The sequence below is a fragment of the Ruditapes philippinarum genome, unplaced genomic scaffold (genome assembly GCF_026571515.1).
Source record: "Ruditapes philippinarum isolate M1 unplaced genomic scaffold, ASM2657151v2 ctg9960_1_1_1_1, whole genome shotgun sequence".
In the NCBI taxonomy this organism is placed as follows: Eukaryota; Metazoa; Mollusca; class Bivalvia; order Venerida; family Veneridae; genus Ruditapes; species Ruditapes philippinarum.
In genome coordinates this window covers 42,383-114,471 of record NW_026856191.1, presented here as the reverse complement: position 1 = coordinate 114,471, position 72,089 = coordinate 42,383, and the positions used below count along the sequence as shown (strand labels likewise).

The following is a 72,089-nucleotide window of genomic DNA, read 5'->3' as shown; positions in this document are numbered from 1 at the left end:
GCCAACACACACCATCTGGCCGCCCGGCTGTTTAAAATAAAAGTTTGCCTAACATATATATATATATTATTAAAAGTTATAAGAGCATAGAGCTGATCTTGTTTTTAAATAATGAATTATTTTTACAGGAAGCTTTGATTTAAAATATCATCTCTTGAAAATATCAGGTACCATATCACTATATTTATTACATGAATAGAGATTAGTTAATTGGCGCAATTTAAAAATAGATATTTTAATGGGAATACAAAACCCATAACCATTACTCGTTCAAACCCACGACAAAAACAACTGTCCCTGGACCTCGTGGCAGCGCCTTTGAGCCCTCAGGGCAATCCGGCCCTTCCCAATTCACGTCCAGTTGCAGTTAAACCATACTAGCCGTATTTGAATATCTCCTCCTTGCAAAAAAATGAAGGTAATTAATTAGGGTTGTCATAACCTAAAACAGATATGCCATCACCAAGTATTGGCTCCATGGAGATAGATGATAAGAAAAACACTAGTTTTGCAAATTATAACAGGATACCACGCAGGGATCCATACCCACCCAGAGGTACACACACCACTCTATGAATTCCGCTACCCGTTTACACCAACATTCAGCGCTCAAAGAATAGATGTTTGTCAAAAATCAGTACACACTTAAGAAACATCCAGGAGAATCACTCAACCACCACCACATCACATACACCCTCTTCCTTCTCTATTCGGTCCGTCTTGATTCTTGAACATAATTCTCCGCAAAATCACTTCTCATCAAAGACGCACTCTTCCAATTTTAAATTGAGAACACAGTTAACACTCACATTGAGATAGATGTACTTTTTTTAATAATCGTTTCAAGGTATACTCACAAATTATTCTACACACAAATAAATAAAAAAAATTGTACAATAATGTATTTCAACAAGAGTTCAAATATCAAAAAGCAAAAATCAAAAGTAAGCTTTGTGTATACCCCCCACACGAGGAAACTTTAAACTTTTACGTCCATTATATACAATTGTGTTTATACCCGAACTGCTCGTAAAGTATTTCTGGCTTTCAAGACGATCTCAGAGAGGGGGGCGTCATCTTTTATTATTTAAGCCCTGCCAAGCCCATCCGGGGAGATACCTCCTTACAGGTGTCTCTAAAAGAGGTAAATACAAACTAGCGTCACAGCATGTTTTATAAGTTTTTATGGTTAAATTGTTTAAGATTACACCACACTCACTCATGGGTGAACCAACTCAATAATTATATGGACTAATTACAGAGACACCACACACCACCACTCAGCCTCTTTTTTTCGTTTATATCGTACCCACGTCTTCTGAGCGGGTGTAACATTGCATGCAACATGTTGCTGCCGGTTGTAACGGTCAATTAATAGAACTTCAGGACGATATTGACTATTTTTAAGCTCATAATAATTGATTGTGAACAAAAATTATTGCAATTGATATCCACTCTCAATCTAACACCACTTAACCACCCCATCACACTATGGGTAACATGTTTTCGGTGTAAAACGGAGTAAAGTTTTCATATACAGGCGTTCACTATAGGACGAGACTAATTTTATGTTATACAACCACTCAAGTACAAGCCTAACTTTTAACATCCCTTTTTGTTTGAGAGAGGTCTTTTTTGAGTGCCCATGTCTAATTAAATGTAACAGGTAAATGTTTACAAATATACATGGCAAAAGACATAGATAATTGGATTACATAGACAGACATCAACTGCCTGCCGAGCTCACCCGCCCCACTTTTTATTTTCCGCCACCACCCGTAGAGATAGTAGTTTGGCCGTAGTTCCCTATAAGCACAAGACACTATTTTATCTCTTACTCCTTTAAGAATGTTTTCAATTAATCTGAATAAATGTCCCACTCCTCAGAGTGTGTCTGAGCATATTCAACTCAATGTTTCAAACAAAAAAAACCAAACATCCCCGGTTGTGTATAAAGAAAATGTCAGAAAAAACTGGGAGGCGTGAATGTCGCTCACATGACAAAGTAACTGTTGTCCCCTTAAACAATATTAAAGATTTGAAATTTTAAGATAGAGCAATATATAAAAGAAATTGTGTACATTAATGTGGATCATATCCCACCCCCATTATGGTATGACCTGGAAAAGGATTTAAAGAGTTGCTTGAGTAAAGTATACTTAAATCACACATATATATGCACCCACCAGTCACAATTCACCTCACTCCCATGCTAGTACATTGGAACATATATCGCAGTAAACACCTGGAAAATAGAATTGCATAAGTTTGTTGTATATTCGTAAGTCTCTATACCAAGTTTTCTATTATTGTATGATACCTATATATAAATTATAGACAATAATGATTAAAAGGTAAATAATAAAATAGCATATTATAAGTTTAATTTTGTTAAATATGCATCTCTAAAAATTTCCCAATTGCGGGTATCAAGCTAAAACGTGAATGACCACCTTATACACATATCCTTATCTCATTAAATTGGCAAAAAAGAAATTTCCTTACGTCCATCTCTCCCAAACACTAGTCAAAGTATAGCTCAACACGATCACAACAGTAAGAGTAAACCAAACCCCCTTATGTTTGAGATTTACTAGAGAAAAAAAAAGAGAGGCCCAAGAAGAAAGCTTTGTATAATACTTATTCTTAAAAATTTGATAGGTTATATGATAAATTAAATAGATCTTAAAGAGTTTTATTTGTTATACACCATATATCATAAATATGCATAGTCTCTTCGATGATAGTTGGAAATTTAAGAAAACAAAATGTTCTTCTTAACATACAGTAGATGTGCACTAAAGCCTTATCCAATATGGAGTGGAATCATCGGTATGAAATTATCAACCCAATTGAATTAAAGATTCTCTTTGGGTGTAATAAGTAGTCGCGTTCTATTAGTGATAATGATCAAAATTGCCTCTTTTTCTCGTTTTGAACTAAAGACCATGTTTAAATGAAGATTTTAAGCTTATAGTGCGATAGATCCCCCTTTTGGTTATGTATTATTCCTGTTATAGTTATGTGTGGTGATGTTTTAGTCTTCGTTTAATTTACATTGAGATATTTGTAGCAGCCGCGTACTTCGGAATACTTAATTTCTTAAAGCTATACCTTAATGTAAAGGACATTCTTATTATTATATACAGTGGTCATGTAAGTGAAATAGATCAGGTAGAGAATAAATTATATACGAGGGATGTATTTTGTTTAGTTCAGTGGTAAGAGATGGACTATATTTCACACAGAGTGATCTCCCCAAAAGGTGATAGTATTGTCACGAAGTGGCGGCACCAATCTAGTTAAATATGAAATCTTTGGTGTTCACGTGCGAATATATAGATTTTTCGATCCTTACAACTAAACTAGAAAAACAAATTTTCTTTTTTTAAGGCATGCAAAGAACGTTTAAACATAGAACATTGTAACCTAATACTCGTAAACGCGCCAAATAATAATACAACGGTGACAGTCAATGTTTACGGATCGTCACGGTGTTATCAATTCGGTTTTCCGAGTACTTGTGCACGCTGGTATTCACTGAAACAACGTAAGGGTCTTAAATTCAAAACAGTGAAATTATCAAATTGTTTCAAACAGTGAAATTATTAGTTTTATATTTCACTGATATATTTCTATAAACCACCGGAAAACATGTAATAAATATATATACATGATTATATCATCTCTATATCTGTCGAACAAATTATGCCCCGCAAACATATATTTTTAGATAAATAAAAGCGGCTTACCCCAAGGAAACGTCTGCTTTCCAAACAAGAATTTCAATGAAGAGAAGAAAAAACATGTTTCTTATAAATCAAAGTAAGTTCTTAAGAAAGTCTTTAGTTTAAGATAATTAATCTTTAATTATTATTTTATTATTTTTAATCTTTAACAGTATTGTAGCCAAAGAAGAGAAAAAAACCTTTACGAACTATGTTGTAATTATTTATCGTCTTATTTTAAACAGGCATATAAATTGTTGGTTTGTTTGATTTGGTTTCACGTCAAACCGATACAGTATACTATTATTAATTAGAAAGATTAACTAGCTTTTTCAATTTTTTTTGTATATCTTTCTTTTTTCTAGTTTGCTAGACTAATCATCATTTGTGTCCTAAAAGAGAACAGAATATTTTAATTTAAAGAATTAAAAGAATGTTTTATGAAAACAAATGGTATAAGAATATTAAACAACTAAAACTATTGTTATACCTTTCATGTTTCAATAATAATCTGATAAAGATATAATTTGTTCAAATGCTATAATAAAGGCGTAATTGGCTTGTTGACATAATCTATAATGTAGGATATAATGTCTTTGTCATCTAATTAATAATTTATAATTGATCTTAAAAACAAGTCACTGGTAAAGTATTTCTTTTATTTCTATATTGGAAAACGTTCAAATAACGCATAGCCATTGACCAGATTACAAAAGCATCACAAACTTGAAAAATGCCTCGTATGGTGGCTGATTTACACCATGGCATATATTTTCGGGTTTTCGCCACAAAAATATGAACAAAAAACAAAGATAAGAAAAAGTTCAACTTTCTCGCACTTTTTGATATCACATTTTGTGGTATATGATTTGTGCCATGTCTTAAATCGCTCAGCGCTCCGCCAGATGAAAATACGAAAACCACTATGCCGTTTTTTTCATGTTTTTGCCTTGTGCCCCGCAGAGCAAGAGTACGACAAAATGGTCACATTGGCGTAATTTTGTGTGTCTGCCTCTTGCCACGCAGAAATCAGCCACCATATAGTTTTGCATTTTACGTGGCGAAATAGCTGAAGGTTAGCAAAATCTGGCAAAAAGTACAACACATCAATGGATTTTGCGTTACATCTATTGACATTTTGCTTTTTATGTGGCGGAAAAGCAGCAAGATACAATAAAGTTAAACTTTATAGTGTTTTCGCAACGTCACATTTTTGGGCAGTTGGCATTGGTGCAATTTACCTCCTTCCATTTACATTGCCGTTTGTTCCCTTCCTTTTATACAAGTGCATGCGCCTATCAATTAAAACGGAGAAAGCTTACAAGTTGTGTAACCTAAATTTTGATTATAACTTGACACGTGGTTTTGCCGCTATACACGTGAATAAAAAAGCGTTGTCAAGGCACATAAACCTCGATTAGTGACTACATGTTTATGCGTTTGTTCTATTTATACATGAATAAACTTTTACAAAGGCCTTTTTATTATGTTTTCCGTTCCTATTCTGTTTTCTTCACGATATTATGTAAAACAATAAACTATTCATAACCACTGACCGACGTCATCCTAAGCGAAGGGATCACAATGATAAAATGATTTAGTACCTCACTGAAAAGAATAAATTCTGATATATAAGCTTTAATACTTGGAAACTTTTAAGGATAACGAAATATACCATACTAATACAATAAATTAGCCTTAGTAGGGTGCCGAACAGAACAGACCAATACGAAAATCGACATCGAAAAAAACTCTGCGTATTTTGACTTGTTAGAATCAGTCCTAGCAATACGGAGTTTTGATGTGTAGGTACTGACCTCGTAAATCTGGATTGTTAATTTTTCGCATAAAAACTACAAAAATCAATCAATAAATCAATCAAGCAAGCCAGCAAACAAGCAAGCAATAAATCAATAAATATGGAATAGATAAAACTTTTATATCTAATTTTACTTTTAAGTAAATTAATAAATAAATGAATAAATAAATAAATAAATAAATAAATAAATGCATGAATGCATGCATGCATGCATACATACATACATACATACATACATACATACATACATACATACATACATACATACATACGAGTACATACATTTATATTTTTGATATCAGGTACAAAGTAGGACTTGATTGTACAAATGTGTTATTCGCATTTACGTGGCGTAAAAGCAAAAATATGATATGGGCTATATCAGCCACCATACTTTCAATATATCAACAGTCTTTCATAACAAAATTACCAGTATGAGATAATTGACAAAAATAAACTGTTTTAAAATGTATTTTATATGCCAAGAGGGCGAGTTGCATTTGGAATAAAACCTTCATGACGAGAGGAACACATCAAGGTAAATAAATATTTATTTGTTTAAATTAAATAAATTATTTTAGATAGAAAACAAAGCAGTTCATACAAATATAATTTTCTTAAATGTATTAATTGTGTTTTCAGAAAATTATATCATTCGGAGGATTTTGAAAAAAAAGAAAAAGAAACACAAAAAAACAACAACAAAAAAACAAGAAAAAACAATCAAACATACCTCTGAAAAGATCATTTCTATTTATTCTTTGTGATACTTTTCTATTGATGTTATAAACGTTTTCAATATTTGATTTTTTTTCTTAAAAGGATTTATGTATATATTCTAAACTGGTTATTTTAGACAAGTGCACAATTTTCACAAGTGTACAACAAAAGTATACAACATACAATTTTCACAAACATGTCTTGATTAGAAAGCAAGTTGAACATTTCAACATTGAAGAATTGTAAGCTTTTAACGTTGTACTGACATTTAAATTGCGACGATGCTTCAATATTCTAATCCAAATATAAATCTAACGTTATGACAACGTTGAAATCTGACCATATATTAATTTGTAAAAACGTTGATTTGCCTACTGGGTCAGTTATTACCATCCTACTAGTCATCTTATAGTTTTTGTGTCCTTTTCAGATAAATTTGATAGTCTCTTTTTGTTCAAACAATCATTATGTTGCAAGCCATTACGACTGAACTATTTCGTTCGCAACAGATAGTGACTCGTGGCCACGACAAAGTATCTCGTGCGCACCACTTAATTATCTCGCGTGCACGTCTAAGTAACTAGTGTCAACAACAATGCATTTCATGCGCATCACTTAATTACCTTCTTCCATGACAAAGTAACTCGTGGCCAAGTCATAGTATCTCATGCGCACCACTCACTAACTCGTGGCCATGACATAGTATCTCTCACGCACAACTGAATTATCTCGTTCCCACGACATAGTAACTCGTGGCCAAGGCATAGTATCTCGCACGCACCACTGAATTATCTCTTTCCCACGACATAGTAACTCGTGGCCACAAAATAGTATCTCGTGCGCACCACTTATTATCTCGTGTGCAGGACTTAGTAACTCGTGGCCACGACATAGTATCTCGTGCGATGTACATTACGCATACAGTCTAGTTTCTGTATTTATCTGGGAATTTTATTTTTAAAAAGGTATGGGGGAACCCTTACGCCTCCCCTTGCAGTGAATGTTGACAGATCTGTTGTTGAAAATAAATTGCTGAAACATTGTAGACTTTCATGTTTTCTATAGTTTTATCTCAAATTGAAAGGCATACGGTATATTTTCTCTCCAGTCATAACAGATCTAAGATTTTCCTATGAATTCACACTGTTTTATGTTAAAGTTTAAAAAGAAAAAATAATCTTGTTTTATCTATGAACATCTAAAGAAATAACAGTAGTTTTAATTGCATTTACAATATTGATCATTAACTAATTAACGAAATGAAAATTACAACCTGGATGATACCACATGTAAAGACTCTAATTAAGCGAGTCTGCAAATTTCGTGTACTTTTGTTGTGATTAATGTTTCGGAGGGATCACTCTTTCGCAATTTTTTTTATCAGTAATAAATGTTAAAAAGCTGACTGTATTTCTGCAATCACCATAGTAACGTGTATAATTTACGCACAACTCATTTATGAAAGGAGACAGAAATGCGTTATTATAAACTTACATAAGTGAAGGACACATGTAAACACTAAATGAACAAACTTGATTTTGTAAGGTTAATTCTCTTGGAAACTTGGTATATAAAATAATATTAAAAGAATAACGAAATATACCAAACAATCTTTAAAATTTCTTTTGTTTATAACGATATCGTTTGTAGGGTGCCGAGCAGAACAGCTCAATACGAAAATTGGTAACAAAAAAATCTCAGTTATATTTGTCTTTATAGAAAACTGGAATAATTCATCGGTCTGAGCAGTATATATCGCCTTTTTAACATCGGTATGGAGTTTTGATGTGTAGGAATTGATCACACAAGTATAAGATGTCATTTTTTCGCATCAAAATTACTACTTAAGTAAACAATAAATCGTTAAGGAATAAATAAAACGTTCATACTTTTCAAACAATATTAATAGATAGATAGATAGATAGATAGAGAGATAGATAGATAGATAGATAAGAATCTTACACCGGCTGCCGGTACAGACCGGAATATCTAGCTCGAGGGTAACTGTTTACAGCGGTAACGAGGCTCTGCCGAGTTTCCGCTAAACAGTTACCCGAGAGCTAGATATTCCCGTCTGCACCGACAGCCAGTGTTTGATTCTTTTTCTTGCATATTGCATGTCAATTATTTTCGGAACAGAAATTATGAAAACTGATATTTTCATAACGCACTTTTTTCTTATAGTAGCGTATAAACAAACAACTTCATTCATAAGGAAAAATGACGTCATCCTAAGAACGCAATTCATTCATAAAAGGCGCGCGTCAATGACGTCATTTAACGCACGCGACTTGTCTTACATGGGTGTAAGACAGAGTTTTCTAGCACCGGTGAAAACGGTAGATAATCCTGTCTGATATGCAAGAAAAAACTGTTTATTATTTATCATGCAAGGAATGCTAGTCAATACATTTGGATAAAACCTTCATGACAAGAGAAACATATCCAGGTAAATTTATTTGATTAATCAAAATTAGTTATTTGAGACAGTAAACAAAATAGTTAATCCGAAAGTAATTTTCTTAAATATATAAATTGTGTATTCAGAAAAATTAAATCAGCCGAAAATAAAAAAAAAGAAATGTCCCTAGAAACAATTACAAAAAGTACCACCTTTAAAAGTGTTTTGTATTATTTTATGTTTTCGCATATCTTGTCAGACAAATGATTCAAGTAAATTGGTATAAGCAAATGTAACCGTTATAGTAAAACAAACCTTTATTATGAACCATTTCAATCCGCATTTTTTACACGGTGAAACTAGTGTTTTTTGTGTGTTTCTTATGTGTTTTATGGTGTTTTGGCTTTGAACACTTGTTATTTAAAGACATATCGGTAGTTTAAATTGCATTTACAATATTAATTAACGCAACAAAAATAAATAAAGGACAATTAAAACATGGAATAAGACTTGTATGATTAGTTATTATGTTCATCGCTAATAAATGTGTTCAAGATATGTGTATTTCTGACATCTCCGTAGTAAATGTCTGCTTCACTTACTATAGAAACGTGCAGGGCTCGCCGATATAGTATTATACAAAAACAGAATTCTTATTTCCGTTATGGTCGCAACTACTCGGCCCTTTCCGTCAGTCTTCGGATAAGGACCTTGAACACAATCGTATGAATACACAGAACGGATACGGTATTTCGGTCTAACATACGCTTAGAAACTAGACATGTAAACAAATAGTAATTTGATGCTGGCAGTTGTTGACAAATTAATTTCCAATATATCAAGTTAATGCCCACCTTAAAAATGAATTCATAGATACGAAAGCACAAACAATTTTTTATTTGCGTATTTATTATTATGGTTGTAGAAACCAACCGAACGTCCATAATACCAACGTGTTGACAATGGGTCGGATCTGTTTAAAATTGTACATCAGCGGGCATATTTATAATTACAAATTGTTGTCAGACATATTTTCAATCATAATTGTTATGAAATAGACTTAATTTCAATTATATGTACATTCGTTTTATTAACATGGTTTAAATGATTATTAATCATATTCTTAATGTTGAACAATTACATACAGTTATTATTGGATGCATGTAACAATAGTTTTACTCATGTAGCAAATGTATTTTGAACTAAATAACATATTTCTATATGTATATTTCAGACTTTCATAGAAAGGAAATTTAAAGAAAATACCAGAGAAAAATGACACAATATCAAAACCAATCAATTTTTATTTCGGACTTACTTACTGACATCGGATATGGTGAACAAATGATAGCATTTAGAAGGGAAAATTATAAAAGTACCGAAGCTGTTGTCAACAAGAAGATCCCTGCTGTACTTTCAATGAACATATTTACCGTTGGGAGTAAGGCCGAGGGTCTGACAGCGCCATTTGAGAATGATTCTGATGTAATGATGGTTTTAATGGACACAATCTGCAAAGAACATTCAAATTCAGTAACACATGAAAAACACCAATTCAAACTACTTTTTGGTTATTCGCGCCCTGGTTATTCTTTACTCCGAACTGTTCACACGTGTAACAGTCTTGTAACAGAACCGTTATTGTACGAATCCTTGATTGAATTAGCTCAAGATAGCTTATTTCTTTCTAGTAACGTTTTTAAAAATAAAGTTAAGAAAGCAAGCACTGAATGCAGTCATTTGCCTGGAAATCAAGGGCATATTAATATAAAAAATGAAACTCAAGGTCCTTCAGTAGTATGGAACCTTTTTGCACGCTCGGGAGACTTTGTGACAGCTCTTAAATGTGAGTGTCCAACTTATGTTATGGCATGGGTTAGTAGAAAAAGAAATTATCAGTGGCCGCCTATTACAGTCATAAGAGAAGTTTCAAGTTTAGATTCACACGTGGTTCCAGTAGGACATACGGGTAGCTGTTTCCAATTCTTAGAATGGAGAATATGTTACACAAAAGGAGAAATAAGATTGGTCCATAGTTTAAATGATTGTCTTACAAAAGTTCTCATATTGTTAAAACAAATTGCTAAAGTCACTTTGAAACCTTTAAGTAAAGATATGTCTTCCTATCTTATGAAGAATGTAGTATTCTGGTTAGCTGAACTAAATGACTATGATTATTTTACTCAATATGCATTGATAGTGGCACTTAAAAAGGCACTTGCTTACCTGAAGCATTTTGTTGTGACGAACAATTTTCCAAGCTATATGATTCCGCAAAGAAATTTGCTCGAAGGCAAACTAACACACTCACAACGAATTAAAATTTGTATGAGAATAGACTCTCTTCTGAAGGAAGGGCCATACATGGTCTTGAAAATTTCAAAGATCCGGAGTGCCATTTCAATGTGTTGCAGATCTCCAACAGAATTCAGTCGAGTTTCAAAAATGATACATGAGTTACAAATCTTAAATATTTTATCAAAACACTTTTTTTTCACCTCTTTTCAACAAGTAACATGTACATATGAAGAAGCAGTGAGAAGCATCCTATCAAACAGAATAGTGAGGGTGTTACTGGTTAGACAGTGTTTGTGCCTGTTGGCTACTGATAACGTAGCTTTAAGTTACGAAGACATCAAACCGTTATATGATTTTTTAAATAATCCTCAATATATGTTGCGCTTTTTTCATGAAAATCAACTTTAAGTACATGTACACCCATATCTATAATGAAAAGCTTTTAAAAATGATCGACGTGCCAATTTAACGGACATTCTAACTCTTCTCGTGATTTTGGTCACTATAGATAAGGAAGAAAAAAAAAACGGTGTAAAACTGCCAATAAACACTGGTTAGGGACTATTTGTATATACGGCTGTTTTCTCCCTCGATAGTTTACAAAGCCTTTAAAGCAACAATAAAAAAACATTTTTATTTTCAGTTCTTATGTTTTCTTTTCATACAATACCGACATAATATCGCACATACACTAACACAACAGAATCGATCCGTATCAGTCAATAAATATTTTGACAAAACGGCGCCAATCCATTTCGTTATCAGCGCAATGACGTCACCCTAAGTATACATGTACATAGAGGATATTGAATGAGTTGAATTTATTGCACGAGTTAAAAAAAAAAATAAGCGAGCCTTCATTTTTTTTATTGACGCGCCCAAGCTATAACGCTTACATTCAGTGCGGCTTTACACTATGTTTGTATAACGCTAATGACGTCACGTCAATATGTATGCACGCCACGCAAAATCGGCATGGATGTGTGATAAAAATTAATCATAAACGCTGTCGTCAATTCAAATATAATGATAAATTGGGCACTGAAGTAAACAGAATTCAATCCATTCTAAGACGTAAGTTTTTAACTTGATAAATAACCTTTTTTCTTATAATTTCTTTTGTTTAATAATTTCTATATCTTAGCAACAGAAGGGGGAGAATCAAACAGCGTTATACGAAAATCGGCACCGGAAGTAATTTCCGCTTGAAAAATTAACATTAGTTACCTTCCTTATTTTATCTTGTTAGAATCGAAATAATACTAGTCTGAGGTGATTCATATTTATGTTAACACTTTTTAATTTGATTTAATTGCTCCATAATTTTGATTTCTTTGCAACAAATGTTCAATTTGTGAACCATGGGCATAGTAGATCATTCTACATCGCCTTGGCCAGCTTGCGAGTGTCTTATTAAGGTCGAGTGCTCCAGTTTCTGCCACTCCTGCATTAACGCCTTTTAAAGTCCACTACTCAAAGTGTATATTTTTCGCTTTTGTAATCGGCGTTTAAGAATGCCCCAGATTCCAAAGTCCATGGGTGCTGCATCAGGACTTTTGGGCATCCATACCTTTGGGGAAACGTACTTGACTTTACGTTCCTTGAAAGACTTTTTCGTCTTGGCAGCTGTATGGCTCGAAGCACTGTCCTGATGGAAAACCATTTCCTTTTCACGACCAGGAAACAAACGTGGAACATCATTTTTCGTAAATGGTTCTAACACATTTTTTGCATAGTAGTCTGCATTAACTTTAACACTTTTATTTATAATTTTTAAGGACGTCTTGCCGTAGAAACTAACTCCTGCCCAAATCATTAACCCTGGTGCAAACGAATCCCGCTTAACGAGTTTTAGTTTTTGTCTGTCTGTCTCGTTTTCTCTTACATAGCAAACACGCATTCGACCATAGCTACCACCCATATAGAACATCGCCTCATCAGTAGTGACAATTTTTTTTCCATTTTCCACTATTTAAGCGGAGGTATAGACGCCAAGAACGAGTACGTCTTTTCTGAATCTCATTAAGCTTAAGAACCCTGCATTTTTTTCTTAGTTTCATAAGTATTATTTTTGAAATGATACGATTAACTGTTGACTAAGATACCCCTTATTTGTTTGCAATCTGTCTTTGGGTTGGTGGATTGACCAATCTTATCATATTGCGAATCTTACGGATGACGTCATCTGTAGCAGCAGTACGTTGTTTTTTAAAAGGGCCAATTTTTACGTTATTGCGAATGTTATTTCGAATAAAAATGTTGAATACGATCGTTCATCCTTATGGAAACAGTATGTCCAATTTCTTTTAGTTCTTTTACTGTTTTTTTTTTCTGTTCGACATTTTTGCATCAAAAGGCCTAACACGATTCCTTCAAATTAATCACTAATTCTACGTCTGTTCATTTTTAATTGTGTAACAAAACCAACATATATCATAGACAACACGGCTATAAACATGTTAAAACGGAGAAGCTCGTGAAAAACGTGCAGAAATATTGGTTTCAAAAGTGTTCATATAAATATGAATCACCTCTCGTATAGGTCTTAGCGGTGTTTATCGGCTATTTAACAACGGTTTTGCCGTTTTGATTCGAACAAAATTAATCACTCAGGCCTACGGCCTTCGTGGTCAAGTACTATGCATCAAGACTCCAAACCGGTGTTAAATAGCCGATACACCGCTAAGACCGAAATTATTTCTTTGATGTGCAATCATCACATACCACAAACTAACGATATAGTTTGAAGAAAATTTTTCTCTAAATTGTAATCAAATTTATTAATTATTTTGACCAAAAATAAAATCACCGGTAAAGATTAAGAAAAAATATTGTTTTAAGGCCATATTGAGAGCCAGTCTTATTTATTGCATGGCACTATGTGTAAAGTGCTGTAAAAATGACAATGAGGATAAAAAAGCAGGAAGTAATTTCAGCAAAACTTTTATAGTGTCATCGAAATCATTGTACTTTGTCATACTATTAAGTGATTTTTTTATTTCTTTATAGTTTATTGATACAGTGTACACTTGTGTTTAAATACTGATGACTCTACGGGATTCTGAAAATGTTCGGTTGTACAAAGTATTCAGCTTGTCTTGAATGAATTGTTTGTTATACAATGACCAGTATTTAGCAAAAAGTTTAAGATTCATCTGCTCCTACCTTTGTTAATACAATCATCGTACAATTTCCAGTTTTATATGTATGAATACAAACCTTGTTGTTTCTCACCCGAGTTGATCAAAACTATCTAACAACTCATAAGCCAAGCTTTTCATGTAAAGTTAATAAATATGAGTACTTTCACGATAAATGTCGTTGCTTTAAGCATATAATATAGAAACATCATTCCCATTTCTTAATTGATGATAGTAAGGATCTTCTTGTATTGATCAAAGGTGTAAGTAACCTGTTGCGGTATTCTATCTCATTATCTATGACAAGTGGGCATGCACTTATATCTCTCAACAGGTAAAGTTAAAGTTAACAAATTTTGGATAAGTTAATTATGTGAGGCTCACATGGATGACTCTTGGAGCAGAGCGTGGGCTTCTTATCCTGAAGTAAAGCTAGACAGTCATTAATATAGTGTCGATTTGACGTAAATCAAACTATAAACTGTGAAAATAGGTTATTCCTTGAAAAGAAAAATACATGTAAAGGGTGTTTAAATATTTATCGGTAAATATAGCTTGCACAGTTTGTTACACGTATTATTGTTTATAACATAATTGTGTATTCATCTTTTGTTAATATTTTTCTGACAGTTGAAGTAATTAACAAGAATCCAATGTTTGAATATCCAAAATTGAACAAAATATAAGACAATTATCTATTCGTTCTAGAATTATTAGTCTGATATCATCTTTATTATTCAAATATATTATTGCAACATGTATTGAAAATTAAACGTATTAACCGATGGTAATTTTTAAATAATCCCCGACATAAAAACAAAAGATGATGATAAAGCATGGTTATCATAGTTTTATCAGGAGGCAAGCACTTTTCAATTTATGCATAAAGTGCATGAATCTCGACAGATAAAACTATCCATTATCATGCTGTAATAGGACATGTTTTATGTAAGAGAAACTCCTCGATCTGTGCATTACACGATATAACAAGAGCACCGCTAGGCGGAGCATTATATGCTCGAAAGTGTTTTTTCTAAGTAAGGATGAAGCATCTGTAATACATGGGAATTAAATAAAGTAATATCTCCCTCCTTTATAGCTGAAGAACCTTCAAATATACAGTTGCTGTTTCCAAAGCATCAAGTTGGTATTTTGTAAGTAAAAATGCTACGACGGAAAGATAAAGGCCATATAATTAATGTACTCAATATAAGTGATCATCCTATGAAGTTTGACAGTTGTAAAACTGTTAACAATATTAAGGTCATATAATATTGACCTTTGACCTTATGACCCAAATATAGATATGGATCTTTTATTCAACATAGGCAATCATCCTATGACGTTTGAACACTGTAAGCAAAATAGAAAGAACAATTTTCAGTGTTAAGGTCATTGTGACCCTCATATTCGATCGTATGACCCTAAAATCAGTAGGGGTCATGTATTGGACATGGCTGTTCATCCTAATTTAACAGCAGTAGGTTAATAAATACTTAAGCTATTGACATAAATGCGTTTCTTATATATAACTGAAAAAGTATAGTAATGTTTTCGGAAAAATTGGTGAAACGCTTTTTGTCAACCATTGAAGTATGGACTGAATTACTTATAAACACTAATATTATGACATTTTCCACTTACATATTAAAGTATTTTATCATAATAACCTTGCTTTTTGATCACAAATCTCATATGAATTTTTTTTCGTTGAATATTTCGACACGTAAACTGGATCAGAAGATTTTTTTTTGCGGACAGTAAAATGCTTTTTTTGTCAACCATAGAAAGTCAGGCTCGGGCAATCGGTTCCATCGGGAACTCGCCAAGGCTCGTTTCCAATTTAACTGAACACCCCCGAATTGGGATTGCCCTATCCTCTATCTTACCCAATGATATATTCCATTATTCTTTTGGTGAGATGCGATTCCTTCTCTTCACTGAAATTTACTTTTTGTCATTATTTAGCATCAGCATGAGAGATTATGGTTACCAAGTAAATTGCATTGACACTGCCTTGGTTAGAGCACTAATGGAGGTTATCAGAGTAAATTTGAATGTTTTATCCGTTACATGCGAAATGCTTGTAGTAATTGTAAAAAGTTGCAAAAAGAGTGAAATTGTTGTTAATAAAAACAAACTTAAGAATGTAAGCATTTGATATTTACATACCATGCAAGTATAAGTATTTTAAGCACTAACTTAATAGTTCTGATCTAAAAGATGGGCTGAGACCTTTTTCCGTCTCGAAACAGAGCGGTGTTCAGAAAGTGTATATGTTCTGCTCTGAATTCATATATTTGCCAAATTATGATACTCAAGAAAAAAACTAATATGCTTTACAGAAAATAAAGCATGTATATACTTCTCACTTGCGCATCTTTTGGGTTAGATTCTGTTTTTCTCTTAATGCCTTTTAAAGCGTTTAAATTTCAGATTTCAAAGTTAGTGTTTGATGCAACTTTTAGAATATCTGCGTTAATACTTTGATGATTTAAATCTTTAAACGTGTAAATATGTATGCATGTTCTGATCGATAAATACACACTAGCAGCTTTAGATAGATCACCTTTTGTGTAAATTAAGTAATTAGTATTAAGTTAGACAAGAATATTCTAAATTAGTGACATAGTTTACAGCTGGTATTATGTTTGTTAGTGGACAGATAAATTTTAGGAAATTTTAAGCATCAATTATACCTCTATCTTATCTTTTAGAAATAATGTGTTTACTTGTAAATATTTCATGAATTTCATTTCAAAATTGAAATATTAATATATCGACTTGTAGATACGTATAAAAAGATAAATCTGCAGTCCATTAACACTTTGTTAGTATGTGCTGTGAAATTACCAGAAAAATGAAAAACAATCTCTAATATTTCTTTAAGAACAGATATATATTGTTTATATGTTCTTTATATCTATGTTTTGTATGTATGTATAGATAAGACGATGATAAAAGATATATGCAATATTGATTTAATTCATAAATTTCAAATGATCGATTTTGAACAAAAATGCAGATGTACTTACTCTACCTCATACATTTACCTCAAAATTTGTAGTTACTTGCAATTCTTTAATAATGGGTTTTATTAATTTTGAAGTAATTATTCTCATTTATACTTAAGATAAGATTGATAGCTTTAACGATGAAGTAAAACGGCATTAATCATGACTTATTAAATGTTAAACTGACGTTTTGGCAAAGGTATGAATAGACATTTAAATCATTACCATGTTATATGCACATGACATTTATTGTTTCGTTAAAAAACATATCTATAGATGTTTAATTGACGTCTACTGAGTTTAGGTTTATCAATACTGGCCATATAGTTGACCGAGAACAGCTCATACATATGGTTGATGTGTATAATAATTTGTTATAATATTTTGATTGTGTCAGAGTAGTTTAAGCCAATAAAAGGTACCATACTTTGTTTGTTAATTAAAAATGTAACGACAAAATACTTCAACAAAGAGGACAAGATAACCTTTAAATAGTCTGAATGCTTTCTTTACCAGAATTATAAATGATACATTTTGCAAACCTTAAACACATGTTGCGCAAATCACTATCAAAAGAAATTGAAATTGAAAGAATAAAACATTTTAAATTGAAAAATGACCTCAGAAATCTGATAAACTTTTTCCGCTAACATCTAGAATCCAAGGACTTACTTTGTGTAAGATGAACAATTATATCATACACTAGTATTTCAATTTTTTTAAATTTCAATCTTTCAAATATTATTTTAGAAAAGAGATACTTTTATATTGAAAAAGGAAGATGGATCAAAAATCATTCAATCTATCGAGTTTAGAATTTTCCTTTTTACTGTTTATTGCCATGACAACAGTGTTTAGTATCAATATGCCATTATATGAATGTGTATTTATGTAAATAAAAAAAGAACAAAAAAGGAAACAAGAAAAAACAACAACACCCAAAACAAAACAACATTAAACATAATTTTTTATCAACTGTTTGGCTTTATGTGTTCTCTGTGGAAAAAGAACAAAAACGTCAATTTGTCCTGCTTGATTGGGTGAGCCTAACATTTTTCATTTTGCCCGTTGCCCTTAATTTCACCCTTTTGCATTTCTTCATGTTGTTTTTTTTTTGGTTACATAAATCAATCATCATGTACGTATATGTTTCTGCTTTTTGTCAAAAATATCTATTGACTTGATTACTTATGTCATTAAATATTATCTTATCTTTTGTCATTTTGTTCCGTTTATATTTTGTCGGGGGGAAATTAGTAATGATTTAACACATAACATGTGAAGCATGCCTTCACTATCTGCCTGTGCAAGTGCTCATTGGATAATTAATACTGGTTATTCACTTCAATCGTATATCATTTAGAAATCAAGAATCAGATTTGAAGAGGACCAACCAAGTGGAACAAAGAAAAGTAAGTTACATGGTTGGATGTTTTATGGAAAAAATATATATCTAATGAAATTAAGCGTTGATTTAGGTTTTGGTCAGTAACTTATAGCAAATACCCGGGTGACTTATCTGAATTTTTCATGTACGAGTACAAGTATATAGTAATTGCATGGAAAACATTAACAAGTATTTTCACTAGTCCATAAAGGACTTAAATATTCTATAATATATTTAGTCGAGGTATGTGTCTTGAAAAGTGATCTACTGTTTCAATCTCTGACGCCTTTATGAACTTAATACCTAAATATGTGGTTTATTAGATATGAAGTACTGTCCTTAAACGTTACCTTAATAGTACGCAAAGGGGTAAGTTTTACAAAAACATAGCCATCTTCATGATTGTGTCAGAATAAGAAAAGCTAATTAGTGTTTGATTAAATACATTTCATAAGAGATAGTCGTTACGTTGTAAGATTCACTTACAACATGGCAACATTAAATTTTGTCTATTGTCGATGTTGAAAAAGAGAGCAGTTATTAATTATTCGTTTTAAAATGTCACAACTGTTTATATTTCAGTAACTGGTAGATTTGCACTTGGTGTTATCAATATGACAAGGAAAGATTCTTTGCATCGATTGTCAATCGAAACCAGGTTTGACCAACCAACGGATGACTGTAACAACATACATTTTATTGATATGGCTTTCACGAGGGAACAGGTAATGTATGATTGCAGCATAAACAAGACAACAAAAGAGAAAATCCAATCTTTCTTTTACTGTATGTATCAACAAGAGCCTCATAATTGCCAATTGTATGTTGCAGCTTCTGTGTAACAGGAGACACATAAATCATTAAAAAGCCAACACACACTTTTGTGTCGCCTCCACATCCCTATCTTCTGTCAGTCTGTTCGTCTGTCTGTCTTTCCATCCGTAACAAAATTTGTCCGGATTTTAACTAAAAAACTACTCGTGAATTTTCATCCAAACTTTACAGGAATGACTAGTACCAAGTCCAGTTGTATATATCATCAGCATTTCGGGGTTCAAAGATTTTTGTCAGAGTGATGACCCTTTTATGTTTTTTATTTCAAAGTTTTTTCGGGACAACTTCTCTTATACCACTAAATTAAATGCAATTTTAAAGAAGCTTTATATGGTTTCTAGCTCAAAGACTAGCACATATTACTCGGGTTTTTCGGTTAAAATATTTTGGCTGAGTGATGGTGCTTGTATAAATAACTTAAAGGGTGTTTTTTCTGTTATCAGCTACATAGAAGCTTGTCCGGACTACTCTCTAGAAACTACTTGTGCAATTTCATCAAAACTTTACATGAATAATCAGTACAAAGCGTAGTTGTGCGTAATATCGATGCTCATTTTCCTGTGCAAAGTAAAGACCCTTTAATTACTTTTTCTATTAAAATTTGTCCGCACAACTCATCTAATACAACTAATTCAATTTTCATGAAACTTAACAAGAATGATCAAGTAGCTCAAGTACTTGCGCATATTACACGGTTTTTGGTTTTTCGGTTGAATAATCTTTGGCCGAGTTATTGCGCTTGAATAGAAAAAGGTGTCCTTTCGTGTTGTCAGCTATACAGATCCTTTTCTTGACTACCCTTCAGAAACTCATCAACACTATACAGGAATGATAAATACCAAGTCAAGTTGTGCATATCGTCGGAAATTTTACTTCAATGATTTTTGTTAGAGTTTATTGATTATTAAAATAAGTGTGTCATGACTATCTTATACCACTTATATGCAATTTCAATGACTTTACAGGATTGATCAGTCGCTCAAGTACTTGCACATATAATACGGGTTTTCCAGTTGAATACTTTTTGGTTGAGTACTGGCCCTTGAATAAAAACACGTTTTGCCCTGTTAGTAAGTTTCAAGCCTCCTGCTTCGTAGTAGCTGCATCATGCAATTGGCTTTCATAAAGCTCTTGTTTATCTAAGGTCATAACTTGAAGAGTCAACAACAAAATGACACATTTCAGCACTTGAAATGTCTTAATTATAGTCATACTCAATTATAAGACTTTTATATAAAAGAAATAAACATTAAGTACTTTCTTTTTTAAAATGTTAATGACCCCGAGTTAATACCAAAATCAATAATATTATCTTTCTCGTTATAACAAAGTCAAAAGTAAAAAAAAAACAATTAAAATAATTTGTGAATATCTGATCATTAATTTTATTGTATAGATTCTTTGTCGTGTGGTTTTTGGAAAGTACATAAGATAAACGCTTACCTAAATAAATATAAAAAGACCCCTCTGTCATTATATGGAAGCATTGCTTTTGTAAATGTTCTGGTCTTGTTGAATATTGCTTAAAGGAGAGCTTTTACTTACTGATAAAGTCCATGTATAGTCCATGAATCAAACCGGGCAAAATATCTCATAATTTTCGTTCAATTACTGTGAAACATTGTTAAGAGATTACAAGATTAGATCTTAATTACAATGTAATTTGCATTGAAATATTTTATCTTGAAAGTTAATCTGTATTTGTATTGTACAAAAGAACTATAGCCGGATTCTCACGTAGGAGAGTGTTGTACTGTTCACATATCTTTTAAAGAAAACATTTTTCAATAGCCTTTCAGGTGTGGTTTACAAAAACAGAACTAAATATGTTCTTTGAGCATGATAATCAATACTTTGTCATAAGTTGTTTTTTTTCTTTTGTACTCAACGTCAAATGTTTTTTTTTCTTTTAAAGTCAAATGATGAAATCCTTAATTATGTGTCAAAAGCAAGTAAAAGTCTAACAAATATTATATTATATATTTGTGACGGTTTCAGAACCTTAATATGCTTTTGTAAGTGAATGATTTATTAATAAATGCAAAAGATTGCGTTGAGATTGGCTAACTTACAGTAATAAAAATGAAACAGAACTACTAGTGTTTGTTAAATTTATGCTGATTGTGTTTATCTACCTGATTTTGTGTGATCTTGTTTAAACTGAATGTATTAGATGTTGTAATTGTTCACAAATTATCTTTGCTGAAATATAAACACTTATCAATTACGTCTTTATTTAAAATGGAAAATGTTGTTCGTACACTGTTTACTTATAAAATTTCTATACATTTGAACAACCTCCAAAAAAATAAACTTGCATATACTTAAGCAAGACAAAAATACAAAAAAATGTTAAACCGTCTTATTATGCGTTTACAAAAAAAGAAACAACTAAATATTAATCAAATCAAAATTTGTTTCTTATGTTCCCAATTATAGGACAAGAAATCGGTTTAAATGTTAATATGTAACAATGGTTGGTTAATCGAGTGTCCAGTAAAATTTCGATTGCTTTATGGAGCTAACGTCAAATAATTTTTAGTATCCTTCAATGTAAATGTTTATTATCCTTTTTATGTTTTCTAAACTATCTGCAATCTCATTAGTCAAATCAGCTTTATAATCATCTGCTTACTATTATTTCGTTAAAGAAATGAAAGGGAGGTGAATAAATAAAGAAAATTAGTCTTTGAATAAAAGGAACTTAATTATGTAAAACTACATATCAGAGTTACAACACACAGTTGTCATAGCATGGCTATTTAATGTTGAACTTATGTTCATGTCTCTAACGGCTACTTGAATGGAACATAGCAATTAATAATACGGTTATAGCCAGTTAAATATATAAATTGACCTTAAGAATAAAGATCATTTATGACTCAAATTCAATGTACTCAGTAAGTCTCATCAACTATAAAGGTATATGCTAAGAGACTGTTGAATCCATTAACGAGGAGGAAAAGGGAGATTTCTAAGTAAAAAAAATTCTAAAAATATAACAAGTTTAGCAACATCATCTTCATAAATACGTAACAGGGTAAATGACATTCAGGAATACTGAATGAGCCATAAGCTCTTTTAACAGTCTACTAAAACGCACGTTTCGAAACATTAATATATTTTCAGCAACCTTTTCACTAAACATGTTCGTTAAGTCAAAAGTCGTATACGTGAATTGGTCAGCCAATGGTTAGTGGACAATAAATTGTCATTGCACTTGGGTAAAACCGAGTCAATTTTATTTGGGTCCAGGCAAAAGCTTAGGTCACAATCTAACCTGCATATAACCTGTTCTGGTACATCCATTGAATCAACTTCATCTATCAAGTATCTTGGGATTACTATAGACCAAAATCTGTCATTTTGCGCCATGACCGAGTCTGTTCTTAAGAAGGCCAACTCTCGGTTAAAATTTCTTTACCGCAAGAAAGAGTTTCTTACTCAGCATACCAAGAAACTTCTGGTTATGTCTCTTATTCAGTGTCACTATGATTACGCATGCTCTGTTTGGTATAATAGCTTGACACAGTCTTTAAAAAATAAGTTACAAACTTGTCAAAACAAAATAATGAGATTTGTACTTGACTTGGACTCCAGAGCCCATATTGACCAATCCCACTTTAAGTCCCTTAACTGGTTACCGGTCCACAAAAGAGTCGAACAGATAATGTTGTGTCATGTTTTTTAGATAAAAAATGGCCTATCTTCGGATTACATGTGTGAACACTTTATTTCCCAAGATTCCATACATAATTATAGTACAAGACTTAGTCAAAAGGGTGGGTATTGTCTGCCTAAGGTCAAAGGCCAGGGTTCTAAATCCTTTGCTTTCTCAGGTATTAAAATTATGGAATGATTTACCTGTAGAGTTAACGGAGATCAACAGGTTACAAAGTTTTAAGGTTGCCATCAAAAAATCATCTTATGAACAGTATTTAATTTTTTTTACCATGTTTTTACATATTTCGGCTCAGGATTTTAAATTGTCTGCTATTTATCTTTTTACAATTTTAGTGATGTGTTTCCTAGCTGATAAATCCTAGCTGTAAACAGGAGTATCATTAACTCAAAATTTGCCTGTGATATACATTTTTATGATTTATAAGTATTTTTAAACATGATTATATTTAGGTTTGCCTCTCTATATCATGCCACCAATACAAAGGACCACAATGGAAATAAGAGCTTTTTTGCCCTTTTTTGTGTTATCCTTGATTTTGGTGAGTATGTCATAGTTTTCTCGTATGTGATATAGTATTTAATAATGCTCATTATTTTATCCTATGTTATATTGTCAACTATGTATATGCTTCCTTTGCCGAAATAAATCTATATATCTATCTGATATATTTAATAAAAAATGTGCACCATTTATTTGCAAATATATTTAACAAATTTATATTGTAGTTCAAGAAATATGATTTGTACGATAACATTTTTAGGTGAATTAATCTATTTTATCTTCAAAATAAATAAATAAATAACATCCGAAACATTTGTACAGAGGTGATGATGAAACACTAAACAGTCGTATCTTCAAAACTTTACTAGATGGCTGCTCTAGGTTCGAGCCTTACTAGAAACAATGATTAAATCTTCTTTTTCAATGCAGTTATATAGACCGTGTTGTGCTTTCAAACAACAACATCAACAACATCATCAGCAGCAGCAACAACAACAATAACAACAACAAAAAAGAAAAACACAACAAACGTTTATTACAAATTCTGTATAGATGGATTTGCAGGGTAAAAACTACCTATGAATTTTTCCGATCATAATGTTAAAGACACGTGTTTCGGACAAATTAAGTATGAAAAGCAAGATCAACAAGGAAGGTGGCATTCAATGAAGGCATTCCAAGCACACCGACAATATAAAATGTGTGCCGATAAAATATTCATATTTCACTTTCAAAATTATTTTTTATTTTCAGGAAAATACTGGCAAATAGCCATTATTCCTAGCAAGAACAACAAAGAATATCTTGAAGTTAAAAAGTAAGTTTCTAATCTAGTACATGTTATTTTATTTCATCTTTCTATTTGTTACCAGTCCTTTGTATTACAACAACTACAACAACACAAACCTAACATTTAGATATAATTGTCAATTGATTGTTATACAAATAATGGTACTGTAATAAATTTTGGAAACATTATCTTTTTAAACTGTCCATCAAAGTATTTTAGGGAATCAGCTATAAATTATTTGAATGGGTTAGTGGTAGTGGAAACAATCTTGCTAAAACATGTGTTGCAATAAAATAGTTTTCGATATAACAATTAAAAAAACAAGAAACTAAAAACAGAACAAATTTTGTTTTGCTTTTGGTAAATCATCTAAATCTAACAAGCAATTTCATTTAGAAAATAAACGTAAAATGTTATTTCATTTATCAAAATATTAACTGAAACATAAACGTTCTGAACATATCTAAATATTGTACTTTCAACCGAAAATATTGTGTTCGCCTTAAGTAATTGAAATATGACAATTGGTTTATTTCATTAGATTATTAGTTTCTTTTTTGAACACTTTTAAGTTGAACCAATCACACAAATACATACAAACAATCGGTTAAATATAAATATAAGTATTTTTTTTTATTTTTTTTATTTTACTTTTCCTGACATTTTTGTTTTAAAACCCAGTTAGAAATTCAAAATTTTCTTGTTTAGGATTTAGACCTCAGTGGAGCATCTATATGTCATCGACAAGAAACATAATTACATAATTTAGACGTTCCACAATCTGTTACTTGACATCTTGATCAAAAGAATACGATTGATATAAACGCGCCATGATAATATTATTAATCAAGAAAATATAATTATTGTGACCGAAGCTACTGAAAGAAGGTGTTGGTTGAATGAAAGTTTCTAATAAACAAAAAATCTGTCTGAAAAAGAAAAAAACAAGAGGCTGATCTTGAATTCACACAATATTAAATCAAATTAAAAAAGTATTTTAGGGAATCAGCTATAAATTATTTGAATGGGTTAGTGGTAGTGGAAACAATCTTGCTAAAACATGTGTTGCAATAAAATAGTTTTCGATATAACAATTAAAAAAACAAGAAACTAAAAACAGAACAAAACATTAAGTTGATCTAGCACAATCCTATTTTAATCCAATGTTTAGTTACATTAAAAAAGGAATAGGTTTCATTGATATTACCTGAATTGGATTTTGTTTGCAAAAAATTGTTTTGTGAAATATCAATTAAAAAAAACAAAAAAAAAAACAACAAAAAACAAAAAAAAACAAACAAACAAAAAACAGACAACCAAAAAATGAATGAACATGTGTCAAGATTGATAAAATTGACATATTTTGAAATTATAGTAATCACAGCACATATTTTGAGGTATGCCCTCAAAGTGTCGTTTTCAAACAAAATTTCAAAAATAAATTAAGCAAATTCAAAGCAAGGGATAGCTCTGTTATACTTCAAATTTTAAGCCCATATATAAACATGTTATAATTTGCTCGTAAAGGTATGTGTTGCTTCAGACATTTTCCAGTAGAGTCGTATTTTTTTCTACAAGAGTATACCTACAAGCACTTTGATAAGTTTTATGTTAAATTGTTTAATAGATCATGTGTTGAAAATCATATTAATGGATAATTAAGATGTCTTTTTTGGTTTATATCGCTTCTGAGGTGAAAACGGATCAACATGTTCTGCGAGGAAAGGTAAATTATAGATGAATACATATCTATTTTAATCACAATATTATTGTGATACAATTTATTGCAATTGATATCCTGCTCTTACAATCTAACGATTACTGACATAATATGGGGTAACATGTTCGTGAACTGAGTAAGTTTTCACATACGAAGGCAGACATCTAAACCACTATAGGACGCGACGAATTATATGCTATATAGTAAAAACATGGCATTTGTAAAGAACTATGTCTTTACTTGCTTATGTTTTTGGTATTTAGGCCAAGTTCTAATTAAATGTACAGAAAAATGTTACAAATACGAGCAAAGATATAATAGTTACATTGTATACAAAGACAGACATTACTGCTCCAGCTTGCACTTTTTATCACGTACATAGTTTGCAAGTTCTAAGCACACACTATTATCTTTCCCTTGAAGAATGTCAACATCGGTATCAAAATAATCTGATAAATGTCCACTCTTCAGAGTTGTCTTCAAATCTCTCAATGTTTCAACAAGACAAACATCCCGGTTGTTATGATGCCAGAACTCTGGAGACGTATGTCGCTCACATGACCAAAGTAACTGTGTCTGAAACAATATTACCGATTAGAAATTAAATAAGCAATAAAAGAAATACGTGTACATTATGTGGAAATTAAGATTATGGTATGCTGAAATAGGATTTAAGGTATGTTGAAAGTATATTAATACAGACACTATATATGCCAGACAACCTTCTAAAAATAGATCGAGAAATGGCATTAAAGAAATCGTAATTATATCGTTTAGAGAATTAGAAACTTGTTACGTATGAAGACACTTCTTTTGACATTTGTCAGTCTATAAATGTGCACGGCAGCTGAACATTTGTGAAACAAATTTCATTTAAATCAAAGAACTCCATTGCAGACATATTATGCCTTAGAAACGAATATTTGTGTTTTTTTCTTCTTTAGAAAGTGCATGAGTTTTATATCGTTTACATAATGGATTAAGACAAAAACAAAAACACAAAAAGGTTCAGGGATTGGCCAATGATTAACTTTTTGGAAATCATATCAAGACACCATATTGTTTTGAGAAATTAAAATTTGCACATTTTTATGCTATTATGGGCCTTTAAGTTACACTTTATTTATTATATAAAATTTGTCAACGGCAATGCTGTCGTTTATAAATAAATGGTTGTATCAGAAAGAACATAACGATCGTTTATGATGGATATTGGTGATATGTATTGCTAGCTCGTTTGTGATACAATATAACCTTCAAATGAAATCCAATTTTCAATAAAATATCTTGATAACAATCTGTTTAAAGTTTCGTCACCTTTAAGATATGAGATGACAATCCGCGAAGTCCGCTTGGCGAACATGATTTACAACTTTGCATGTACTTCTTCAACATCTTGTAAACAATTTTCCTACACCCGTTTCCCTCGTCCAATCGTGAGAAAAGGGTCCTTTCCGCTTTTGAGTACGAAATAGCCCAAAATTCATTTTTCTTAGGTACCAGGTGGGTTCCAGTTTTCTCCACATCTCTAATGGGCGATTCACTAAACGCTTGTTTTGTTTCACGACGTGGCCATTTTTCTATTGGAATACCGCAAGGCAAAGATATCGTTATGTCAACACTAATATGATGCTGAATCTCATATCGCTTTGGTGGATGGATGGTCAGCGTCAAAGCAGGTCCATGGGCGTGCCTACTAAGATCTACATCTGAAAAGGCAATTTTGAAACTAATCATATAGGAAAATAACTTGGCCGTAATTAGTATGTGTGTCTATTTTTTGAGGATGAGTATTTATTTTATAAATCTCCAATTTATAAGAAAAAGCTAACATTTTGTATTCATTATTGTAAATATATATCTCGATGTGAAGGAATGAATTAGACGTCATAAAGTGCATTTTCGACGGATGAAAATGTGAGATTTTGGCATTTAATCATTTAAGCGTCTTATCCGGTATATACTGTATTAAATATAAGCTACAACACATTTACGAGAATTTGGAAAATGATTCTGAAATCTCTTTAAAAACTAAAAGCTTTTTCATTGTGCATCGATCTTCAAAAATAATCTGCATATTGTACATGTATGATAGACCCTGATAAAGTACAAATACTTACAATTCAAACCTAAATTATCTTTTGCAGTTTTGATCTTTTGATGTAGATCACATCGAATCTCCCTTGGGACAAGATCATTTCCATGTAATAGTTCGCCTGGTACTTATCACAAGTGGTGGATACTATAGCGTAACCATTCGGGGCCTTGATAGCCGCTTCTGTTTTACTTAGTTCACATTTAACATTCATGTTTGTGGTATGTTCGGTCTGACAAAAGTTTGTATAAAATGGTGTTATAATTGGCAAGTTTTTTTATATTTAGCATATATGCACATAGAATGGGTCATTTTGCTTCAAATAACGAATAAACGCTGCAAACAAAAATGAGTAAGGCTGCTTACAGTTTTTCTGTAATAAATTACCTTGGCATACTTATTCCTTCAAGATATATCATACTCAATCTTGATATCAGATAATACTGATAATTAATACACAGACACTTGGTAATTATAATATAAACATGTTTTGACTTCATACAATGTAGATATATTTAAAATTCTACTCATAAAGTTGGTCACAATATTAATATATAGTGTCATTACAAAAAACTTTATATTTAAGGATGAAATTTATTTAACCTTAAATAAGAAACACCGCTTCCTATACCAAGTTTTCTCATTCTTTTATTCAAAGTGTACATATTCAGTAAATATTTCATAGATTTTAAAGGCCCATTATGCCTAAGAAATGCTATCAATTTTATTTCTCAAAAAGTATCTTGTTTCAGTTTCGAAAAAAAACAACATATTAGCCATATTCATGAATTTTGTCCTGCTACATTTGCTCTGTTGGCAACTGGTGTAATTACAGTGAATCAGTATTTTGTATGGAAGTCAAAATACTACTTTGTTTACATTTTTCTACCTTAACGACACATTACTGCACGTTCAGCGCTACTTTCTTCAGTTGTTAAATAGTTTACATGTTCTTCAATCATTATTGAAACATTACTAAACACATGTTTGACATTTTTAAAGAATTGAAAAAAATATGAATTTCCTAGGCATAATGTGCCTTTAAACGTGAATTTGAACTCAATAAAGCGTATCTAAAACACTTTTTTTTTACCTCGAAGGGCATTAGTCATCGCAATTGTTATATATATGTTCCTAAGATAAAACAGACAAAAATAAGGAACAATGGGTTGAAGAACAGATCTCGGAGAATGTATAGGTGGGCTTAATATGTTTCACATATTTTTGACCAATTGCTCAATATAATATTAACAAATTTCATGAAATTAAGTGGAGCATTAAGATAGCGTACACAATTCTCATATGTTACGTAAACAGTAATTTTATAAAATATCATAAAATTTGAACTTACTTCACCATAGGTGTAGTGTATAGATTTGCCGCGACTGACCTTTACATCTTGTTGTTCTAGTTTTAAACAAATATTGGTATCGAATTCGTCTGGTTTTCCGATTTTTGTATTCATCGGGAAACTACCAGCCTTTCTGTGGTTCGGGCAATATATATCGCCTCCTTTTTGGCCATTTACATGTTTCATTATTTTAGCTAATGTGTCGTTTACAAGTTCAACGGATATTTTCTTTTCATCTTTGTCAATATCTACCTTTTGAGCATAATATTCGTCAATAACTTTTTTCCTTTCAATCCTTTTCAATGCAAATTGCTGTTGTGTTTCAAAATTTCCAGACTCTACTTTAGCTGTTGTTTGACTTGGTTCAGATTTTCTTGTTTGCTCTATATTATGTTTGCCTTTGATTTGTCCAAGTGTTGCGCATTTTTCACTAGTCGGATCAATTTCATGTTTATCCCGTTGATGTTCAGACAACTCACTCGCATTTGTAAAGACTTTCAAACAATGAATACATTTTTCTCCATTGAGACTTTTTGCGTTGCAAGTCACATTGACCGAGTGATTAAAATCCTTCTCGTCGATTTTATGCTCGTCTTTCGTGTGCTGCGTTAAATGACGACCAAATGGACATCGTATTGGACAGAAGAAACAGCTAAATTTGTGTGTGTTTTGCTGATGATTGTTTTGGAAAGAAGTAACTTTTGTTGACTGGTTGCCTTGATGTTTGTCTTTTTGATGTTGTTTCAGCTTATATCGAGCAGAAAACTGTCTTTCACAAGAGGAACATTTAACACGCTTGGTTTGTTTGAAGTATGGCTTTCTAAACTTTGATTTATGTGCATTGCTTCTTTGGTTTTGTTTGGTTCTGTATTTATCTCTGCTACGCTTCTTTCGGAAAGTAAACCTTTTAGTACGTTTATTAGATGAATGCTTTCTGGAAGAAACTGTATTAAACGATCTGCTAGCATTTCGTGGTCTCCTTGATTTAGTACGTACTAACTTAGTTTTTCTGTTATTTACCTGTTTTGTTGCCTTATGTTTCGTATTTAGACAGCCCATTATCTCGTTGACAATGTCGTCTTTTTCTGTCTATGAAAAAAGGTATTAACAACGTAAATAACAAATATACTGAAAAGTAAACTTGTCAAAGAAATATAAGAATATCTGAGTTTGAGCATAGAGAATTTCTTTATAACCTCAGACCCTGACCATTTGACATTATATATACAAAAAAGTACAAGACTCACAAACTATGTTGAAATCATAAGCTGTTAAGCTCTTACATTTAAACAATATAAATGTTTGACAGAATGTGTAACTGATCTTTATGAAATTGAAATATTTAACATTGATGCGAAATATAATTGATTAACATAAATGTTTAAAGTACTAGTAATCTCGGGTTCAGTTTACCTTCACGAAAATTAGTAAGTCAACCTTAACTTCATTATGTAATTTATATTTTGTTTAATCAAAGCTATCAAATTAAACGATTGATGTTCGGCCTACCGATAGACCTATAAAAAATAACCTTTATTGGTATATCATCTTTCCGCCATATTCAGTCATATTTATGACTGTATATCAAGTGACAAATATTAAAGCATTATTCATGTCAACTAGAAATACGTACACACTGCACTTTATCTAAGATTTTAATTTGGCGGTCAGGGTATGGTTCACAAATTTTGATATTTCATATCCCAAAGTAAAGGAACTCCACTGATGTCTTAAACCTCAAAACGTACATTTTGGTTTATACAGAATTTGTCTAAGTTCTATTTTGTAGGAAGCTATAATGTTATAGATACACCTTCGAATCCGTTCCTGGAACCATTCAGTACTGAGCGATGGTTGCAAACATTTTGCTCAAGAAAACAACGACTAGCCACTGACGGAGTTTGAACCCATGCGGCAAGCGATAATCAAATAATAAATTTTGAACTTTTTACATAAATCGGCTGGGTCACTTAAAACAGTAAGTAAAGCAAAATTATATAATTATGACACATACTCGCAAATTAATTAAAAAATCGTATTCTTATGCTATTCTTTATGTACTGGTCTAGACTTACATCAAGTGAAATATCAATCTAAAAAAATGTTTCCAGTCCCGTCATCTAATAAAAGCCGCAGTGAAGTCCCTTTAATTGTATTGCACAAAATATTTTGTACACATATTGCTTTATAAGATTAACATTAACGTTGCAAGAAGATAAGTTTTTTATTGAAAACGTGTAAGATGTAAGTCCTCACAATATAAATGCTTAAAAAATCATTGTACTGATAAGGAAAATCGTACATCTTTCAATTTTGTTTACAATAGCGACAGGTAAAGCGTAAATCAATGCTTGGTTATCCAAGCATTGATTTACGCTTTACCTATCGCTTTTGTAAACAACTATTGTAAACGACTCTAATTTCATGAACAAAACAGCAGCTATTAACTACATGTACATGCATATATAGATGTTTAAACATGATAATAAACAAAATAACATGTTATCTGTTTACATGTAACCACTTTGACTTAAAACATTTTTAAAAAAACTTACCTTTTTCAAGTCCTATACATAAATATGTTATCACTATTTCAACAAAGGTATAAAAGCATTGTTAGTCTTGTGACAATTAGTCATATTGGGTTTACCAGTTCGTAATTTACGCACAGTGACTCCGCTGTTAACGCACAGGGTAGTAGGTGTCACGCAAAAGATAGTGTAAGCTGGGTAACATGTCTTGTCTACTTTTAAACTGTCCCTGTGTTCAGAGTTTTTAATTACCAAAACTGAAAATAATCAACAAAATTATGGTTGTTCTTAAGCAACAATACTCTAGTAAATCTCTGCATGATAAAACAAATGCGTAAAATATCTTTAAACAAACGCAAAAAAACACCAACATTAATTAAAGCTTTCAGTGAAACAGAACATTTTTAAAAGCAAAAATCTTAATAAAAAGATAAGTATTGAAATAAAGATGCTAGACATGATTACAAAGAACAATTATCTGAAGTATCATTTATTTTAACAAATAAAAAACTGAAAAAAACATTGTTTTCATATATTCCATTCATAGGAAGAAAGAAGAAAATAATAAAAATATATCTCAAGTTCTTAATAAATTCTAAGTTGAAAACAAGAATAATCATGAAAACCCATGTGCTAGACTATTAAGTCTCTAATATGATGTAGGTGTTAATAATGAACAAATATTTGAAATAAGAAGTAAACCCACGAATAAATAAGAAAACTTTTAGAATAAAGAAGGAAAATTCAAAGTTTAAATGGGAGATAATACTGAAAATACGGACACTAGATCCATAAACCGTGTCATATTATTATGATATGAGAGTTTGAAGTTTGAAATCCTTTAAGAATTGAAGCGGTATCAGTAAGTAATAATAATAACTAGAAAAAAGATCAAAGGAGACATAATTCTGGAAAAAGCCAAGCTAGAGTGTCGAATCTACTCACACATGATTTGATTTATAAGAAGGAACGTATACTTGGTGTTTGAGGTGTATTCCTTAAAAAAGAAAGAAGTTATAGAAAACAAATAACATTTTTTTTCATGAAGATTCTAAGTCAAACGTTGATATAACTTATAATAGAGGTGCTAGAATTATTAATCTTGCCTCAGCTTATGCTCGGTAATAATAAGATACATAGCTTTAAAGTTTGAAGTAGATACATTAAAAAATACAAAAAAGTACTATAAAAACATTTCTTTATGAAAAGTTCAGGCGGTTATTCTCAAAGTTTTCAGCTAGAGTTAGGAATCTTGTCACATATGATGTGGTTGATGATCAAAACATTTTTTCTTTTAAATTGAAATAAATACCTTAAGAAATAAATAAGTACTAGTGAAAAAGAATTTACTGAGTAAAAAGATTTATAAGAAATCTGGACGTAGTCGCCGGCGCTGCCTGAGTAGCACAGGTCTCAATATACTCTCTTTAAGCAAGCAGAAAATGTTGTGCATAAATTCCGTACTGCCATCTATCCAAATTTCACGCTTCATTAAAATAAATATAGGATATTTGTTTGTTTTGCATGTAAGATTGAAATATAATTTCACTGAGTGAACACCACATGCAATATTTTTACGAGTGGCGTAGCCACGAGTGAAAATATAATAGCTGGTGTTCACGAATGAAATATATTTCAATCTTATATGTAAAAAAAATAAATTTTCTTTTTATTTCATGCTTTTTAAGTGATTTTAATTATTTTTTACTGATTTTGTCGCGTAATGTCGCGCATTCTCCTTTTTGACGTCATCACATCATGACGTCACATCATCAATTTTGAAATATAGTTCTGTTAAATTTCTCTTATTTTGTTACATTTTTAACCACAGGCGCTAGTCACATAATCAAATATTTTACATAATCGGTCTATATATGTATATAAAGATATAAGGCCCCCAACGAAACAAAAACATCATGCGGAACAAACAAGAACAATGCTGAAAGAAACGACCAGATCACGGTTATCTCTTTCTGGTCGCCATCTGAAAGGATCAATTCAAGCGTTAAAGCTTTTTATTTCATTAAAATTCTTCAAATAGCAAAGAAATTAGTAAAAGTTTCAGTAAATGCCAATATTTTCAATCCATGTCGTTTTCGACGTCCAATCTATTCATGTAAACAAACACGATTTCTGGTCGATTTCTACGAAATGAATAGAAAACATCTAAAATTTCCTCATAAAATTCATAAACAAACTCTTTTTCTATCAATCTGCGAAGTCTAAATTGAACTAGATCCCTCTTTGTACTCAAATATTTAAAAAATATTGGTTGTAGAAGCGGAGGTCAAGTAAAGTGCACCATTTGGAATTTGAAGTGACAGATAAATGAAGCAAAGAAATAGTATTATACGATTGGTCAATAGTATTCCGGTAATTATCTTAACCAATCAAATCCTTATATAATATTCAGAGCGGAACAGTATATACATGCGCTATACATGGCGATAAAATACTGTCACAAGGGAGATCCTTGTGTATTTTTTAATGAATTACGTACGAAGAGGGCATTTGATCAGTGAAGACTTCGCAGATCGATAGGAAAAGAGTTTGTTTATGGAACGTACGTGGAAATTCTAGCCGTTTTTTGTTTTTTTCCGTAAAAATCGATCAGAAATCGTGTTTGTATACATGAATGGACTGGACGTCGAAAACGACATGAATTGAAAATAATGGCATTTTGCGAAACTTTTCCTTATTTCTTTGCTATTTTAGGGATTTTAATGAAATAAAAAGCGTTGGCACTTGGATTGATCCTTTCAGATGGCGACCAGAAAGAGATAACCGTGATCTGGTCGTTTATTGCAGCAGTGTTCTTGTTTGTTCTGCATGATGTTTTTGTTTCGTTGGGGGCCTTATATCTTTATATACATATATAGACCGATTTTGTAAAATCTTTGATTATGTGACTAGCGCCTGTGTTTTTAACATGATGTATGGTGACTTCGACTTTCTTTTCCTAAAGAAGCAAAATTTACGCATGACGGCATTTATTTCTGCCTGTTATTCCATTTCGTTATGATTTTCTTTTCATCCGCATTCAGATATAGTTCGGCTACAGTGAAAATTATATTTTATAAATTTCACTTGTGGTTTATCAGAATATAATCATCTGATATATTACAATAAAACACTGGAAAGCTTGAAATAAATAAGTATTTTTGCAATATTTCAAAGAAGTTGCACCAACACATAATGTTGATACAGCATTCCATAAAGAAAATGAAAAACAAGATCAGCAAGAAAGAGCGGTATTCAATGTTTGCACCTATCAACACAACCTAGCAACACAGGACCAACGACAAAGATAAGGTAATATTACCGCACGTGTGATAATTACGCGACACCGGCAAAGAGCACATCAGTAGGACACCCTTCCAACAAAGAGTTGTACTGAAATTATGAATATGTAAATAGTCAATATCAAAATAAAAAGTTTCCTTTTCCAATTAACTCTTTCATCAAAACGTTCTTGTGTCTGTAGAAAGCTACTAATGATGACTAACATATTAAGCGCAATTTAGATAAAACTTAAAATGCAGTAAAACATTGAATACAGCATTGATATGATATAACGGTATTGATAGTGTTTGCACATCTTAACCTTAGCCAGACTTATTATCAGTTATTACAAAATTTCGAAATAAACCATGCGGATTTTAAATTTATGCCCAAGTGAAAGTTAAACTATGCCAATAAATTTCGTCTTATATATAACTAGTTCTTCTGGTTGTAAATTAGCACGGAGAAATCATTATTGTGAACAATTATGGCAAGTATTTACAAACTTCCTCCAAAGATAAGAAAGTTATAACCCGGACTCGACATATACCCTCAAAAAGACAATGTTGCCCTTGAATGAGCAAGTGCGATCTTGACCCTTAGGTAGGGGTCTGGTTGTTGTGCGTGACACATCGTCTTATTATAACAAACATTTGTGCCAAGTTATTTCAAATTCCTTTGATAAATGACAAAGTTATGGACCGGAAACCAAATATACCCTGTAACAGACTATGTTAATCTTTGACCTCCAAGTGTGACCTTGACCTTGGAAGTAGGTGATCTGTTGTTACAAATGACACATCTTCTCATTATTGTGAGCAATTTGGCAAGTATTTTCAAAATCCCTTCAAAGATAAAAAAGTTATGGACCAGACACGACATATACCCTCAAATAGACAATGTTGACCTTAAATGAGCAAGTGCCACCTTGACCCTGGAGGTAGGGGTCGGTTGTTGTGCATGACACATCGTCTTATGATAACAAACATTTGTGCCAAGTTATTTCAGATTCCTTTAATAAATGACAAAGTTATGGACCGGACACGAAAGTGTGACAGACGGACGGACAGACGGATGGAGCCTATTTCTATATCCCCCTTTTTTTCTTTGAAAAAGGCGGGGGACAAAAATTATGTATCAATGTAATCATTTGCGCGGGATTACAACCCACCAGGGTTTTTCAGTGCTCTGCCTGGATCGACCGTGGCTCTGCCTGGGTTAGTTGGGAATTACCGTAGTGCTGCCGTGGTTAGTGTGACCGCAACAATAATTTCAGCCCCGGATTTTCCGTATCATCCCAATAACTTATTGCGGTGGTCCTGGGCTCTTCTGGAAGTAAGGGAGACCGCAGCTTAAAACTCACTGGTGAGGAGTTAATTAAGGGCTTCTCCCCCTCATACAAAAAAGGTCAAATTAAGAAGTTGTTCTATTACAATGTCTTATCAAAACTAAAGTTACATAGACAATAATTAAATATTTAACAATATTGGGTCATATGGGGGTTGCGTTCATTGAACGCCGCCTTTCCTTGTTGATCTTGTTTATCATATTTAAAACATCATAAATCATTAATATATGCAGGTAATATTTATTAATATCACAACTAGGGTGAGAAAAAAAATGCAGCCTGACTAAGACTCAATCCAGAGACCCTCAGAATACATATACCATACCTCAGCACTACCAAAAAACCCAGAACCCTTGGAATACCATACTGCAGGTCTACAGCTTAAACATTTTCTCTCATCTTTACATTGACATAACCCCCATTATGTTGGAATTTGTCTTTTTTCATTGGAACACTTAAGTTACTAAGTGAATTGACCACCATAAGCTTCATATTGGACCCTTAAGGTAACAGGGAGAAAAAATGCAACCTTACTGGATTTCAAACCTGTCATGCATTGAATACTATTCCACAGCTCTACCAACTGAGATATAAGGTTTCTTAATTACATATCTTCTCCCCTTATTATTGAACAGCTTTATATACAGTGACATCTCTACCATATTGAAATTTTTGCACAATTCATTTCTTGAATAACAGAGTATACTTCCTATAAGCTATATATCACATTTTGCACCAAGTATCACAGGGTAAGAAAAATGTGCCGTTTGACCGGGATCCTCAAACGGCAAATTTAGTTCATGGCAATTTCTTTTGGGTTTCAGGTTTTTCTTCTTTTTAAGGGATGTAACTCATGTTTACTAATTTGTTTGTTCTTATCTGTCTATCTTAGTCATTATGTATATTTAATAACAAAAATATATCTTTTATATTTATAAATTGAATAGAATAAGATGGAAAATTTACCAGTTTAAGAAGTTCATCAAATAGATGGAGGTCCAGGAATGATGAATATGCATAGATTAATTTTATTTTTAGACTGGCTTAATAAAACTTATAAACTTGGGCTTCTATTTGTTGCAGCTAGTAATTTTATATTTATTCAACCACGGTTATCAGTTAAGATTTCATCATAAAGATATTCAGGACTCAATATAAATTTTTTTGGTTTCAAGGGAAAATAAAATACTATTAATGCTAAATCAAAGCCATGATGCTGCCCATGGCTAAATGATTCAAAAATATAAACTGAATTAACCATTCATGGGACTTTAAATCAGATAAAAAAACTCAAAGATGAATGAGTAAATGTATTTATTTAAATTTATTATTTTAAATTTTAACATAACTTGGTAAATTTCAAAACATCAACAAAAAATATGTTAAGAGAGAACTGTTTAAAATGATATTTTAATTCCAGTGTAATTATTAATTTTAATGACTTTGATTTGTTAAAAAATCTGAGTTTTGTTAGTTAAATATATTTCAGAACATTCTGGAAAAATATTTTGGTGTATGATAATAGAGTAAAACACATTATTTGGCACTTATAGCATTATTCTAAGAGAAAAGATAAAGATAAAGTGTAAGAGTGAGATATAGCATGAATCCAGGGAACTTTGATATACAGTAGTTTGCCTAGTTTCAGATGCAACCCTGGTCCTAGCAGTTTGGTCCCATCTGTAAGATTGTTGACAAATTTTATCATTGTGAAGATGGGATCTTAGCTATCTCATTATCCTTAATTGGATCACAAGATCAAGATGTTTCAACTCAACAACAGATCACCTCCCTAATGGATAAGATTTCCATTTACTTAATAAGCATTTATTCATAATGATAACAAAACTTTTCTTGAAGGTTTTAAAATTTAAATAGTCATAGTATTTGTATTTAATTGGTAGGATTATGTCATGGTTCATAACTGTTCACTGTTAAGGGGAGAAAATGTGTAAGTGGCCATATAGCTCAGTCAGTCAAGTTATGGTATGGTTCTTTGAGGGTCCCGGGTTCAAATCCCGGTCAGGCTGCAAATTTTTTCTCACCCGGTTACAATTGGCGCCCAAATTGTTGCCTTGACTGCATATAGCTAAGAGTTAATTCACATAGCTCTGTATTACCGACAAACTTCAATATAGCGGAGAAGTAATTATAATGGTTCAGAACTGTTCACTTTTTAGAGGAGTTGATGTGTAAGCAGCCTAATAGCTCGGACGGTAGAGCTGAAGTAAGGTATTCTGAGTGTCCCGGGTTTGAGTCCCGTTCAGCCTGCACATTTTTCTCACCGTGTTACAAAATTACCAATTGGCAGGACTTTAATTAAGAATCTTGTGATAATCCTAAATATAAAATATATTTAATCAAACTGGACTAAAATTATTAAGTTTTTATATGCATTAAACATTCTTAATTTTGTTGCATGTAATTATACAAATTGATTAACTTGTATGAGTGATATTGGTGGAGTGACAATGAAAAAACCATATGTTCATGTATTAATATAGAAAACAACTGTTGAATTATAGAAATTAAAAGGTAAATTTATTTACAGAATGATGTGGTTCCTGCAGGATTTTCACCAGAGGTCCGGTTTGTAAAATTTTAACAAAGGGTAAAATACATATTTCAGGGGGGCGTCCATGGCCGAGTGGTTAAGGTCGTTGACTTCAAATCACTTGCCCCTCACCGCTGTGGGTTCGAATCCCGACAGCACTTACGAACTTTCGCTATATGTATATGCAGTATTTCGATAGAGCGGAAATCAGTGCGCGAGCATGCGCTTTGCCATATCTCGTTCAGTTACCGCCCACGTTTTAAACTTGGTTGCTATGAAGCGACACTTAGTGTACATGGCTTTTACAACTAAAATATCAGCAAAATACATTAAAACAATACACATACATTACATATAGTTGATTTCCATATTAATATTTTGCATTTTCAACTGATAGTCAAACAAATATCGCAATATTCTTAGCGATTTAATGTATTGTTTACATGTGATGACAGCAAGTTAGCAGGCGGTAAAGTTACCATCAAAACTCATATGTTTACCATAGCAACCATATATAGATAGAAAGCAAATTATACAAGAGTAATGAAAAAATTGTCCGTTTCTGGACAAAAAATCGAATAAATAAATACAAAGTCTTTTAAAAGGTCCCTTCTTTGAGTTCATTTAAAAGGGGAATAATTTGGTGGAGTTTTATACATGGAAACAGGAGTTATCATTCGTGGTAAGGGAAAATGGCCGACTGAAATCATGCAAGCAAGTTTGTAAGTGGACAGGGACTTTGGATTCTTTCATGTGAGGAAGCAATCCAGCTAGCTGACGGAATGTCGGTGGTTCTACACAGGTGCCCGTTCGTGCCTGAATTATGCACGGAAGGGCACCTGAGGTCTTCCTCCACCAGTAAAGCTGGAACGTCGCGATATGACCTATACTGTGTTGATGTGACATAAAACCCAAAACAAACAAACAAACATATTTCAGTGTGTACATGTATTTGGTATCGTTGGCCTAGTGGTTAAGGTGTCTGCCTTCAGTTTGTGAGGTTGAAGGTTCAAGCCCCCACAGGAAAGGTAATTGAAGTATAAATGTTTATCTTGGGACCCCTTCCTAAAAAGCCGCTTCTTGAGCTGCTAGGTTACAAGTTAAAATGAATGGTTTCCAATTTCTATCCGCCTTGCGCCTGGCATAGTGGTAGGAGTTGGGAGGTACATGGTATGCAAGCAATTCATAGGTGTCTCATAAGTCAGAAATGGCTGGCCCTTACAGTAGTGGTGACGCTATAATAAACAAGACCTTTCCCCAATACCTTTTATTTGGTATCTAACTTGATGTAATACTATATTAATTGTGTCACGGTTCAGGGAAGAAAATGTGTAAGCCCCTGGATAGCTCTTTAAGTAAGAGCTGTGGTACAGTATTCCAAGGGTCCTAGGTATGAGTCCCGGTCGGGCTGCACATTCTTCTCACCCTGTGACATTTGGTACCCAATTTGAAGCTGTGACTGAATATAGCCCAGAGTTAAATTCACATTGCTTTGTAACCTGAGAAATTTGAGGATGAATTTAAATAAAGCAGGAAAGTATCTCAATAGCTTTTAGGGGGAAAATGTATAAGAGGCCGGATAGCTCATTCGGTAGAGCCGTGGTATGGTATTCGAGTGTCCTAAGTTCGAGTCCCGATCAGGCTGCACAATATTTTTGTTTTGTTTTGTTTCTTTCTTCACTTCACTTTCTTCGCCCCCTTGACTGCAACAGAACAAAATCATGAAAAAATAGAGAGTCATCGATGGGTCACGCACAGGTGACAGTATGATTAAACGCCAAATTTAAGGCGATTGTACGCTAAATATGAAGCAACAAAATGATTTTTTATTGTCACGGTTCAGAACTGTTCACTATTTATGGGAGATGATGTGTAAGCGGCTTGATAACTCAGGTGGTAGAGATGCTGTACAGTATTCCGGGGGCCCTGGGTTTGAGTTCCGGTCTGGCTGCACATTTTTCTCACCCTGTGACACTTGGCGCCCAAGGGGGGACCATGACTGAATATAGCTCAGAGTTTAATTAACATTTCTTTGTAACTCATTAATTTCGAGGATGAACTTAAATATAGCAGGGGAGTATGTCACGGTAAGAACTGTTCACTATTTAGGAGAGATGATTTGTAAGCGGCCGGATAGCTAATATGACTAAGAGCCGCAGTACAGTATTCCGAGGGTCCCGGGTTCAAGTTCCGGTCAGGCTGCACATTTTTCTCACCCTGTGACACTTGGCACCCAACAGGGGACCATGACTGAATATTGCTCAGAGTTTAATTTACATTTCTCTGTAACTCTGTGAAATTGGAGGATGAATTTCAATATAGCAGGGGAGTATGTCATGGTTCAGAACTGTTCACTATTTAACGGAGATGATGTGTAAGCGGCCGGATAGCTAAGTCGATAGAGCCATGGTACAGTATTCTGAGGGTCCCGGGTTCGAGTTCCATTCAGGCTGCAGATTTTTCTCACCCTGTGACACTTGGCGCCAAACGGGGGACCGTGACTGAATATAGCTCAGAGTTTATATTTATTTCTCTGTAACTCTGTGAAATTCAAGGATGAATTTAAATATAGCAGGGGTCAGAATTGTTCACTATTTTGGGGAGATGATGTGTAAGCGGCCATATAGCTAAGTCGGTAGAGCAGCGGTATGGTATTCCGAGGGTCCCAGGTTCGATTTCTGCTCGGGCTGGACATTTTTCTCACCCATTGACACTTTGGGCCCAATGGGGGACCGTGACTGAATAATAATTAGCTCAGAATTTAATTTACATTTCTCTGTAACAGTCTAGGACTGTGAAATTCGAGGAAGAATTTCAATATAGCATGGGAGTATGTCACAGTTCAGAAGTGTTCACTATTTACGGTCCTGGGTTCGAGTTCCAATGAGGCTGCACATTTCTCTCACCCTATGACACATGGAAAAAAATGTGTCCCCTCTCATCATTTTATCTTTTTTGTGTTGTTGCGGTTGAAGGCCTATATTCACAAAATACTGAAAAAGGTAAAAAGGTGTGTGACAAAATAAATTATAATATATCTTCTCATTCTGTCTTTCTTCAAGGTTTTGTAACAACCAGAACCAAACAAAATAACGAAATGGCACAAATCAGACACCATAGTTAAGTGATCCTCAATTGGCAAAAAGGCAGCTGACTTAAATGCAGTAAAGCTGTGGAGTTCCATTGTTAATTTGAATTGTCATTTTTGTCTAAATGATTTGTTGAGTTGGGAAAACATTTTGTAACATTTTGATATCAAAGTTAATGCAATATAATTACGCATACGTATTTAATCAGTTAAAAGAAAGTATATAGATCACATTTTAACAGAATTTGTCCGCCATTTTAAAAAACGGCCGAAGGATACAAGCCGCTTTAAATCGTGTTATTTATATTTATGGCGTTTGTTGATTGAATTGTGAATATTAAAATATATGACAGGTTAATAGACCTTTATTCTTAAGAATAAATGTGCATGGTAATGAATTACAAGCTTTAATTTTATAGTACCCTTTCGGGAAAAATTTTCGGGTAATTTGACCTAGTTTTCGGAGAAATTGGCCATTTTCAACTACAGCTTAAGATTAGTTCTAGCCAATTTAGAAATAAAACAATGGACAAGAAACAAAGTTTAACACCCCTGACAAGTTTTAAAAGCATTTATTTTCATGAATTTAATACTTTTAGAACCTTGCAGGTTTTTTCAAAATGCCCTACGAAAGATGCAAAATTTGGCGATTTAGCTCAATTTCACGCATATATTCTGGAGAAAATAAATACTGTCAGAATATTCAAATACATGCACCGAAATAATTGTTCTATGCTGAAGATTTATACCAATTTTCACAGCGCTTTGTTTGTAAATAAAGTTACAGGCAAGTTTTAAAAAACATGTGTAAACCGTGGTAAAATTACGCCCGTGTGATTATTACGCGACACCGGTTCTGAATTTTATCTTTATCTATTTTAATCTATATACTGTATGATAAGAATTTTATTCATAACCTGCGAAATGACTTCATCCATAGCACAACTGTTTGGAGTTTTGGTGGGTAGGAATTGACCAGGCAAGTCGGATTTGTTCATTTTTTGCATCAAAACTACTAAGATCAATCAAATAATCAATAAAAAATCACTCACTCACTCAATAAATCAATCAAACAATCATTCATTCAATCAATCAATCAATCAATCAATCAAACGACCATCAAGTCAATCAATTAGATAAAAAAATCATATTATTCAAATCAATCATTAATCAATCAATCAATCAATCAATCAGCCAATCAATCAATCAATTAGTCAATTAATCAATAGTTCCTATTTAAACAATTGTATGTCAGATATCCATAAGGTAACCGCCAAATAACACTTGCCTGGTAAGTATTTTTGATATCAGGTACAAAGTGAGACTTAAAAGTACATCCAGCTGGCTTACGGAAGGTCGGTGGTTCTACCCAGGTGCCCGCTCGTGTCTGAAACAATGCCCGGAGGGGCACCTGGGGTCTTCCTCCACCAATTAAAGCTGGAAAAAATCGACGAAAAAATCTCGGCGGGACGCTCTAGGATGGCCCGATTTGAATGTACGGTCGCCAATATGGGCTTTCCGGCGGCGACCTTAAAAAAACGCATTAAAAAATACGTGTTTTCGAATATTCGTGGCGAAAAAGAAAGCAAAAACACGATATGGAGTTAAATCAGTCACCATAGTTTCAAGAGATTTATAGTCTTTGATAACAAAAGTACCGGAAAAAATAAAACTGACATTATTTCCGTGTGCAAAAAGACTTGCAAATTGCATTTTGATTAAACCTTCGTGACGAGACAAACACAGAAAAGGTAAATAAACACTTCTTTGTATTATTAAAAATGAGCTTGTTTTTTTATAAAACTGTATACAAAGCAGTTCATTATGATGTAATTACGTTAACATGATAATTGTGTAGTCAGAAAAATTAAATAAGTCGGAGACAACAGAAGACTTGCATTTTGATTTTTGAAGTAATGTACATGTTACATCAACAAATCTTGAAATATTGTATGTTTGTATCGGTTATTTTTTTAAAAATATCTTAATTAAAACGCAGAAATAAAAAACATCAATGCAAGAATGATGACACCGCAGAAATAAAATACGCAGAAATTTAAAACCCCTTATTTTAACCAAAATCGCAGAATATTAAGCCCGCAGAAATAAGTACTTATACGGTAACACCTCTGAAAAATCACGTTTAATACTTTTCTTTTGATGTTGTGAACATTTTAAAATTTCAAAATAACATAATCTGATTTGTTTTAAAAGAAACCCGCTTTAAATTTTATTTATTCTAAATAATTGACACTGTACTTTGGCTGATTATGTTGCTACTACTAGAACTTTCAATTATAACAAAGTGCAACCAAAACGTTTTAGAACTAAAGAACAAGTATTTTTACCTGTCAATAAAATTTATTTCCATTGATAAGTTTGATGGATGATAATTTAATTCGAAATTCTGATTAATAATGAAATTACGTGAATATATAAGATTTGTATTGCGCTTTACTCAGAGAACGAGTGTCAATCTTTTTATTGATGATCAACACCTTTCAAGTTATCAGCATTATTAGAATTTGTATAATGCTTTTCCTAATTGCATTTTCAATATCTAGCTATTTTGTCTAAGGGAGAAATCTCCCAGGAAAGTTGTCATAATAGTGATGATACTTTCACTGCATCATCTGAGGGAGATCGAGACTCTGGATTTTCAAAATTTTGATAAAGGACACAAACTGTCGATAGAAACAGACGAGTGCCCCTAAACAAGGCCAACTAAACATTTACATGCATCAAAGGCATCGTTACAATAAAAAGTGTGTTTCAATGATATAGAAACATTAACATATATTTTCTCATATTTCGAGATTAAGAAATGATTGAGAAAAACAAAATCCCTAAAGAAAGTCCAACACGTCAAAATTGAAAATGTTGCAGACTCGGTTTGATTAAGCCTGTTCATGGACGGTACTGGAAAGTGCAAGTTACCGTCCACGCCCCCTAGCACCGGCTTACCCGCAACCCTGTTGAATGTGACATGTTATCCTAATTTACTACAGAAGTATGCTTATATAGCTATTTCAATATCTGTTCATGGATGACAGACTCGATGACTTGATATAACAATGAAACTATAATTATTTTAAGTCTAAGAGTATCTGACTTTAATGTTTTAGCTATAAACTCATCAGAAAAAAATCGTTTAACATTTTCCCTCAAATATGCATCTTTTGACGGCTTCCCTCTACCTTTAAAGGCATCAAACAGTGAAAAAATGCCATATTTAGACCACAAACACCGTTCTACGTTTCAGAAATGTTGTTCAAAAAGTGATCACTTTTTCGGCGCAGTACCCCATCATAAAGGTACATCAGGTGGTTGCCAGAAGGGGAATGTGCCCCCTTCTGTTTGGGGGTTTGAAGGGGGCGGCAGCTCCCCTCATCGCCAAGAAAAAATTTGACATGTCACATGCTAAAAATGGCATCAGGTTGATCTTAATGTGACCCGTAACCAACGCACTCTATCACACTTTTTTACTCTATCTTAATCTATTGAGAAGTTGCAGCACTTTGAAATCAGTTTTGATAGGGAAAAAAAAAACAATAGAGAATAGCGATTTTTGACACTTTTATGACGTCCCCCGTTGCCCTGGTAACAGGAAATTTAAGATTGTGCATGCTGTTACAGATATATGGGCCAGTCAACATTTGTGTCATGTTTCATCAGCATTCAAGCATTTTTCATATTTTCATAGCAGCTTGAATTTTTAACAGGATGCTTTTTAATGTAAACGGCCACTTTTCACAATATGCTCTTGTGGTAAAAGGTTAATTAAAAAAATAAAAAATGCCACAAAACAACAAACAATTTTTCACCCAAATTAGGTGTAAGGCCACTTGTTAACATGCAGAAAGTAGATTTTGGGTAATTCCAAGGTTTTTCATTATTTTTTGTTAACCTTTTCTCATATTAGGGTGTTTTTTACGGCTATTTGTCCCCTTTTATGGCATGAAACAGTGAAAAATGCCAAATTTAGAACAGAAACACCATTTTACGTTTGAGAAATGTGGTTAAAAAAGTGCCGTTCCTCATCATAAAGGTACATCTGGCGGTTGCCATAAGGGGGATGTGTCCCCTCCTGTTTGGGGAGTTTAAATCATCGCAAAGAAATTTTTGAACATGTGACAGGCTAAATATGGCATCAGGTTGATTCTAAGGTGACGTGTAATCAACACTGAAAAGCCTTTTGCTCTATCTCAATCTATTGAGAAGTTGCAGCACTTTGAAATCAGTTTTGATGGGGAAAAAACAATGGGGAATATTGATTGCTGGCAGTTTTGAGACGTACCCCCGTTGCCATGGTTACAGGAAATTTAAGATTGAGCATGCTGTTACAGAGGCTAGAGGCCAGTCAACATTTGTGCCAAGTTTCATGAGTATTGAAGTATTTTTCATGCTTTCATAGCAATTTGAATTTGTAACAGGAGGCTTTTCAATGAAAACGGCCACTTTTCACAATAAGCTCATGTGGTAAAAGGTTAAGGAACCAAGCTATTACAATATTTTACTGAATGACAAAATGACATGGACTCGATATGACTATCAATGCAAAGTCATATCATGACCTCATTCAAGTGTGAATTTAACTTTTTGGCTGCTGAAGCTTTCTCAAAACATATCATCTTGTTTGACATACAAGCGTGACCTTGACTTTTTAACTGAATTCTTGACACCTATATGTTTTACATTTTCATGTTTACTTTTGCAGTACTTTTGAGTTGTTTAAATAACATGTTTTCTTTTTAACATATAAATTTTTTTCTTAAACCCAACAGAATCGGGTTGAGCACAACTCTGTACATGGCATGTCAGAATATCTGTAAATTCCCCACGATCAAATTCTTATCAGTGAGATGTTTTATTTAACGAAGTTCTACACTATATTCATATACATAAATGATAAAAAAAATGTAATATAAAAATTTGAGCCAGTTGAAAATTGACCTTATGACTCACATTTCAACGAATTATGATAAATTCAGTGATAATTGACCCATTCCCGTTATCTAATGACCAACCCACGCGTGAAAAATTACCCCCCGTTAAAAACCGTTAGACATGACATGTAAAACATTGATAAATGAACAAAATGATATAGCCAAACATAGCTATATATGGTCATGCATATTGCCAAACATATCTATTTATGGTTATGTACTTTGCCAAACATGGCTAAATATGGTCATGCACATGGAACAGTAATATTTCCGTATTCCCTTCAGATTTATTAAATTTTTAATATGTATTTATTTAGTTTTATTCAAGTTGACCAGGAGCTAATAAATATCTTCCAATCCACCGGCAATAACGTATAACGGAAAGTTATATGGTACTTATGCAATGAATTTTAATATTACACTGCGTGTAAAATAATGTAAATTTATGTTTGTCTGCCTGCTAGTATTAAAGCCCTCTATTGTTAATCATGTTAAAAATAAATCGGCAGAACCCATGTACAACCCATGTTAGAATTATTATTATTTTTAAGATTTACATCAAACGTGTTCGATTCGGAGTTTTTTTTTTTGGAATTCGTTTATCAAGTTTATGTACTGATTATGTACTGATCAGGAGAAGTAACCGCTACAAAAATTGTAGTGTATCAGCAAAAGTTACTTCCACTGATCAGTACATAGATATGATTGTTGTGTTGACCCTTAAAGGGATTGTTTGATAACACAGACCCAAAAAATAGTTTCTAGCTTTTAATGTTTACTGAACAAGTCTATTATAAGAACTAACTCAGAGAGGCAGAGCATGCATTAAACATTGGAGGCGGGGCTTCTTATAACTGACAGCGCAACACTACAGCGTGGAGGCCAGTGTTGAAAGCGTCTAGTATTTCCTGTTATCAGATCTGAAACTGTTTACTTTACAAACGATTTAGGGGGAAATAAAAATGTTGAGTAGGATCATAAATTAAAGCGCATAGTTTTTATTACCTGAAATATTCCTAGGCTAATATTACGGCCAGGAAAGAATATCGGTTCTTAAGAGCGGGAAGATATTAATTTATAAATGGGTATTGATCGATTTAGCTATGCTAACCTTATGAAACATAAAATTGGTTTGAACACAATATTAAGAGAATATTTCTTAAAACCATGGCTTGCTTTAAATATTCTTACGAATTTCAGCAGTTGATTATGCCAGTTCGAAAATGACCATAAATTATAAGTGTTTGAAAAGATGCTTTCTCTGTAGATTGTCAAGCGGCATGTCGGACTCCGACCAGATAGACCAATTCTGTATAAAAATCATTTGTCTGATACTTTCGTAAAACAGTTCCCTCTCCAACTTATAGATACTTGTGCCTTTCTCGGCGAAGTAGTTTATATGGGCCCAAGCTCGGCCATGTTATGGATGTTGAATCATTTTTATGAGTGTGTTAGAAATTTAATTTCTTTAAAGCGTCTCGGCACTTCAAACAATTACATTTACCGTTTAAAATGATCTTAATCTGATCAAAAGTAAACGATTAATCATTTCTGAACGGCTTTTTTCTATCTAACTTTAATGGTAAATTTTATGTAAGGTAAACTCTCAGATGTGAAAAATGACCCAGGCTTAGTTCTCAACATTGAATAATAACTCACTGGGTCAATTTTCAACGAGATCAAAATCTAAAATTACACAGGAATAAGAAATTCTATATTAAAATAGCTGATTTTTTCTTATGTGAATCAAATGCATTATACTAGTATTAGAAAAATCAGTAAATTTCAGTTATTTTTATATATTTAAACCTTTTAACGTTATCAAAAAATTTCTTGTTTTATGTTCATATTAAAATCTAATCAGTATCAGAGACTTTTATAATTTTATTGCAGAGGGATAAGAAGCTCTAAAAAATTGATTTTTTTTTTTAAATCCTGACCCACAATCCTTTACGATAGATTCATTGTTTCTTAGAGTTGATCAGCTCTGCCATCTTGTTTTACTGCCTATTTTTTTTCATTTTACTCTATTTCAGAGAATAATTTTCATCTTGATCTTTTTTACTTTTTTATACAAAACTTGTAACTTCTTCTTTTATTACCACAACAACTTTTAGATAATATGACAGCGTACATGTAAACATGTATCGTGTCAAACGTGGTCTCGGAAAATCTCGCAAAAATGTGAACTTGCGTGATAATAAGTATTTGATACAGATATTACTTGTTTGACGTCGAAGCTTCCTCTCCATTTAAATATAACTCTGTGATTACTTTCGTTTGGAGCTTTATTTAACTTTATACATCAGACTTAATATTTTTCAATGAATTAAAAAGAAAAAGTTAAGACACTTGAGCTCCTAATTATTTTCTTTTAGTTTGTCAATTCTTGTTAAATCTGTATCATATTTTAGGAGCATCTACCTGTCTATAAATCTAAATTATATATTTCATGATTATGTTTATAATTATTTTCTATTCACATTTAATAAAAATTTTGAATGATATTTTGATTACAGCTTTCCTATTCAATCACAAACATATTTGATATTTTACACGATTAAATAAAATTTAGATATTTTACTACTGAAGACAATGGAAATAACAATTCAAGAAAGACATTCGCCTAACATAATGTTTCTTATAGAAATAGAAGTTAAAATATTATATTTTACTGTTATCGTGTGCATAAGTGTATTTTGATCAAAAATATATATTTCTATATCAACATTTTCCATAGCAACGAAATTTTAAGAATAAATACCAGAGCAAATTGAAACAGTATCAAAGCCAATCATTCCTTATTTCGAACTTACTTAATGACATCGGATATGGTGAACAAATGATAGCATTTAGAAGGAAAATATATAAAGATATTACCGCAGACGTTTACAACAATGAGATCCATCCTGGACTTCGAATTAACAGATTTATAGTTGGGAGTAAGGCTGAGGGTGTGACAGCTCCATTAGAGAATGATCTAGATGTAATGGAAGTTTTACCGGACACAGTCTGCAAAGAACATTCTAACTCGGTTACACATGAAGAAGAACACCAATTCAAGCTAGTTTTTGATCATTCGCGTCCTGGTTATTCTTTACTCCGAACAGTTCATATATGTAACAGTCTTGCAACAGCCCCGTTATTATACGAATCCATGATTATACTAGCTCCGAATTGCTCATATCTTTCTAGTGATTTTTTGAAAAATGTTATGAAAACTTCAAGCATTGAAAATAGTCATTTGCCTGGAAATCAAGGGTATATTAATGTGAAAAAGGAAACTCAAGGTCCTTCAATAGTAACAAACCGTTTGGCTTTAACTTCGGAAGACTATGTGGTGGCTCTTAAATGTGAGTGTCCTAGTTATTTAAGATCATGGATAAGTAGAAGAAGAAATTATCAGTGGCCGCCTATTGCAGTCATAAGAGAAGTTTCAAGTTTAGATTCACACGTGGTTCCAGTAGGACATACAATAAGCAGCTTTCAATTCTTAGAATGGAGAATATGTTTCACCAAAGGTGAAATAAGATTGGTTCGTAGTTTGAATAGTTGCCTTACAAAAGTTTTAATCTTGCTAAAACAAATTGCTAAAGTCACTTTGAAACCTTTAAGTAAAGATATGTCTACCTATGTTATGAAGAATATAGTATTTTGGTGAGCTGAACTTAATGACTATGATTATTTTACCCAACATGCATTATTATTAGCACTTAAAAAGGCACTTGCATACCTGAAGCATTTTGTTGTGACGAACAATTTTCCAAGCTATATGATTCCACAAAGAAATTTGCTCGAGGGAAAACTAACACACTCACAACGAATTAAAATTTGTATGAGAATAGACTCTCTTCTGAAGGAAGGACCATACATGGTCTTGAAAATTGCAAAGATCCGGAATGCTATCTCAATGTTGTACAGGTCTCCAACAGAATTTTATCGAGTTTCAAAGAAGCTACATGAGATGCAAATTATCAATTATTTTATTGCTTACTTTTTTTACCTCTCTATTCCACAAATACCAAGTACAATCGGAGAAATAGTGAGAAGCATGTTTTCAAATAGAAAATTTAGGTTTTTGCAGTTTAGACTGTATTTGCACATATGTGATATTAATAACATACTAGCATTAAGTTATGAAGAAATAGAAGGAATTTATGATACTTTGAATAAACCTGAAAATATTGGGTGTGAACTCCAAGATAATGAATACCTGCTTCAATTACTGTCATATCTGTCGTAACATGCTTAAAAGAGACACGGAGGAAGTATAACTGTTTAACATGCAAAATTATGTTATTTTTAAGTTTTCAATACAAGAAGAAATGTAAAATATGATAAACAAGATCAACAAGGAAAGGCGGCGTTCAGTAAAACGCACCCCCACCCACGCAATGCTTGCATAACAATGATATGATAATCATTTCTGGTAGCTTTAAAGAAAATACCCATTTTGTAAACATTTAAATTAAATCATAGCATACTGATATTGATTTTCAAAGAAAAACAACTTCTATTAAAGGTGTCTTTTTTACTTGTTTTCTGTTTGACTTAAAAATTTTATAATCATTTACAAATAAACCTAAAAGATAAAGAACAATCCTGTATATTTTATTTTAGAACTATCTCTACATTTTATTTGATAGTGAAAAAAATATCCCTTATATTCTATTATTGAGCTATCCTTAAAATGTTATTTAAGAATGGTAAGAACCATCCTTTACTTTTTTAGAATGGTTTGAACTGTTTTTTACATTTTATTTTAGAATGACCAATGGTATTCACCGATTTCAGTTTGTACTTTTAAAATGACCAATGAAAATTCTAGACTCAGTCCTTCCCTGTTAATTTTACAGGAAGGCAAACAATAACAGAAGGTGTTCGTCCGACTAAATAAATATGTGTACTTTTACTATAATTTGTCGTTGCTTTAAGCCTATAATATAGAAAAATCAGTTATTTATATTTTGTCGATGTAACGTACTGTGAAAATAAGTTATTATCGTCATATTTTGTTAATATTGTTCTGACAGATAAAGTAATTAACAAGAATCCAATGTTTAAATATCTAAAATTGAACAAAATAAAGGACAGTTATCTATTCGTTAAAGGATCATTAGTTTGATATTATCTTTATGATTCCAATATATTATTCCCCATATGTATTAAAGTTTATACGTATCACCGATGGTAATGTTTAAATGTTCCCGACATTTACACAAAATAAGACGGTAAAGTATGGTTAATATAGTTTTACAAGGAGGCAAGCATTATACAATTTTTGCATGGAGTGCATGAATCTCGACAAATAAAACTCTCCATTATCAAGCTAAAAGGGGACATGTCTTGAGTAAGAGAAACTCCACGAATTGTCCATTATCTGAGAGAATAAACAAATCTCGGCGCATTCACTGTCGGTCTAGAGTATCCTAGTTGATTGACCCACTTTTCTAAGGTTTACTTACTTTGACAATAGGGTGAGAGATAACGACAATTGAACCGTCCTCGGCTATTTTGTATAATAACCTCGGAGTAAATACGGATTAAAAGTAGTTCTATCACATGGTTTCTGATGTAAACAGAAACAGAGAGCGTTATCTTCGATAATGTAAAACGAAAGTCTATATTTCACATCAAAAGGAAAATAAAGTCTGTTTTGGTATAGTTATGATAGAAAATAGGTTTAACAACATTTTTTAATTGAAATATGCCCACTGATGTACAATTTTAAACGAATTCGACTTCATGACTGCGCAGGTTGGCATTTTGTTCTTTCGGTTTCTACAATCATAATTATAAATACGTATATAAAAGATGTATTGTTTGTTTTTGTATCTATGGATGCACTTATTTTTCGGTGGTCTTTTTACTTGACATATTGGAAATAGACTTGCCAACAACTCCTAGCATTAAATTACTATTTGCTCATATATTCAGTTTCCTACCGTAGGTTAGACCGAAATACTGTATCCGTTCTGTTGTGTTCGAGGTTCTTATCCGAAGATTGACGGAAAGGGCCGAAAATTTGCGATTGAGATAACGATAGATAAGTCATATTCAGATGCTCATACATTGGTTTCTTTTTCTAGGGTTTAAGTTTGTGACGACAGGAAACGTGTTTTTATTTTTGATACAAAAGAGAAAGAACATAAAAACAAACTCAGCATTCTGATTTATGCTTTGGGACTATGCCCCCCTCCTCGTTCAAATGTAATACCCTCGCGATTCCATGTTCTTTCTATTACATAATTTCACCTGACAGTTTTTGAGTTTCCTTTACATAGAAAAAAATGTAGTTGCAAAAAAAAATGATCTCAAATCAATGTTTGTTTTGATAAATACAATCCGGACCTGACAAATATGTTTTCCCGCTGAACCAGACGCAGGTTCATGGTGCTCTACCGTTCACAATACAGTGGTCAACGCGTTGTGCTTATTATCGATAGATTTACCAAGCTATAATTAAAAAAAATATGATTAGATAGGGAAAAGATTTATTTTGATTTTTTCGAGTTTTTTTGATATGCATTTATTGTATTTTCAAAGTCTACAGATAACCACCTAAGATAAATGCGTTTCTTATATATAACCGAAAACAGATAGTATTTAGTACCTTCATACCGTCACGCACGGATAACGGTAGCGGCATCCCCTCCGCCAAAAGGTCAAAATTAGCAAGGTACAAAATAGAAGGATTTACAGAAAAATCAATAAAATCAATGATAACTAAATTCATATACATTTTATCAAGTATGACAATAAGAAATACTGGGGTGTGTAGTACGTGCCAGTAAGTGTTATATGACTACCCTAAAAAGGCACTAAAAGGAACTTAAAATTTGACAACATCAGTCAGATATATGCCCTAAAGACACATGTATGCACAATTTATAGTACAGTTTACGTGTTGTGGACACTTCTAAATTTAAGCTTGGTTAGTAGAATGGCTTTCTTCAGAAACGAGGAAACTTTAAATAATCTATAATATCCTTATGAAAAATGTTTCCTACTGATTTTTATTAAGAAACAAATAACAAACAAATAATAACAGCTTACGACTCACACAAGCAAAATGATTGTTGCTACTCAAAATATTTGAAGTATTCATAACAATGTTACCATACCTTCATTTTTAACACTTCTTTTTCCTACTTTGAGAGCCTCATTGATAAAATTAAAATTGACCAAATTTTAGTACTGTTTTCAAAGTTTGCCTTTTTTTCTTTAAAGTATAAGCGTTGAACTTGTTGAAGATATACTTTGCTGAAAAATAATATTAGAAAAAATTGCTTATTACTATACAATCTCCTTGTAAAGTTAAAAAAACATTTTTGACATTACACAAAGTAGATATGTTATATTTAGAATATTACAAGCAGTTAGTGGTCACAATCTAAATATTGTCTTTAAAACAACTGGAGTTTACTTTATGATAAGACCAGCTACAACTGACATGCAAGAGGGAACGCAGCTTCCAATACATAGTTTATTTATTCTTTAATTCTTATTCAAATTTAGACATTTTCGCTAAGAATTTCATAGATAATTTCTATACATTTCCGATTAAAATATTTTACTCAAGAATGAGCATAGTATATCTTTAAATCTTAAATACTTGTATAGTGAAGCTTTGCTTTTTTTATACTTGGGTGATATCAGGTACTATATTTGTTATTAAAATTTAGCATTATCTAAATTTTAAAATTGAATACTTGTTGGTTTTTTTTTCAAAAAGAGACCCGTGAGATACGTAGATAATTGTAAAAGAAAAAAGGTTCAACCCATTCCCTTCCGTTTCAGTCCAGTTGACAGTAATTCTAGCCTACCTTAATACTCTTCAAAGCGAAGGTAATTAATTAGGGTTGTCAATCCTTATATATTTGGCTCCAACGCGTTGAATGAAATAAGAAGAAAACTACTTTTGAATTTACCAACAGGATACGAGGTTGTGAAAGTCCTGAGGTTTAAAACAAAATTCAGAAAAAGTTTTACAACTTCAGGAATGAATTGTGATAAAAAGAACGTAATGGACTACATCTTTTTATTATGGTAGTTATGATTATAGGACATAATTTAGAAATAAAAATTTATCAAAGGGAACTTATCATTTTAAATGAGAAAAGCATGCTTCATTGGAGATAGAACTGTACTTTTTAAATAATCATTTAAATAAATTAAAATTGTACAAAATGTGTTGTTTTCAAACAAAAGTTCAAATATCAAAGTAAGGGTTTGTTCTATTAGACTTTAAACTTTACGCCCATAAAATAAAAATTGTTCCTAGAATTATGTGTTGCTTATGACAATCTTCTCTAGAGCTGTATCTTTTACATTTACCTCCAACTATGGGAAAAATGTATATTTTTCTACAAGAGTAGCGAATTAATCATACAAACATTTTTAAAAGTTCTGTTAAATTGTTTAATTAGTCCCCTACCGGTTTAACCGGAGGGGACTTTAGGTTTACCCTCCGTCCGTCTGTCCGTCTGTCTGTCCGTCTGTCCGTCTGTCTGTCTGTCAGTCTGTCAGTCCGTCAGTCCGTCCGTCCACAAAACTGGATCCCGCGATAACGCAAAAAGTACTGAAAATATTTTTATGAAACTTGATATATGGATAGATGGCAGTATGGAGATTATGCACGTCTTTTTTTTTTCTTCCTATGTTGAAAATTCTGGTTGCTATGGCAACAAATAGTCTGAAAATATGGCAAATTTAACACATAAACTGGATCCAGTGATAACTCAAAAAGTACTGAAAATATTTTTATGAGACTTGAAATATGGGTAGATGGCAGTCTGGAGATTATGCACATCTTTTTCTTTTCTTCCTATGTTGAAAATTCTGGTTGCTATGGCAACAAATAGCCTGAATTTCAAGATTTCTGATTTAAATTTTTCAGCTTTTTCACTATATGTTCTTTATTTCTTAAGGTGTTTACTTCAAACTTTAAATATAAGTTTCTGGTCATCAACCACATCATATGTGACAAGGTTCATAACTCTAGCACAAAAAATATCAGTATTACCGCCCTTGAACTTAGATTTTTTAGGGGGAAAATGTTGTCTTTTTTAAATAACTTCTTTATTTCCTAATGTATCTACTTCAAACTTCATATATATGTTTCTTATTATCACTCGACATTTTTGAGAAGGTTAAATACTCTAGCAAGACTATTTCCAGAATTATGTCCCCCTTGAACTTAGTTTTTTTTCGAGAAACTGGTATTTTCACTCCAACTTCTTCATTCCTTATAGGATTTACTTTAAAATCCCACATCGTAATAATATGACAAGGTTGTATAAACATAATTTCCTTACTAAGCATGGAAACTTAACACATTACTGTGATATATACAAACTTATTTTATTATGTTTTGTGGTCGATATTTTCAAATACAGACTTCATCCTCAAATTCATTATAAATGGCAATACACAGGAGTGTATGACAATTAAAGAACTTTTTGAGGGACCGGTAGGGGAATACTGTATTGCCCGCAATACTATCAAATGCTTGTTGATCATGTGTTTAAAATCAAATAAATGGATAATTAAGATATGTGTGCCTTGTTTCGGTTATATCGCTACACAAGATGTGAATTGAGCAACATTTTCTGCACCCTAATGACACTGGTAATGTAAATTATAGATTCAGACAAATCGATTTTAATCACATTTATTGTGAAACAAAATATTGCAATTGATATCCTTTCTCTCAATCTACGATTGCTGGCATAATATGGGATAATATGTTCGTGAACGGAGTTAGTTCCTTACACATGAAACATGAGTGGAAAGGCAGACATCTAAACCACTAAAACACGCCGAATCATAAGATATATAGTAAAAGCATAGCATTATTAAGAACTATAATGTCTTTACATGATTTTGTTTTTGGTATTTGAGCCATGTTAAAATTAAATGTACAGGTAAAAGTTACAAATACGAGTTAAGATATAATATTTACATTGTATACATAGACAGACATTACTTCTCGAGCTCGCACTTTTTAACACGTTGATAGTTTGCGAGTTCTATAATTTTCTATTTTAGCTCCTTTGACATAATCATATGCATCATTTTGTCGAGAAACGTCATGTCGCAACTACAGCATGCACTGTCCCGAAAATCCATTTTTTTTTGCAGCTCAATCTCTCTTGTGACCTGTAAACGTACTTGCTGATTTAAAGCTTTTACTACATCGATCGTCACAAAATACACGATTAGTTTCATTTTCCCTTTCATCATTCATTCAGTGATAAATGCTTCTTTTGTGTTTATACAGGTCAGCTTTGTTAACAAACGATCGGCAACACCCTGAACATTGCTGGGATTTAGCATTTTTCTGCATCTGCTTTTTATGATTATCCAAACTTTCCTCATCCGTTAACTTTTTGTTGTAGCTACAAGATCAAAATGCATGATTTGTAATGCCATGGCATTGTAGTTGTGCACTATTTCCAAACCGACTTTCTCCCCAAATGTAACAAGACATTTGAAACCTCATTATTTAATTTACTGATCAGAAATGCAACGGATCCGTTGAACTGATTTTTTTATTGAGAAAGCCATCAGTTTCTTAATTTAGATATGACTTTATGTAATTCCGTTATCAGCATATATGTATGTAATCATTTAAACCAAAAGTACAAACTTCAAACCATGTATTGAATATTATTGTATGTGCTAGACACAATTAGGCATTTAAAAAAACACTACTCGCAGAAAATACCTGAGTTAAATCGAAAGTTAAGATTTTTATTGGATGCATATCACAGTTATTTGTCGCTTACTAGGATGAAATTTTCATTAAATAATCTCCCTTTGATCATCATGAACACACTTACTATCCAGCATCCGTTTACTATTCTATATTCCTATGAGTGATATTGCATATATATCTAACTGTACGTAAAAGCTAATTTAAAAAATCATCATTTTTAAAGATACTATTATTAAAGTCGAAATGAAGTCGAAAAGAAAATTGGTATGTATCAATTTTTTGTCTTACAGTTTATGTAAGTCTCATTTATATTTTTTTTTTTTTTTTTTTCATAATTCCCTTCAGTTCACACGGAATTTTTGTTGGGCAAACTTAAATGTTTGTAGTTAATAGTAAATACAAAACATCAATGAATGATAAAATTGTTCACGTATGAGAAATTGCTGACAATTTATCTTTAGTCCCTGCACATCGGCTTCATCATACATGCTTAAATTACTTGACTGTTATTTGATAATTTTTTTCAAACTTTAAGTAAATATGTCAATTTCTTCAGTTACGTTTAAAGAAAGAAGAGCGCATATCTCACAATATAGTTTTTGTCTTTAATTGAATTATTTAGCTGGGACCACACATTATGTACGACGTCAAAATATATACACAGGTACTTTATAGGACATTGTATAATAAAATTAATGATGATCAAGAAGTAAGCTAACATAGCACATTTGTATACCAAGGGTTTTCTGATCAATTATTTACAATAACAGTCATTTTGTGTAATTTACAACAAATATGCAAATTGTTGTGGACCATATACCTCGTCTTTTATGTAATATTGTTAACCTTTAACAATCAGATCGGCCTATCTTTATTTGGGTGTTAATACTGATCAAAACATTTTAAAATATTTATTATGCATACATGTATATAAGGATATATTAAACAAATGCTGAAATACATTTAGATATAAATAAAAGTCAATATTAAACACCAGACATCATAAGTTAATGAATGAGTAACCTTCTATCGTAACAGGTTAATACTTGAAACATTAAAATCATAAAGATGTACATTTCAAAATGCGTTTAAAATATACTTTATATAATTTATTTCAGCCTATTCATAACAAAATGCGAATGTTTTGATGTTAATCTATTGGCGTTAAAAATGAACTGTCTGTAAAATTTGTCACGGACTTTTGGGACAACCCTCGTATATACAAGTTTATAAAAACAATGTATGCAACTCCAATTATAATTCAATTACATGAAGCGGCAATTTATGTCATTTGATAATCATAAATAATTGATATCCTGCATAAATCAAAACATCCATATACTTGTTCACACATACCAAAACATCGTTTTCTGAATATTAGGTTTACCTTTACCATTACGTAGCTGTAATTTGTTAGATTTTCAAAACCTTGATAGTGATTTTATAGAATTAATGAATTCATGTGAGATACATGTTAATCTTACAAGTATCATTGCCAAGTAAGTAAAAATTACATTAAATTCTAGGGTGTAATTGGATTAATTGAAATGGAGCATACATGTTCATGCTTTGCAACACTTGAATCTTATAATAGTAATTATTAGTTACTCACTTTAGAAAAGTGACCAAAATGAAATAACATAACATAATGATAATACTTACATGTCAATAATTAATAATATCTCAAAAGGATGTTTTAACAAGAACATTTTAGCATAGCAATTTGCAATATTGTGAGTTTGTACAATTATAGTTCAATTTAACTCGTATTATGTACCTCAGATTAAAAAGGAATCAGTCAAGTGATATCTTATGGCAAGGGATATCTATCTATTCAGCACAATAATTAGCTTGTTAAAATGTTTCTATATAACTTTGGACTATAATCTTGTAGTTCAATCTAAATTTACATTGTACGTAGGCCTTTTATCTTTATGTCAACATTGTAGGGTGATATTTGAATGAAATTAAGCAAAACTAGATCCATATCTCACCAAATGTACAACTTTATCTAATTATTAATTAATTTGAACACACTGATGTTTATATCATTGATGAAATATTGCAGTTTCATACATATTTGTTATTTATAAATCGTCCTATACTGCTTGAAAAATACGAAACCTCTAGTAATACCCAAGTTCACTTCTAAACTTCTACATGTTTAAAAGTTCTTTTTGTCTTCTCCTCATAAAAGACGATAGCGTGTCGAGTACGCTGACATCTTTGTCCTGCAGTATATTTATACCCGAGTTGAAATATTCTGACAGCCATCTTGAATCTAGATCATTAATGAACTCTTCTAGCGTGTTAATCAGACATACATCTCTATTAAAATAGCACCAGTACGATGGCACGTTGCTGTGTTCTTCACAAGACCAGAGGATTCGTGTCTGAAAAAAATAATTCAATTCGCTGCATTACATAAGCACACAGTCCATTTAGTTTATAGTTCGATTGTTTTGGATGCTGGAAGCTTATTGAAACACTTGTGAATCCTTTCTAGGAACCAATCAGTAATAATTAAGTAATAAATGTAGTTTCTTGCCCCAAGAAACGACGGTTTGCCTCTGACAGGGTTTGAACCCACGTGGTCAGTAATCTTAGATTACTAATCCGATGCGTTAACCACTCGGACACGCCGCCACTCTATCCATTTGAACCGGGTTAACAGTAATATAAGAAGAAATCATAGAAAATATATTAAATGAACAGTTATATTGAATTAACAGTAATGTTACATGGAAGTATAAGATATATTTGAATAGACTTTATTGTTGTAACATATACGAACACTCTTTTCGCATTATTGTGATGTTACATGAACAGGTGATGAATATGATTTAAATTTGTAAAATCTATGTTCTGAATCTGAAGATCAAAATAATATGATAATATTACCCTACTTATGTTTTCAAAACATTCAGTTTGCACTCTTAAGAATAATTAGATATATTTCCGGATATAAACCAAATGAACTTAAGATGTCAATAGAGAGTGGACATATCAACAGCTACTTTTTAATGATTTCAATTGGTAGTTATAAAAACAAGCAAGAAAGAGGTATGGAAGAAAGAAAACAGACAGAAAGAAGGAAACTACACGTGACATCGATTTTAAATTTTTTAAATTATTTATATTATTTAAGGAAAACCTTAAAATTTATCTGTACAGTTAAGCGTAAGTACATGTTCTGATATCATAATTTTGTTTCCACCCACTACCGCAAATAACAAGTTAATTTTGTATGACGTCGCTAACTTTTACCAATTTTTAATTATGATACATGAAATGAAATAAAATACTATTCATAAGTTGTATCTCAAATAATGATTATAATTATGTTTCAATCGGAGGCTAACCGTCAATATTTATAAATCAATGCTATGAAGGTACCTTTATAATATGTGAGGATATTCCAGGAAGTCCATTGGTGGACTGCGAGCTACAATTCATCACGAACTTCTTCATTATCTTAGTAACATATTTTCTGCAGCCGCCATCTGTATCCAATCGCGATAGAAGAGCTCTTTCTGCCTTCGAGAAAGATATCGCCCAAAATAAATCTTTCTTTGGTACAAGATGTATTCCTGCGTTCAAAACTTCATCTATAACATTCCGCTCAAAGGCTTGTTTTGTTTTTTCCCTCGGCCATCCAAACCTCGACAGAGGTATATCGCACTCCAAAGACAGGGTTACATCCACGTTAATGTTGTGCTTTACTGGTGAACCTTGAAATGGCACCAACGTCATTTTTAATGCCGGTCCATAATTTACTTTAGAAACATGCACTGAATCTGAAAATGGAAAGCAAACGGAATTTCGCTTGCCAAAAAGATGAGATACTTGTGTCAAAATGTCGTGCCAAAAATGATGATATAAAATGTAACGTTATCGCACTTATATTAAAGATAAGTTATCATACATCAAACTGATACGCGATTTGAAGGTATAATAACAAATTAAAATAATAGATGTGTACATTGTATTACACTGTGCACCAAACTTAAGCTTGTAAAATTTCAACAAACCTCGTCTCATAACAAAATACTTGTACACACAATGATCGACTAAGGAAGCTCAAATGCATGAAGTATTTCCCATTTCAAAATAAATTCAACCTTGTATCGACCCCATGTAACACTTTTACTAGTGACATAAACACAATTTGATCGAAGTATTGTGACAAGTATTGTATTCTAAGAAAATATAAGATATTGCTTAGTTCTCTTCAAAGAATCTGCATTTTTTTTCGATGAAGGAACTACTTACGTTGTACATTTTATCTTCATAGAAACTTTTTGAAGTATCAGATATGCTACTGTATACCCAAATAAGATTTAAACAATCGATTGTTATATTTACATTGAGACTTTGTTTTGAAAATGATATATTTATTTTTCTACTTACGCTGATTCCATCGAAAAGATGTTGCACGTTGTATTTTCTCAAACAAATCTCTCTTAACATCAGCTGGAATGAGTTCAATACGGTTTTGAAATGTTGAACTTATGTTTGATCTTTGTAATGAATCCATGAAGCCAAACCTATATCTGGGATGGAACATGTAGTAACGATATTGAGCATCCTGCCGAGGTATTGGAAGACCAATATGTAAGAACTTTCTCGGAAGTTCATTTCTATTTCGTGGCAAAAAAGGATTGCATCCTCCATTACACATCTCTACTTCAACAACAGCATAGCCTAGAGGAATCGCCGTTCCTTGTGGATCAAAGAAAAGCTGTTTCTCCAAACACAAAATTGGTCTTTGCTGAAATTGATATAAACCCTACATTACTTTAGATAAGTCTTTGCTTTAACTCTATCTGCCTGTTTTTTTCAGCGTGCATAAATAGTACTCTAAAAATGTAAATACATGTATCAGGTGAGCAGTTTGATTGCTGAAGTAGTTCTTACATTAATGCTTACGTAAATATATTTTCGCAATAAAGTTAACTTCAAAAAGGCTAAAAGCGAGTCGTTTGTATCTCGAAATTCAATTTTGATTAAATGCTTTCTCATTAAAATCCTCCATGACAAAATCTTATAAGGACAAAAATAAAAAGAAATATGTCTGATAAACCGAAATGAACCTAGAATACGAAATAGGGAATTTGAAACCGACCGAAGGGAAACAACTCACGTCTTTGAAAACGTAGTTTACATTGCCAGTGCATCGAACTCTTTTCACGTCAATGTTGAGAGGAATATTGACGTCAAATTCATCAGCTTTGTTTATCTTCAGCCTCACAGGATAGCTTCCAGCATCAATATATTGACGTCTGTAGATTCCGCCATCTTGATATCTATCAAATCTTGAAGTAATTGAGTTCAGAGTTTGATCCACAAGGCGCTTAGATTGTTGTTTGTCAATTTTATTAAGAGTAATTTCTTCCAATATATTATCTAAGTAAAGTTTTCGTTTACACGGTGCATAATTAGTTCTTGGTGTAGATAAAGATAAGCATCCATGCAACGTTGAAAGTTTGGACAGAGCGCTGGTGTGTTCCAGTTGAGCTGACGATATATTTTCATGCTTCGGTACCGTAAATAATTGTGACACCTTCTCTCCATTACTTTTCAATGGCAATATTGTTTGTGTTCTACCCTCTCCAGATTGTACGTTTGTCATAAAGTTCGGTCTTTTCCCGTATACATGCAGGGGTGTTTCTGATGACGACCGTTTCCGTGATGAAAAATTTATTTTGTTGTTTATCAACGACATCTGCAAGCAGAAAAGAAAAGTTAGAAATTCTAGTAAAGCAAAATCCACAGGTCTTTTATACTTAAAACCTAGATGGTAAAAGTGTTATAGATTTTTACTACTTTTTATATGTTTGAAGGTTATTGTTTAAAACGAAAAGGGTTGATTAAAGTCTTATGAGATGCTTTACATGATTTGCAACTTTTCGGCCCTTTCCGTCAATCATCGGAGAAAGACCTCGAACTCAATACACATACCCTGGGTTACTGATACCTATCAGTAACCAGAACAGATGGGATATGGTATTTCGGTATAATTACGCTAAAAAGTTAAATTTGCAAACAAATCGTATGTAGTTGGAATTTGGTATATTATGTCATTTCATTTTATCATGTACAAGTGCACTCAAATTTACCAAACACACAACTGTACAAGTAAAAAGTACATAATTCATATACTGAACTCACTATTATTTTTTAGAAACTGAAAGTACAAACCATATACACGTTGACGAAACTTAGTTATGATTAGTTTAAAATGGGCATTCTTGAACTGATTTTGATTATTTGACATATTTTTCGTTGAATGTCAATAAGTACAAATAAATCCATTCGCATTAATTTTCGTATCCGAAAGTTGTTTTTCTGTTAAGCAGAAACAGATGACATTTTTAAAAAAAATTCCTATTATTCTATAATTCAAAAGACATATTTAACATTATTAATCTAACATTTAAATTCAGTCGAAACATACTTGTACTTGTATATTAGTCATCTACCCGGTAGTCATCTAGACATTTTTATGTTTTAGTGCGAAAAAACTAGTTTTTTAACCATTTATAGCTGATCTATTTTGTATCATTTACATCATTTAAAGGAACGTGGTTTTACTCATGTTTACCTCAACAGTAACCACAAAGCTACGACTCTCAAATACATTATTTAATAAAAAATGAATTTATACGTACGCTTGGTAAATTTGTAATTTGGTTTGAAGGATTTAGACCTTGCATTATGGGCCATCCGGTTGTGCTAACACTTTTTGTCGATACTGCATTCGGTTTCCTAGTGGCACTGTCAGGTTAAAATATTGCCGTAGCACCCGTACTTTTTACCCAAACTCCTGACATTACTATTCTCGTAAAAATACTGTCGACAGAGATATTGGAATTTTTTTTTATTTCTGCAGCTGTGTTAAACAGAGAAATTTAATTCCGTATTTCAGAAGTGAAGTGTTTCGTTCAATTGTTTCACTTTGCTTTATTTAAATTGATTAGATATATTGTTTATATTCAAATAAGCATTGCATATATATGGTGTTATCAAATCCGCTCTCTTTTACTGTGCAATCTTTAAGAAATCCAATAGCCCAAATCTTAATATGTAAAAAAATCTACACCAACACCAGAATGAATTGTTTTCTATCCGTCTTAACTCTCACATCAAACATCCATGTGTATATGTTGAAATAATTATCCGAAGCGCAATTAAGTGTAAAACATTGATAACAGTATTGAAATCAATGGTACATTTCCCTAACAGATAAACTTTGTCCAAAGTTTACAATATTCATGAACTAAAAGATTATAATCAGATATTTATCAATATGTTTACGGTGTAACATCTTAATATACTATCTTAACAAGTGCAATTAGACGTTTGTAAAATATCTAATCTATGTCATCTCAACATAAAAGGCACTGTATATACAATGTGTATATACATGTATATAAAAGCACTTTTCCATGTTGAGTTATCATGTTTAGTTATCTCATGTCAATGTCTTACCTATTCTTTTAACTTTTGTATAAAAACCAATATCTTAAATATTTACATAAAAACGATCATAAAAGACTTGTATTGAAATTCCACTGAGAGTCCAAAAGCCTTAAAACATAATATTAGAATTTTTGGAATAGTTCAGCTAGGGCACTTTAACAGAATGATATGCAAAATAATAAAGAAATATACTCAGAAATAAATTGAAAACTCGTAATTTTATGGTATTCTGAGACCGAGTTGAGAGTTTGCACCATTTTTCACAATCAGAATAATTATTCTGTCAGGAAAAAAACGAAGTCTGTGAATGGTCTGAATTTTATTCGCAAGTTATTCGTCTACACCTTCATCAAATAAAATTGTATAGCAGTTCATCATCAATGAGGATATAGTTATGATTCAGGTGAAAATTTATTAAAACTAAGATGTACGGTAAAATATCATCGTTCAACGGGAATATAACTTTAAGCTTGAAAAAAAAAAAGTAAATATTTTCCGTCCCGTCATGTCAAAATATTTGGGCGGAGTCCCTTTTCTTTTTTTAATAACCACGAGCGTTGGTACAGCGTGCGTTGTCCATTCCATAATAAGTATGTGAAACATTGTTTGAATAGATGATTTTTGTTTAATTTCTGGTATCTTTTTAAGATATGTTTTTCTTTCACAGCAATTTTTCGTTTAAAACAATATGAAATGTGTCTAACGTGTGCATTATTTTGAGGTTCTGAGTAAACTATGTTTTTCTTCCAATAATATGATGTTAAATAATAAATTATGAAAGATCTCAAACACATTATCATCCATACTTCTAGAGTTTGTTAAGTATTCGCCGCCAAGTTGAAATACGTTCGTGCAATGTATCAAACATACAGAAGAAAAAAAACACTGAATAGTTAAATGTTTCAGGTGATATTGCCAAACCAAACAATACACCAGTTTATTACTTTATCGCATTTGATATAATTTACAAAAGACTGTGCACAGAAGGTTAATTAATAATATTCTTCAGTACACTTTTTTAAATGAAACATTCATATAATAATGGCTAAATAACAAGCACTGAATATGTATATTTACCGAATAAACACAACGTTCTAATCCATTTCAACATTGTATATATTGAATGATTGTATATTATGTACTGTGTATGATTATGAAAAAAATATGTTTAATCTAATAAACACAATGCAAAAGATAAAACGTTTGAACAAATAAAAACACGATATTTTATTGGAATTTATTCGAACATTTGCATGCAAAACAAGATATTATTATTTTTTATTGTCCTTTAACTCAATATTTCTAATGGTGACAATAATATTTCAATTTATTGCTTAAATCTCTTCAAATATCGAAGTTACAAAAATGTAATAGAATTACTCATTTTCCTTTCTTAACAGTGACTCAAAATTTTAAACTGCACAATGAAGTTGTGTTTGCACAAATGCGTTTAAGAATAGTTTGCAATGGTTTCGTATACAAATGCGTAGTATATCTCAAATAATAAGTTCACATATCTTTCTAAAGTTTGTATCGGCCAGGAAGTTAAATTTGTAGTCATGAAGTCTTTTTTGTGAAAAAGTATGTACCTTAGAAAAATTACAATCAACAGTGAAAAGAATTTGTCTCCTACCAAATGTGCTTTTTTCGAACAGTTATAACATATTTGAATGAGGATCGCGGAACATTTTTTTTCTTCAAATTACACGTACATTTTATATATTTGTGTAGTATTCTTGATATTCATACAGTATTTGCAAGGATTGAGATTTGTTTGAAAAGACATAAAAACGGACAATTGCAGAAATACTTCTTTTTTTAATGTTTTCATTATGTAGTGTCTGTGTTTATCCATTTAACAAACTTATACTTTTTAATTGCTAAAAATTAATTTCTTAAAAATTTGGTCTGGTATTGTGATATTGTATCCTCCTATGTCAATCAAAAATGCTATGGTAAGTGTTCGTAAGCGTTGTAGTATTAATGTTGTCAATGACTCGAATAAAGTATAACAGTGTTAACAATGTTCAAATAATTATTTATTTTCAATATTATCAATTGAAATGTCTATATTAGAAATTCGAAATTTCTGGCAAAATTTCTCGTATCAAATTTGACAATGTTGTTGGCTAATAAGTTGTAATCACACGATAAAAATGATATAAAGTTATATTGATAGATTTTTCTATATATTTATTTAGGTTAAAACACACATTAACATAATACAAACACTTATGGATCTTTATATAAAAAGGTATTAAAACAAAATTGTAATGAAATATTTCGCAAGTTTTTCAAACATAACTATCGCAGTAGGCTCATTAAATAATACATAGTTAATAATAATAGATAACTAAAAATTACAAAAAAATACATTTTAAGACAAGACCAAATTTATCTCTAGATATTAATTTGTCAATTATAGAGAATGTCGCAATGTAGGTTAAAGCGTGTATAATATGCAATTATCTCAGATTGCCCATGAAAGCCCGAAGATTTATTCACAATGAGGTCACTAATAATAATATTTGACAACAATATCTTTACTTACAAATGTTTATAAAAAGAGAAAATATTTTACAGTTGGGCTGCGTATGGTTTACTATCGTTTTATTTACTTTACCTCACAAAACACATTTATACAGTATAGAATATCTTTAATCAAGATCTCATATGTACGAACACATCTGGCACAATTGACACAATATTCACTTTGCTTCATGTATAAAAATAAAACCGACATCAATACATATCAAAGACTTGTTGAATTTAGTGTGAAAAGCAATATTTTCTTTTGTGTAAATTCAATCAAAATATAAAGTTTAATCATCAAAAAACCAAAAGATATATACGTATTTTGGATGACATTGTTAACACACAGTGCCAAAATAATTACATGTATCTCAATCCTAAAAAAATACTCACTACCATGTGATAAACAAATTTTTAGTCTTTTAATTCAATTTTTAAATGCGTTTTCATAAACTTTTCGAGGTACGTACACTGTTCAGATACTGGAAAAAAGCTAAAACTTTATGTTTTCGCGTTTGATATTTTCTTCCAGCAAGATGTTTTTTTGAGCCTCAGAAATAGGAAAAAGTCACGGAGGGTGAGAGGGCTCGACAACCTTGTCCTTATTCAGGTATTCTCGTACAATAACCGCTTTGTGTGATAAAGCATTGTCATGCAACAACCTGACACCACGGAGACAAGTTGCTGGTCGACGACTTTTTAAAAAGCTATTTTTTTAATTTAAAAAGGACCTTGCCTTTCTAAAACTTGACATTTACAGATTCACCCTTTGGTACGGCAATTTGAATAGCAGGCCCTTAATTGGTAAATAAAATTACACACATAATCTTTTTGACACTCACGGAGCGTTTTGCAATGCAAGGTCTTTGACATCATATTGTTGCCCATATTTTGTAATGAATCTTTCGCTTGGGCTCATAAAAGTGAACCACGTCTTATCGCGAGTGATGATATTTGCGAAAGATTGATTGTTGTATTAAGGAAATTGTTTTTTACACCCATAGTCTCTTCAATTCCCGTATCGGCCCTTTTCAGTTCTTATCATTTCCCTTATTACATGTCATCTCATCCTTTCGCCGACCTTGTCTCCTCTCCCGTATTTGGTCCGTTTCCTACTGGTGTCCTGCTGTTAAGGCTGGATTATGACATGGGTTGCGATCTGTGAACGTTGCCATTGCCTTTTTGATCTCTGGTCTCTTTTTTACAGAAGTTTTCAGTTTTTAAAGTGCAGTATGTAGTAAACCCAATGAGAAATTACACCAGTCCTAATGATTGTATTAAAACAATTTAAAGACAGCTAAACCAAATGATATTGATTTCAATAGAGCAACATATGCCTTCCTGTAATATTATGATGAAGAATATAATATTCTGGTTAGCTGAATTTGATGAGCATACTTAAAGCATCTTTGTTGTGACGAACTTCAAAGTCATAAGATTTTTCAAAGGGAATGTACAAAAAGGTAAACTTACACACACTTACCACTAAGATTGACACGAGAATAGAAATGGTCTACTTAGGAAAGCTCTTTATGCAGTTTGAAAGTTGTAAAGATTAGGCATGATCTTTCTACGTGTTTCAACCCTCGGGGCATAACCAGAGAAGCTTCGTTAAGCACAAGAAACATATTATGAACAGCTTTACTGTCTTTTAGTTTAAGTGTAATATGTCTGAACAAACATTATAAATATATCTTATGATAAAAGAGGACATTCCAGAAAGTCCATAGATTGACTGCGAGCTGCAATTCATCACGAATTTCTTTATTATCTTAGAAACATATTTTCTGCAGCCGTCATCTTTATTCAACCGCGATAGAAGTGTTTGCTCTGCCATAGGGAAATATATCGCCAGATTGTTCAGAGTATGCTGTATGTCAGCTTGCTTGGAACTATTAATCTCTATTATATGAATTGTAAAACGTCTGTTTATGTTTTTTTACTCTAGGCCATCCAAATATCAACATTGGTATATTACAATCCAAAGACACGGTTATATCCACGCGAATGTTGTGCGTTAATCAATGATGAATATTGAAATGCGCCAACGTCATTTTCAATGCCGGTCTATTATATACTTTAGAAATATCCCGAATCTTATACAATGATGAATCACATTCAGAAGTTATGTTTGGAATATTTATGCGGTTAATCTGTTTGAAGATGACGCCAGAAATTTGATTTTTTATCAAAACCTTTAAGAGACATTATGCCCACCCACAGTATATAGTGCATGGCCAGGTTAAAATAATACTATATTTCGACATAAATCTTTTCAATTTTATATTTTACTTCGCATGAACGTTATCAAAACTCATGTAGCCAAAAATACCTAACGGTATTAATGTTCATTTTGGAAAGTCCTTTATATATTTTAGGCATATCTATACATGAATCTTATCTTTAACGTTTTCAGGTAATACAATCACCATTACAATAGTCAATCTTTTGAATTGGTCAATTCAGCTCAACTTTGATAAACATGCTAATAATGTCACTTTAAGTAAAAATATAGAGAATTAACTGAAGATTAAATGTTTACGTAATAGAATAACAATAAAGATTGAGATTGCACCATACCTAATTCAAAATATGACTGTAACGTCATACAACACCTTAATGTTGCTGTTCCTCTGAGATACCTTTGGAGTATTAGGAATATGTTTATAATCGATTTTGTCGTCTTGTTAAGCCATTACTGCATTAGCATTTTGTGAAAAATATCTGTTTTCATTGAAAAGTCTCCTGCTCGAAGTTCAAATTGTTATTGTTATGAAACTATTCAAGATACTTCAATGTTCAACAAACTTGGCACAAATGGTAAGTGGAACATATCCTTTGTAACGGCATCCTCAATCTTAAATTTCCTGTAACCATGTCAACAATGGAAAATCTCAAAATTGTTATTTATCACAATTTTGCGTTGATTGTTTCCATCAAGACTGAATTCAAAGTGCTGCAACTTCTCAATGCATTTAGATTGAGTCAAAGGCTTTTCAGCGTTGTTACACGTTACCAACTGATCGACCATTAGGCCAATTTTTGCCTCTCACTAGTCCAAAATCTTCTTGGTGTCGAAGGGGTTTGAGGTCTAAATAGGTCATTATTCACCATTTGAGGCCTCAAAAAGGGGGTGGGGCTTGTAAGGACGTTTATATGAAGTAATGGGTTAAGCACTTATCATAAGTATTTATTCCATGTTTTTTCATTTTAGTTTTTATTTCATTGTTTTGCTAATTTTAATTATAAATAAAGTTGTTAATCACAAATAATATCTTAACTGAATATTCAGACAGATCTTAGTATGTACAAAAAATGAAACGTTTTGATGCAGTATCGATATATGTTGTTATCAAATATATAATCAATGATCACGAAGGAAGCAGAACGGTTGGAATTATTAAAACATATATTCATCAACACGATTAGGGAATTTATTTTCGTCTTTAAGAAATGTTATGAAAATCTTTTTTTTCAAGCTTTCCAATGAAACAGATGTTTTTCAATGGAAGAATGTAAACGATATTTGAACTGGTATTTGGTCAAAATATTTAATATAATTAAAACAAAGCTTAACATGACTTAAAAACAATATAATTACTTCATGATTTGATTAGTAACTGTATTAGTTTGTAGATTTATGGTAATATTAAAAACAGATAAAACAAGCAAAATTCTACTTATTTCATGATCGTATTTCCTAATTGCAACATAGCTCTTTACCCACGTTTGTAATTTGAGAGTTCAGTATTACGTAATTATACATGTATAATAACTTAAGAAACAAGTTATTTTGGAATTATGGAAGTATGAAAATGTAATGTAATTTTGTGTTAAGTCGATTGTTGCATTTTTAGAGCAACATGAAGAACTCGGTTCAACGAAAATATTGTATTGCATAACCATCTTACGATTACTTAATTAGTTGTTTTATGTTATTATATTTTTACTAAATTTATCATAACAATTTATTTCTCCAGATGATTTGCCGAAGACTTGATCAGCTAAATACATCAAATTCATGTCTAATAGTAGCAAAATGAAATATTTTTTTTTATATAATTTGTATGATTTCTAATACTGTCACGATTGATGTAAGATGAAAAATGATACAAGTCATCGC

At 32.0% G+C, this 72,089-nt stretch overlaps 4 protein-coding genes across 5 annotated transcripts in view; all 4 read right to left on the bottom strand.

Moving 5' to 3' along the window:
- Window positions 1–25,623: 25,623 nt before the first annotated feature.
- Window positions 25,624–32,162, bottom strand: LOC132745724 (zinc finger protein 354B-like). Its single transcript, XM_060734686.1, has 5 exons — window positions 32,039–32,162; window positions 29,484–30,572; window positions 28,158–28,364; window positions 27,355–27,746; window positions 25,624–26,613 (listed from the first exon to the last, which is right to left on the bottom strand). Exons 2-3 carry the CDS (start codon window positions 30,540–30,542, stop codon window positions 28,167–28,169), a joined length of 1,257 nt encoding a protein of 418 aa, XP_060590669.1. The 5' UTR covers window positions 30,543–30,572; window positions 32,039–32,162; the 3' UTR covers window positions 25,624–26,613; window positions 27,355–27,746; window positions 28,158–28,166.
- On the bottom strand, window positions 26,383–27,774 carry LOC132745727 (protein mab-21-like 3). The gene is made up of 2 exons (XM_060734688.1): window positions 27,355–27,774; window positions 26,383–26,613 (listed from the first exon to the last, which is right to left on the bottom strand). Exons 1-2 carry the CDS (start codon window positions 27,772–27,774, stop codon window positions 26,383–26,385), a joined length of 651 nt encoding a protein of 216 aa, XP_060590671.1.
- Window positions 32,163–56,926: 24,764 nt separating the features above from the next.
- On the bottom strand, window positions 56,927–65,111 carry LOC132745728 (uncharacterized). Of its 2 annotated transcripts, XM_060734690.1 has the most exons (6): window positions 64,624–65,111; window positions 63,096–63,677; window positions 62,363–62,723; window positions 61,349–61,749; window positions 60,089–60,345; window positions 56,927–57,632 (listed from the first exon to the last, which is right to left on the bottom strand). In XM_060734690.1, the coding sequence occupies exons 1-5, from the start codon at window positions 64,666–64,668 to the stop codon at window positions 60,109–60,111; spliced, it is 1,626 nt and encodes a 541-aa protein (XP_060590673.1). In that variant the 5' UTR covers window positions 64,669–65,111; the 3' UTR covers window positions 56,927–57,632; window positions 60,089–60,108. The 2 variants fall into 2 exon arrangements, with proteins under 2 accessions (XP_060590673.1, XP_060590672.1); XM_060734689.1 differs by lacking the exon at window positions 56,927–57,632 and having other exon boundaries at window positions 58,849–60,345.
- Window positions 65,112–71,648: 6,537 nt separating this feature from the next.
- LOC132745723 (uncharacterized) overlaps window positions 71,649–72,089 on the bottom strand; it is a 1,752-nt gene continuing 1,311 nt past the window's right edge. The window contains exon 2 of the mRNA XM_060734685.1: window positions 71,649–72,089. This exon is cut by the window's right edge and continues 820 nt beyond it. The gene's annotated coding sequence lies outside the window, so the exon portion shown is untranslated.

What these genes read in the sequence shown, in the direction of transcription:
- LOC132745727 (XM_060734688.1), bottom strand. Translation starts at nt 27,774, where the DNA reads ATGATTAGTTTCAAAATTGCCTTTTCAGATGTAGATCTTAGTAGGCAC. An exon ending in TGTCATCTCATATCTTAAAG is followed by an intron (nt 26,614 to 27,354) that starts GTGACGAAACTT and finishes ATATTGTTTCAG; the next exon opens with ACACAGTTACTTTGGTCATG.
- LOC132745724 (XM_060734686.1), bottom strand. Translation starts at nt 30,542, where the DNA reads ATGGGCTGTCTAAATACGAAACATAAGGCAACAAAACAGGTAAATAAC. An exon ending in TACACTACACCTATGGTGAA is followed by an intron (nt 28,365 to 29,483) that starts GTAAGTTCAAAT and finishes AACTTTTGTCAG; the next exon opens with ACCGAACATACCACAAACAT.
- LOC132745728 (XM_060734690.1), bottom strand. Translation starts at nt 64,668, where the DNA reads ATGCAAGGTCTAAATCCTTCAAACCAAATTACAAATTTACCAAGC. An exon ending in TAAACTACGTTTTCAAAGAC is followed by an intron (nt 62,724 to 63,095) that starts GTGAGTTGTTTC and finishes TATCAATTTCAG; the next exon opens with CAAAGACCAATTTTGTGTTT. An exon ending in TATCCTCACATATTATAAAG is followed by an intron (nt 60,346 to 61,348) that starts GTACCTTCATAG and finishes TATTTTTTTCAG; the next exon opens with ACACGAATCCTCTGGTCTTG.